The following is a 72089-nucleotide window of genomic DNA, read 5'->3' on the forward strand; positions in this document are numbered from 1 at the left end:
ACTCATGAGTAACGGATTTATTTAGTCCATCGGGACTAATTCCGCCTACGGTCTTTTAATTGAAAACACACCTGACCCGCACACACCAGCTTAACTTACCGGTGTCTGGAATCACCCACGACACCTGTCAAGCAAAACTCTAAGTGGGGAGGCTACAACCTCGACGTAGCATGGGATCAAATTTATATCGCGCGCTCTAAGGGGTGCCCCCCTCTCGGTCCCAACCGGAAACACCCATGCTACCGGACCAGGTGGCATGCCTACCGGATGCATCCGGTATCTTCCACCATGGCCTCTCTGTACGGTGTGTGCTAGGGCGGGGTTGACAACTTACTGAACCATACCCTACCTACGGCAGGGACAAGTGGTAGTACGAACAAGTATGGGGGTTACTGGAGCAAGACTCGATCTACGGCCGACTCAGTAGGTCCAAGTATTCCCTGTATGATTCGCATAACCAAAGTACTTCAACCAACAGACAGAATCACCGCTCATCATACCTCATCATGCCATACCGGACACACTCGTCTCGACGAGGAACTAGGGACAAGCTTGTGTCTACCCAAGACCACGACTTTCCTGGCTTCCTTCCGGTATGCATGAGAAGCTCATGAGGATGATCACTATCATCAGCATATCCATTTCTAACAGCAAAGAATCTCCATTGTGCACTCATGCGTATGATTTTATCGTCACATAAAACAACATATGCTCCCAGTCAAGGTGGTGTTGTAACCGTATCAACGCCCAAAGATATTATGCCAGAGTTCAGAATGCTTGCCTTCAGGTTGTGGAGAGGAAGTGTGCACTCCAAAACTTTTTGAAAGTTTTCTTCTCCCTCAAATTCCTATTTTGAAAAATATCCAAATAACATATATTTCAAAAACAGTACAAAAAGTTGCCCTAAATATTTTTTAAATAAATCTTAAAATAAACTAGATGAAATTTGAGGGAGGTAGGAAAAAGAATCAACTCATTTGGAGTTATATTTAAAAAGTTATAGCCAGTCAAAGATCCGTTTTAAAAAATAAAACAGAAAAAGAAAACGTTTCGGAGGGGCTTACGCTTTCTGGGTAGGGGATACGTACTCGAGACTTTTACGCTTTCACTTATCCAGAGTGGATGGGCACGTGGGTCACTGACAGTGGGTCCAGGGGGCCCACTGGTCAGGTTTGACCAGTCGCTCCTCCCTCCTCTTCCTCTGCCTGAGCGGAGGCGGGGCTCCGGCGATCGCCGTCGACGAACGGCAGCTCCCCACGGGGCCCCGAGGGCAGGGATGGATCCGCCAGTCCAGGGCGGTCCTCCCGGTGGTCGCTAGGCAGGCGAGGACGGAGGGAGTCACCGGCGGCGAGCTCCGTGGCGGACGGTGGTTCGGGAGCAAATGGGGCTTCGGGCTACGGTGGTTCTGGGTCGCGTTTGAGAGTCTAGGCGGCTCCGTGAGGTCGAGGGGAAACGGGTGGTGGTGTTGGATGCACGGGGGAGGGCCTGGTTGCGATGAACGGCACCGAAAGGTGGCGGCGGCCGAACCGACCCGAGTCGAGGAAGACGGCTACCATCCGCCGATTGCTGGCTGAGGGGGTGCTATGGTGGTGGCCTGGGGTCGCCTGAGTGCTCGGAGGAGCTCGGGGGCCTCCTTTTATAGCGCGGCGAGGCTGGTTCTGCGGTGGTGGATAAGAACGACGGCGAGTCACCGTTCTGTAGTGGCCAGGGCGACGTGGCGGCGACGAGCGCGTGCCGACGAGCTTGTGGATGAGCTCGGGCTGTTCCAGGGGGCAGCTGGCGCGCGCGGGTGGCTTGGGCGGCGCCGTCCATGGCAGGGGCGCACTGTGGCCGTTGGTGGCATGCGTCGGCGGCGCTGTGGGGTGCCAGGGGTGGTCGGGGCGGCTCTGCGATTTGGGAGGACACGGGGTGCGCTAGCTGCGGGTGGCCAAGGGCCAGAACGGGTGCGGGGAGGGCGGCAGTGCGACGCGGCGGCTCGGTGCGCGCGCGTGCAAAACGTGCGCTCTGGGCGCGCCCAGAGCACGCACGCTAGTCGCTCGACGAAATGCCAATGCATGCCACAGGGCTTGGGGGAGGCTGGCAAGTAGCAGGTTTAGGATTGAGTCTTCTAGGAGCTTAGTGAACATGCTAATTTGTCCAGAGGTGCAAGGTCACAGTGCAAAGGCAAGAATCATGTCAAAACTGACCATGCACACAAGGTGCTCGACAGATTGCTAAGTGCATCTAGGCAACTCTTGGAGTGGCCAAAAACTCCAGATCAGGGTCTCCCTAGATGTAGGTGATGATGGCAAGATCATTTGGATAAAACCAGAAACTTGCTAGTGCAAGTTCTGCAAAACTTCAGTTTTGGGCAGCAAGAACAAAGCTTTATTGCATGCACTAAAAATCCTCCAATGGGCCCAATCTCCTGGACTTAAGGGTTTGGTAGAGTGGTCTATAAGTAGGAAAAGGCTCAGGGTTACTAGAGCAAGATAATATATGGTTGCAGTAAAAATCACCAAACTGGACCAGAATGAAAATGAGGATGATTTGCTCAACTTTTTCAAAGAACACTCATGGGTTTTTGCATGAAGTTGAATTATGTGCATCTACTGACATCTCCAAACACTTGGAAGAATTTTTAGAGGAATATTTAAATAGGTTGTAGTGCAAAAGTACCTACTGGACCAGATTTGAAAATTTGGTGTCGAGCTCAAAATCTCCAAATGACCAAAAGATATTCTTGCATAAAAGGGATGTGGAAACATCATATGACATCCCCAAATTTTGGTGAAAATTTTTAAATGCATTAATCAAATGGTTGCAGTGCAACAGAGGCTCCAAATTTATGAAAAATCATTTCAAAAGAATAAAGCTCAGGAAAACAATTATGCAAATAATCCACTGATAAAGAATAGTTTTATTGAGTGAGCATACAAGTCCAATAATATTCTTGGGAAGTTTCCACTTGAGGCGAAAACCCACAATATTAAAGAGAAAAAGGGGGTTCTGAAATCAAAGATAAACCCAGAAAACAAAAATTTAATTTCCTAGCAAAAAAAATTTATATTTAAAACAAGGTTAAACTTTTTGGGTGTTACACCCCCTGACTGTTGGGACCCACCGGCTACATCTTCGCAGGCAAGGAAGTGCCTGACAATCGGGACCCACCTGGTTGAAGCATACGCAGCGTTGTCATTCTGGTCGTGAACATGTACGTCCAAACTGGTCGATGTAGAGGCGCGCACGTGTCGTAGTAGAGGCGCGCACGTAGCATGTACACGTACGTACATCGGCCAGCGTGCAAGAAAGAAAATACGGCCACGTATGTACATATGGGCAGGGTCTCGAACGCCTACTCGCGCATACATACGGCCAGGGCTCTTGTACATGGCTGGTTCGGAACGGAGAAACAGCGTCGTCGTCGTGTTCATGGGGAGCCAACCGGCTGCGTCGGAACAGAATGCGTTGTCGTGTTCATCGGGAGGGCTTGGACGGAACAGCCGATGGAAACAAGGCCTGGCGTACCGCAGAACGGAGGAAACGGACTTGTGTTCGACCGGCCACGTTCGAAACGGGATCCTGTTCATCAGGAGGGGTCTGGCGTACCGCAAAACGGAGGAAACGGACCTCCTACGGTCGAAACGGGGGTCCTGTTGATTGGGAGGGGTGTGGCGTACCGCAAAACGGAGGAAACGGACTTGTGTTGGAGCGCTGCGGTCGAAACGGGGGTCCTGTTCATCGGGAGGGGTGTGGCGTACCGCAAAACGGGACTCCACGGGATACTGTTTATCTCCACCGTCGACCCCCTCCAGCCTCCACGGGCTACTGTTCATCCACCGTCGACCTCCACCAGCCTCCACCTGCGACTGTTCATCCACGAGCTCCTGTTCATCCAGCCTCCGCCGCGCGCTACTCCACCGGCTACTGTTCAACCAGCCCTCTCCACGGGCTCCTGTTCAACCACCCCTCCACGGGCTACTGTTCATCCAACCCTCCACGAGGTGGTCCTGTTCATCCTGCCCTCCACGGGGTGGTCCTGTTCATCCTGCCCTCCACGGGGTCCTGTTCATCCAGCCCCAACCGGCTCGATCAATCGGGGTCCTGTTCATCCAGAGGCAACACCACGCGGTCCTGTTCATCCACCCCCATCGGGAACTGTTCATCCAAACCCCCACAGCAACGCTCACTGTTCATCCAGAGGCAGCATCGATCGGCTTCAGTTTGCAGCAGTAGCGAAGGAATCCCTCGATCGGGTTCAGTTAACAGCCATCGATCGATCGCTCGGGTTCAGTAACGCGTAGCCTGCAGTGCAATCACTTGGGTTCAGTTAGAGCCCAACGCCTGCACCCACACGCGTGCGTGTACGAGAGAAACGCGCATCGCTCGGCCCCGACCACCCACCGTAACCGGGAACACCCCGATATTTTCCTCGCCCTTGCTTCTACCACGGTTTTTTCCATCATGGACGGCCCAAAGAATGTCATGCAGCTGCGTCTCCGGCCCGCCCAGGATGAAAAGCCCATTTTCTGTCATGATTTTTTGTCATAGAAGTAGGACCCCACCACATCTATGATGATACCGGGTTTTGTCACAATTATCGTCATAGAAGTGTCATAAGTATGACAGAAAAAAATTGTTCGGCCCAGAATGTCATGGATGTGTCTTTTTTTGTAGTGAATGTATTGTCCAAGAGAGTAGGCATCGAACCCGCATCTAGGTTGAAAAGGGGAAAATCAGTAGCTAAGAAACGAGTCTCGTGTCTCTTGGTTGAAGAAGGGTAGAAAGGCATGACAACGCAATAGAGAATGACTAGGTCGATCGGTTTGTTGTCCTCACATAGGAAAAAGGTGGCTAAACATAACAAAAATGGGACATAATCCACATCTGCTGCCTGGATATTTGTTGCTCTGGGCAACCATTCCACCCTCACCACTCTATGCGTCCGTGGAGGTATGCTGCCTCTTGAGCACTGCATTGGTTTTCCCTTGAAGAGGAAAGGTTGATGCAGCAAAGTAGCGTAAGTATTTCCCTCAGTTTTTGAGAACCAAGGTATCAATCCAGTAGGAGGCTACGCTCAAGTCCCTCGCACCTACACAAACAAATAAGAACCTCGCAACCAACGTGATAAAAGGGTTGTCAATCCCTTCACGGTCACTTACGAGAGTGAGATCTGATAGATATGATAAGATAATATTTTTGGTATTTTTATGATAAAGAGGAATAAAGATGCAAGTAAAATAAAAGGCAATGGAAATAGCTAAGTGTTGGAAGATTAATATGATAGAAAATAGACCCGGGGGCCATAGGTTTCACTAGTGGCTTCTCTCAAGAGCATTAGTTTTACGGTGGGTGAACAAATTACTGTCGAGCAATTGATAGAATTGAGCATAGTTATGAGAATATCTAGGTATGATCATGTATATAGGCATCACGTCCGTGACAAGTAGACCGACTCCTGCCTGCATCTACTACTATTACTCCACACATCGACCGCTATCCAGCATGCATCTAGAGTATTAAGTTCCGAAGAACGGAGTAACGCTTTAAGCAAGATGACATGATGTAGAGGGATAAACTCATGCAATATGATATAAACCCCATCTTGTTATCCTCGATGGCAACAATACAATATGTTCCTTGCTGCCCCTGCTGTCACTAGGAAAGCACACCGCAAGATTGAACCCAAAGCTAAGCACTTCTCCCATTGCAAGAAAGATCAATCTAGTAGGCCAAACCAAACTGATAATTCGAAGAGACTTGCAAAGATAACCAATCATACATAAAAGAATTCAGAGAAGATTCAAATATTGTTCATAGATATTCTTGATCATAAACCCACAATCCAAGAGAATCGAGGAGAACTTTGTATTGAGATCCAAAGAGAGAGAAGAAGCCATCTAGCTAATAACTATGGACCCGAAGGTTTGAGGTAAACTACTCACACATCATCGGAGACGCTAAGGTGTTGATGTAGAAGCCCTTCGTGATCAATTCCCCCTCCGTTAGGACGCCGGAAAAGGCCCCAAGATTGGATCTCACGGGTACAGAAGGTTGCGGCGGTGGAATTAGGTTTTCGTGGATGCCTCTGATAGTTTGGGGGTACGTAGGTATATATAGGAGCAAGAAGTACGTCGGTGGAGCAACATGGGCCCCACGAGGGTGGAGGGCGCGCCTGGGGGAGGTGGGCGCGCCCCCCTGCCTCGTGCTCTCCTCGTTGATTACTTTATGTAGACTCCAAGTCCTCTGGATCACGTTTGTTCCAAAAATCACGTTCCCGAAGGTTTCATTCCGTTTGGACTCCGTTTGATTTCTTTTTCTGCGAAACTCTGAAATAGGCAAAAAACAACAATTTGGGTTGGGCCTCCGGTTAATAGGTTAGTCCCAATATAATATAAAAGTGTATAAATAAGCCCATTAAACATCCAAAACATAATATATAATAGCATGGAACAATCAAAAATTATAGATACGTTGGAGACGTATCAAGCATCCCCAAGCTTAATTCCTGCTCGTCCTCGAGTAGGTAAATGATAAAAACAGAATTTTTGATGTGGAATGCTTCTTGGCATACTACTTAATGTAACTCTTTTATTGTGGCATGAATATCTAGGACTGAAAGATTCAAGATAAAAGTTTAATGTTGACATAAAAACAATAATACTTTGAACATGCTAACCAAGCAATTATGTCTTATCAAAATAACATAGCCAAAGAAAGCTTATCCCTACATAATCATATAGTTAGGCTATGTTTCAATACTGTCACACAAAACGTTCTCATCATGCATAACCCCGATGACAAGCCGAGCAATTGGTTCATACTTTTAACGCGCTTCAGCCTTTTCAACTCTTACGCAATACATGAGCGCAAGCCATGGATATAGCACTATGGGTGGAGTAAAGTAAAATGATGGGGTTATGAGAGAAGACAAAAAGGTAGAAAGTCTCACATTGACGCGGCTAATCAATAGGCTATGGAGATGCCCATCAATTGATGTCAATGAGAGGAGTAGGGATTGTCATGCAACGGATGCACTAGAGCTATAAATATATGAAAGCTCAACAAAAGAAACTAAGTGGGTGTGCATCCAACTTGCTTGCTCACGAAGACCTAGGGCATTTTGAGGAAGCCCTTCATTGGAATATACAAGCCAAGTTCTATAATGAAAATTCCCACTAGTATATGCAAGTGACAACATAGGAGACTCTCTATCATGAAAATCATGGTGCTACTCTGAAGCACAAGTGTGGAAAAGGATAGTAACATTGTCCCTTCTCTTTTTTCTCTCATTTTTTCGACCTTCTCTTTTTTTTGGCCTCTTTTTTTTATTTAGTCTAGAATCTCATCCCGACTTGTGGGGGAATCATAGTCTCCATCATCCTTTCCGCACTTGGGACAATGCTCTAATAATGATGATCATCACACTTTTTATTACTTACAACTCAACAATTACAACTCAATACTTAGAACAAGATATGACTCTATGTGAATGCCTCCAGCGGCGTACCGGGATATGCTATGAATCAAGAGTGACATGTATGAAAAAATTATGAATAGTGGCTTCGCCACGAAATACGATGTCAACTACATGATCATGCAAATCAATATGACAATGATGAAGCGTGTCATGATAAACGGAACGGTGGAAAGTTGCATGGCAATATATCTCAGAATGGCTATGGAAATGCCATAATAGGTAGGTATGGTGGCTGTTTTGAGGAAGATATAAGGAGGCTTATGTGTGATAGAGCGTATCATATCACAGGGTTTGGATGCATCGGCGAAGTTTGCACCAACTCTCAATGTGAGAAAGGGCAATGTGCGGTACCGAAGAGCCTAGAAAATTGTGGAAGGTAAAGAGTGTGTATAATCCATGGACTCACATTAGTCATAAAGAACTCATATACTTATTGCAAAAGTTTATTAGCCCTCGAAGCAAAGTACTACTACGCATGCCCCTAGAGGGATAGATTGGTAGGAAAAGACCATCGCTCGGCCCCGACCGCCACTCATAAGGAAAGCAATAAAAGAACACCTATGTGTCAAAATTGTTATACAACTTTTACCATACGTGCATGCTACGGGACTTGCCAACTTCAACACAAGTATTTCTCAATTTCATAATTACTCAACTAGCACACTCTAATATTACGACGCCCCCGATTCGACCGTACACTAATCATACACGCAAATATGTATGATCAAGATCAGGGACTCACGGGAAGATATTACAACACAACTCTAGACACAAATAGAAATAATACATGCTTCATATTACAAGCCAGGGGCCTCGAGGGCTCGAATACAAGCTCGATACACAAGAGTCAGCGGAAGCAACAATATCTAAGTACAGACATAAGTTAAACAAGGATGCCTTAAGAAGGCTAGCACAAACATCAACGATCGAAGAGGCAAGGCCTCCTGCCTAGGACCTCCTAACTACTCCTGGTCGTCGGCGGTCTCCATGTAGTAGCATCCGTCGGCGGTGGCATCTGGCTCCTGGGATCCACCATCTGGTTGCAACAACCATAAGGAAGAAAGAAGGGGGGGAAAGGGGAGCAAAGCAACTGTGAGTACTCATCCAAAGTACTCGCAAGCATCATATCTATGCTAAGTATGCATTGGTATCAAATGGAAGGGCTGTATCTATGGACTAAACTGCAGAATGCCAGAATAGAGGGGAAGGCCTAGCCTATCGAAGACTAGCAGCTCCAAGCATATTGCAGCATGTGGAAGAGTAAAGAATAGCAGTTTATATTTAACAAGCATGTTGTAGCATCAACGCCCAGAGATCCTTCCTCGACTCCATACGAGAAATCAATCTCGGAGCCACATAACCATCTCATGTCTCAAGTATCCATTTCTAGTTATATAAGATCCGATACAAGTCTGAACGTCCTTTACCGTGGAGACGGTATTCGAATATATATCTTCCCTGCAGGGGTGCACCACGTTACCCAACACGCTCGATCACTCTGGCCGGACACACCTTTCTAGGGTCAATGCCCGGCCTCAGAAGATCAACACGTCGCAGCCCTACCTAGGCTCAGCAGAGAGGCCCCCGCCGGTCTACATCCTAAGCACTCCGGGGTCTGGGCCCATCGCCCGTTGCACTCCGGGTCGTTGTGTGCAGGGTGGATACCAGCACCACCCATGTAGTGGATGGCACGATAGGACCTTGCCACAATGCTGAACTGGGCATCTGACAAAGCTTCGGCTGATACCACGACGTCGAGGCCCATATCTATTCTCGCATGGTGGTTAGCGCGTAAAGGCCAAAGGCCAACTCAGAACAAATACCCAAACCTGTTAGTGCATTGGGGGCTCGCGGAGACAAGCAGAGACTCACGATAATGTGACCCCGTCACCCCGTCTCATGGACTTATGGCAAGGGCCCAGACTGCCCGGCCGTGCCATGTAGAAAACTCGCGGGTGCTCAACGGGCCCGCCTGACTTTTTCACATCAACTCGCGGGTACCCCTCAGGGCCGACCCGACTTCAACAAAGGTCTCAAGTAAAGTCCGGATAACCGTGTGTCCAAACATTAAGGGGAAATCCCAAGGAATCACCCCCGGTGGATTCCACTCAATGTAATCATCAAGGTGAACGTAAGAGGGACCACCCTCGAGGTTCACACTTGAGGTGTTGCGCGATAGAGCTGTATCGGGAATGGTGAAAGAGGAACCACCCTCGATGACCATGACCGAATAGCTACACTACAGAATTATCATCAGGAGTGCGTTATGAGGGATCACCCTCGACAGTCGGTAGTAGCTCTGCAGAGTAGAGCAACAAAAGGGGCGTGATGTGATGTAGGTGTCGGGCTCTAGTCGTCGATCACGTTGATCGAGTCATCGATGATGAAGCAGGGGCAACAAGGACAAGGTGGGGGTCACTGATGGATCTCTAACCAACCTATGCTAAGCAGTTTAGGATAAGCAGGTAAGGTACAACAGCAGGTACAAAAGCAGGCTATGCATCAGAATAGGAGTAATCAATAACAGTAGCAAAATCTAATGCAAGCATGAGAGAATGGAATGGGCGATATCGGGATGATTAAAGGGGGTGCTTCCCTGGAAGCTCCGCTGAAAGGGAAGAAGGGTCGTCGTCGACGTAGTCGATCACAGGGGCATCAGCAGTGGTCCCGGGGTCTATCGGAGAGAAGAGGGGGGAAGAAACAGTAAATACAGAGAAAACAAGTGCATAACAGGACAATGGGCAAAGCTAGACGTGTTCTAACGCGGTGCTACACGTTACCGGCGAAGGGGGATAAAATCCGGAAAGTTTTCCCGGAGATAGGCATTTTCGGACAGACGAACATGAGGGGAAAAGGTTGCATGTTTGCTATGCTAGGGATGAGTGGCGGATGAACGGACCGCGTATTCGGATTCGTCTCGTCGTTCTGAGCAACTTTCATGTATAAAACTTTTTCATCCGAGTTACGAATTATTTTCTATGATTTTCAAAGATTTAAACAATATTATGTACTTGTTATTAATTCGAAATTAAATAACTAAAATGCTATGTGCACCCAGATCTGTGTACATAGAGGTGTACCTCAGGGTGACATGTGGGCCAGGGGGGCCTATTTGACCAGTCAACGTTTGACTGGTCAACAGGGGGTGGGGCCCTCCTGTCATACACACATTTATCTAACTACTGATTAATTTAACTAATCTAGTTCATTAGTTTAATTAAGTTAATTAATTAAGTTAATTAATCATTTAACTAATTAATTAATTGTTTTTATTAATATATATTTTTTAACATTTCTTTTTTTAATAAACAGAGGCATGGGGCCCTAACGTCATTGGCCCAGGGGGCCAAAACGGGCTGCGGTGTAGCGGGGCTGCGGGCGGGGTTGCCTGTCAGGGTGGAACCCGGGCGACGACGCGTCGGGTGCCGGACGCCGGAGCGCACGGCCGCGGGGGTGGGGAGCAGCGGGCGGCGCCGAGCGCAGGGCAGCACGCGCGTGGCAGACGAGCGGGGCGGGGTTGTGCGGACGCGGCAAGGAAGCAAGGCGGGGCGGCGCGCAGCGGCCAGGGGAGGCGTGCGTGGTGGCGACGGCTAGCGCGGGGGCGCGAGGCGACGGAGCAGCGGTCAGCGGCGTGTGCGGGGTAGGTGCATGGTGCGGTCGGCGGCCTACGACGACCGTGTCTGGCGCCGAGAACGGTGGCCTGGGGCGACGCGGGAGAGGAGGCCGGAGGCGGGCGGTTAGCACGGGAAGCGCCGACGGCGAGGGCCAGCCGCGGCTACAGGCGCGAGCGGCAGCCGGTGGCAGCCAGCGGCAGCGCCGGCGACAGCAGCAGCAAGCAGCATCAGGTGGTCGCGGGCGTGCGGCGCCTGCGGTGCAGCACGCGCGGGCGCACGAGAGCGAGGCACGGCGGACGGCGTACTATGACGGAACAGAGAGGAAAGGGGGAGACGAGCGCGGGGGAAGGGGGTGGGCTCACCGTGAAGGCACAAGGAGGCCCGTCGAGAGGTTAGGAGCTGTAGTGGCGAGGGATTCGTCGAAGGAGCGCCGACGACGGGGAGGAAGAAGCAGTCGATCCGCGGGAAACGAAGGCGTTGAGGTCAACCCCGTGGTCGTAGATGACATAGCGGAGGTAGACGGGGCTCGTGGGCTCAGGGCCGGGTGGCCGTGGGCGCGTGGACGGCGTAGGCCATGGCGACGACGGCGTCGGGCTCGACCAGATCAAGAGCAGGGAGCGAGGAGAAGGGTGAACACGAGTGGGAGGGGGGAAAGATCCTGGGAGCTGACGAGGCCGAGAGGTGGGGGGGCTCGGCCTTATCCCTCTGGCGGCGGCGGCGAGGGGGTCGGACGGGGACAGCTCGGGCGCGTGCCTCGGTCGCTCGCACAATGGGGAGGAGGAGGCGACCGGTGGGGAAGGCTAGTAGGAGGGGGTGGGCCGGCCTGGTTGGGACATGCAGTTGGGTGGGCTAAGGCCCAGGCAGAGGGGGGTCTCTTTTCTATTTATCTTTTTCATTTACCTTTTCTTTTATAGTTTTCTATCTTGTAACTAATTCAGATAGCAAAAGACTTTTATGTAATATGAAACTTTGTCCATAAATCACATTGTAGCTTTAGGCATTGCCACAAAAGTTTGGGGAGGGATTTAAAATAGTTTGAAATTTGTTTAATAATTAAAAAGCATTTAATAATTGTTTTCAACCACTTTTATATTCACAAAAGGGCATTTAAATACTTTCCAAAAGTGTTGCCTCACCACCTAAATTAGTTATGGAATATTTGTCACACTATGAACATTTTATTTTAGACATTCTAATACTTTTGAGTTTGACTTGATTTTGAATTTTGAATAAAGGGCGGGTTTGAAACATCGCGAGTTTAATAACAGTAATCATGATGACGTGGCATCATTAGTATAGGATTACTGTAGCTTAATTATCCGGGCGTTACAATTCTCCTCCACTACAATAAATCTCGTCCCGAGATTTTAGGAGGTAGAAGAAATAACGCTGGGTATTCATCACAAAGATGATCCTCGCGTTCCCAAGTGGTTTCATCTTCAGAAGGATTTCACCACTGAACTTTTAGAATTTTGAAAGCCCTCTGATGGTGCGACGTGCAGCTTGGACGAGAACGCGGGTCGGATGCTCTCGGTAAGTGAGATCATCTTGCATGGGTTGAGCTTTATAAGCCATGTGGTTGTTGCAATAAGACTTGTGACACAAGGCATCGTCCATGACAATTAGCATTGCCAGGGGTATAAGAAATACTGTACTCATAGTCTGTAATTGTTTCCATACATCACTGCTGACAGAGATCCAGATCTAGCTGAGTAAACAGATACTTCAGACTTTGATGATCATATGAAGATCTCAAAACGATTACCAAGTAGGAAATGTCGCCACAACTTCAGTGCAAATTTAACTGCAGCAAGTTCAAGGTCATGGACTGGGTAGTTCTGCTGAAAAGACACCTTGGAATTCACAAACGACTGTAGCGTTTTTAATTCACACAAGAGCAGAAGCGTTTACGTGTTCAAGGAATTACTCTGTGCTTCGGCATTACGAACAAGATGAGCATGGTAGCTTACAATCTCATTTGATGGGTGTAGTAGATGGACAGTCTTAGTGGTGCAAAAGATAGAAGCGGTATGTGTTTTCAACCACTCCATTCCCAGAATGAGGTCGATATTGGACGACTTCGAAACAATGGGGGAAAGATGGAATTCCAACCCTTCAAATTCAACTGGGACGTTGTGACTAACCATGGTTGTTCGACATTGGCCCATGGAATGCAGCTTGGAATTTCGGCCAAGTGATGACGATTCAAACTGGTAAGGAACAATTGTGGCTGTTCTACCATTGAGCAGCGGAACCTTTCGGGTAATAAGCCGTGAAGGTGACATAGTTGGTCGGGGCTACATCAGCAGACTCCAACTCGAAAGTGATGTCACGGAGCTAGTCATCAGCATCAAGGGGCTGAGTTGAGCTGCGGTAGATGACAGGGTTGAGACGTGCAAAGTTTTGCAGGGTTACTGGGTTGGTTGCTGATTCATATTGGGGCGCAAAAACTGAGCCATGACTCCTACCATGAACTGGCGATTCAACATCAAACTGTTGTATCATTCCGGCCATGTATTCGGGCGGTCACGACCAGTGGGTCTAACCATCCTGCTTAAATGCAATAGGGGGTAGTTTAGCAAAGGGATGGAGCTAGTGCATGGATTCATTCATGAGGTAAACTGAACAGTGAGCAAGGGCACAGTATGTACAAGGCAGTAGTCATTGAAGACATACCGATACATATACGGAGCCAATTACAAGTTGTTTGTATGAGTTCCGACAGGAGAAACATCCTAGACATACCAGGCGGCACGCATGCACGCGATGGAGGGATACAATAGCGAGACATAGAAAAGGCTACATTAATGTCGGGGAAAACCACTAGAGTGAGGGATTTGCAAGTGACAACACAGGGTGCCCTAGATAAGAGGATCCTGAGGTCAGTGAACATTGTGAAGCAGATCTTGGCCCTCAATTCGAGAAAGGCGCCATACAAATCTCCGGATGGATGTGATCACGAGAACCTAATGTTGTAGTTAGAAAAATCATTTAACCCGAGTAGAAGAGAGATAGGAGTCCCAGAGTATAGGCGAGGAGTAAAAGATTCTAATACCACCCAATGGCGACGTGGGCCCGTAAGCCACACAGCCATGTTAGTAAATCAGTTTTTTAAAGACTAAACTCAACTTCGGCCAAGGAGTTGGAAAGGGGGATCATACAGGCAGTCGGCTCTGATACCAACTTGTGACGCCCCCAATTCGACCGTACACTAATCATACACGCAAATGTGTATGATCAAGATCAGGGACTCACGGGAAGATATCACAACACAACTCTAGACACAAATAGAAATAATACAAGCTTAATATAACAAGCCAGGGACCTCGAGGGCTCGAATACAAGCTCGATACACAAGAGTCAGCGGAAGCAACAATATTTGAGTACAGCATAAGTTAAACAAGGATGCCTTAAGAAGGCTAGCACAAACATCAACGATCGAAGAGGCAAGGCCTCCTGCCTGGGACCTCCTAACTACTCCTGGTCGTCGGCGGTCTCCACGTAGTAGCATCCATCGGCGGTGGCATCTGGCTCCTGGGATCCACCATCTGGTTGCAACAACCAGAAGGAAGAAAGAAGCGGGGAAAAGGGGAGCAAAGCAATCGTGAGTACTCATCCAAAGTACTCGCAAGCATCAGATCTATACTAAGTATGCATTGGTATCAAATGGAAGGGCTGTATCAATGGACTGAACTGCAGAATGCCAGAATAGAGGGGAAGGCCTAGCCTATTGAAGACTAGCATCTTCAAGCAGCTCCAAGCATCTTGCAGCATGTGGAAGAGTAAAGAATAGCAGTTTATATTTAACAAGCATGTTGTAGCATCAACGCCCAGAGATCCTTCCTCGACTCCCTACGAGAAAGCAATCTCGGAGCCACATAACCATCTCATGTCTCAAGTATCCATTTCTAGTTATATAAGATCCGGATACAAGTCTGAACGTCCTTTACCATGGACACGGTATTCGAATATATATCTTCCCTGCAGGGGTGCACCACGTTACCCAACACATTCGATCACTCTGGCCGGACACACCTTTCTGGGGTCAATGCCCGGCCTCGGAAGATCAACACGTCGCAACCCTACCTAGGCTCAGTAGAGAGGTCCCCGATGGTCTACATTCTAAGCACTCCGGGGTCTGGGCCCATCGCCCGTTGCACTCCGGGTCGTTGTGTGCAGGGTGGATACCAGCACCACCCGTGTAGTGGATGGCACAATCCGACCGTGCCACAATGCTGAACTGGACATCTGACAAAGCTTCGGCTGATACCACGACGTCGAGGCCCATATCTATTCTCGCGTGGTGGTTAGTGCGTAAAGGCCAAAGGCCAACTCAGAACAAATACCCAAACCTGTTAGTGCATTGGGGGCTCGCGGAGACGAGCAGAGACTCACGATAATGTGACCCCGTCGCCCCGTCTCATGGACTTACGGCAAGGGCCCAGACTGCCCGGCCGTGCCATGTAGAAAACTCACGGGTGCTCAACGGGCCCGCCCGACACATCAACTCGCGGGTACCCCTCAGGGCCGACCCGACTTCAACAAAGGTCTCAAGTAAAGTCCGGGTAACCGTGTGTCCAAACATCAAGGGGAAAACCCGAGGAATCACCCCCGGTGGATTCCACTCAATGTAATCATCAAGGTGAACGTAAGAGGGACCACCCTCGAGGTTCACACTTGAGGTGTTGCACGATAGAGCCGTATCGGGAATGGTGAAAGAGGAACCACCCTCGATGACCACGACCGAATAGCTACAGTACAGAATTATCATTAGGAGTGCGTTATGAGGGATCACCCTCGGCACTTGATAGTAGCTCTGCAGAGTCGAGCAACAAAAGGGGCGTGATGTGATGTGAGGTGTCGGGCTCTGGTCGTCGATCACGTTGATCGAGTCGTCGATGATGAAGCAGGGGCAACAAGGACAAGGTGGGGGTCACTGATGGATCTCTAACCAACCTATACTAAGTAGTTTAGGATAAGCAGGTAAGGTACAACAGCAGGTACAAAAGCAGGCTATGCATCAGAATAGGAGCAATCAATAACAGTAGCAAAATCTAATGCAAGCATGAGAGAATGGAATGGGCGATATCGGGATGATCAAAGGGGGGGCTTGCCTGGAAGCTCCGCTGAAAGGGAAGAAGGGTCGTCGTCGACGTAGTCGATCACAGGGGCATCAGCAGCGTTCTCGGGGTCTACCGGACAGAAGAGGGGGGAAGAAATAGTAAATACAGAGCAAACAAATGCATAACAGGACAACGGGCAGACGAACATGAGGGGAAAAGGTTGCATGTTTGCTATGCTAGGGATGAGTGGCGGACGAACGGACCGCGTATTCGGATTCGTCTCGTCGTTCTGAGCAACTTTCATGTATAAAACTTTTTCATCCGAGTTACGGATTATTTTCTATGATTTTCAAAGATTTAAACAATATTCTGTACTTGTTATTAATTCGAAATTAAATAACTAAAATGCTATGTGCACTCAGATCTGTGTACACAGAGGTGTACCTGAGGGTGACATGTGGGCCAGGGGGGCCTATTTGACCAGTCAACGTTTGACTGGTCAACAGGGGGTGGGGCCCTCCTGTCATACACACATTTATCTAACTACTGATTAATTTAACTAATCTAGTTCATTAGTTTAATTAAGATTAATTAATTAAGTTAATTAATCATTTAACTAATTAATTAATTGTTTTTATTAATATATACTTTTTAACATTTCTTTTTTTAATAAACAAGGGCGTGGGGCCCTAACATCATTGGCCCAGGGGGCCAAAACGGGTTGCGGTGTAGCGGGGCTGCGGGCGGGGTTGCTAGTCGGGGTGGAACCCGGGGACGGCACGTCGGGTGCCGGACGCCGGAGCGCACGGCCGCGGGGGTGGGGAGCAGCGGGCGGCGCCGTGCGCAGGGCAGCACGCGCATGGCAGACGAGCGGGGCGGGGTTGTGCGGACGCGGCAAGGAAGCAAGGCGGGGCGGCGCGCAGCGGCCAGGGGAGGCGCGCGTGGTGGCGACGGCGAGCGCGGGGGCGCGAGGCGACGGAGCAGCGGTCAGCGGCGTGTGCGGGGTAGGTGCAGGGTGCGGTCGGCGGCCTACGACGACCGGGTCGGGTGCCAAGAACGGTGGCCGGGGGCAACGCGGGAGAGGAGGCTGGAGGCGGGCGACTAGCACGGGAAGCGCCGACGGCGAGGGCCAGCCGCGGCTACAGGCGCGAGCGGCAGCCGGTGGCAGCCAGCGGCTGCGCCGACGACAGCAGCAGCAAGCAGCATCAGGTGGTCGTGGGCGTGCGGCGGCTGCGGTGCAGCACGCGCGGGCGCAGCGAGGCACGGCGGACGGTGTACTACGACAGAACAGAGAAGAGAGGGGGAGACGAGCGCGGGGGGCTCATCATGAAGGCACAAGGAGGCCCGTCGAGAGGTTAGGAGCTGTAGTGGCGAGGGATTCGTCGAAGGAGCGCCGACAACGGGGAGGAAGAGGCAGTCGATCCGCGGGAAACGAAGGCGTTGAGGTCAACCCCGTGGTCGTAGACGACGTAGCGGAGGTAGACGGGGCTCGTGGGCTCAGGGCGGGGTGGTCGTGGGCGCGTGGACGGCGTAGGCCATGGCGACGACGGCGTCGGGCTCGACCAGATCGAGAGCAGGGAGCAAGGAGAGGGGCGAACACGAGTGGGAGGGGGGAAAAGATCCTGGGAGCTGACGAGGCCGAGAGGGGGGGCTCGGCCTTATCCCTCTGACGGCGCCGGCGAGGGGGTCGGACGGGGACAGCTCGGGCGCGTGCCTCGGTCGCTCGCACAATGGGGAGGAGAAGGCGACCGGTGGGGAAGGCTAGTAGGAGGGGGTGGGCCGGCCTGGTTGGGCCATGCAGTTGGGTGGGCTAAGGCCCAGGCGGGGGGGGTCTCTTTTCTGTTTCTCTTTTTCATTTACCTTTTCTTTTATAGTTTTCTATCTTGTAACTAATTCAGATAGCAAAAGACTTTTATGTAATATGAAACTTTGTCCATAAATCACATTGCAGCTTTAGGCATTGCCTCAAAAGTTTGGGGAGGGATTTAAAATAGTTTGAAATTTGTTTAATAATTAAAAAGCATTTAATAATTGTTTTCAACCACTTTTATATTCACAAAAGGGCATTTAAATACTTTCCAAAAGTGTTGCCTCACCACCTAAATTAGTTATGGAATATTGGTCACACTATGAACATTTTATTTTAGACATTTGAAAACTTCTGAGTTTGACTTGATTTTGAATTTTGAATAAAGGGCGGGTTTGAAACATCACGAGTTTAATAACAGTAATCATTATGACGTGGCATCATTAGTATAGGATTACTGTAGCTTAATTATCCGGGCGTTACAAATATTACCACCTTTATATCTCAAAACACTTATCAAGTATCTAACTTCTCATGATATTTAATGAACTCAATATGGAAGATTAATTTCATGATTAAAGCAAATTACCATGCTGTTTAAGACTCTTAAAATAATATAAGTGAAGCATGAGAGTTTAATAATTTCTATAAAATATAACCATCGCCGTGCTCTAAAAGATATAAGTGAAGTACAAGAGCAAAAACTATATAACTCAAAGGATATAAGTGAAGCACATAGAGTATTCTAACAAATTCCGAATCATGTGTGTCTCTCTCAAAAAGGTGTGTACAGCAAGGATGATTGTGGCAAACTAACAAATAAAGACTCAAATCATACAAGACGCTCCAAGCAAAACACATATCATGTGGTGATTAAAAATATAGCTCCAAGTAAATTTACCGATGGATGAGGACGAAGAGGGGATGCCTTACAGGGCATCCCCAAGCTTTGGCTTTTTAGTGTCCTTGGATTACCTTGGGGTGCCATGGGCATCCCCAAGCTTAGGCTCTTGCCACTCGTTGTTCCATACTCCATCAAATCTTTACCCAAAACTTGAAAACTTCACAACACAAAACTTAACAGAAAATCTCGTGAGCTCCGTTAGCGAAAGAAAATAAAACACCACTTCAAGGTACTGTATTGAACTCATTCTTTATTTATATTGGTGTTAAACCTACTGTATTACAACTTCTCTATGGTTTATAAACTATTTTACTAGCCATAGATTCATCAAAATAAGCAAACAACACACGAAAAACAGAATCTGTCAAAAACAGAACAGTCTGTAGTAATCTGTAACTAACGCAAACTTCTGGAACTCTAAAACTTCATCCAAAATAGGAATCAATATTATATCACGTTCTGAGAATTTTTAACAATTGTTTTCGCGAACAGAAAGTTTCTGGAATTTTCAGCAAGATCGAATAACTATCATCCAAGAAGATCCTATAGGTTTAACTTGGCACAAACACTAATTAAAACATAAAAAGAAATCTAACCAGAGGCTAGATCAAAGATTTATTCCTAAATAGAAGCAAAAAGCAAAAAACTAAAAATAAAATTGGGTTGCCTCCCAACAAACGCTTCGTTTAACGCCCCTAGCTAGGCATAAAAACAAGGATAGATCTAGGTATTGCCATCTTTGGTAGGCAATCCATAAGTGGCTCTCATAATAGATTCATATGGCAATTTAATTTTCTTTCTAGGGAAGTGTTCCATGCCTTTCCTTAATGGAAATTGGAACCTAATATTTCCTTCTTTCATATCAATTATTGCACCAATCGTTCTAAGGAAAGGTCTACGAAGAATAATAGGACATGAAGGATTGCAATCTATATCAAGAACAGTAAAATCTACGGGCACATAATTCCTATTTGCAACAGTAAGAAAATCATTAATTCTTCCCATAGGTTTCATGATAGTGGAATCCTCAAGGTGTAAGTTTAAAGAGCAATCGTCAAATTCGCGGAATCCTAGCAAATCACATAAAGTTTTTGGAATCGTGGAAACACTAGCACCCAAATCACACAAAGCATAGCATTCATGATCTTTAATTTTAATTTTAATAGTAGGTTCCCACTCATCATAAAGTTTTCTAGGGATAGAAACTTCCAACTCAAGTTTTTCTTCATAAGATTGCATTAAATTATCAACGATATGTTTAGTAAAAGCTTTATTTTGACTATAAGCATGCGGAGAATTTAGCACAGATTGCAACAAGGAAATACAATCTATCAAAGAGTAATTATCATAATTAAATTCCTTGAAATCCAAAATAGTGGGTTCATTGATATCTAAAGTTTGACCTCTTCAATCCCACTTTTACAAATTTTAGCATCAAGATCTAAAAACTCTGAATTTTTGGAACGCCTTATAGGTAAAGGTGGCTCATCTCCAGCCCCATCATTATCAAGATTCATATTGCAAAACAAAGATTTAATAGGGGACACATCAATAACTTTTAGATCTTCATTGTTATTCTCATAAAAATTAGAAGAACACGCTTTCACAAAGCAATCTTTCTTAGCACGCATCCTAGCGGTTCTTTCCTTGCACTTATCATAAGAGTTGTTGTAGGAATTATCATAATTATTAGAGAAATTACTAGGATACGGCCTAGGATTAAAGTTTCCTCTATATGCGTTGTTACCAAAATTATTCCTACCAACAAAATTCACATGCATAGATTCATTATTATTCTCAATCAAAGTAGACAAAGGCATATCATTAGGATCAGAAGAAACACTCTTATTACCAAATAATTTCATAAGTTCATCCATCTTTCCACTCAAAAAATTAATTTCTTCTATCGCATGAACCTTTTTACTAGTGGATCTTTCGGTGTGCCATTGAGAATAATTAACCATAATATTATCTAGGAGTTTAGTAGCTTCTCCTAAAGTGATTTCCATAAAAGTGCCTCCCGCGGCCGAATCTAAAAAATTTCTAGAAGCAAAATTCAATCCGGCATAAAAAAATTGTATAATCATCCACAAATTCAAACCATGAGTAGGGCAATTACGTATCATTAATTTCCTTCTCCCAAGATTGTGCAACATGTTCATGATCAAGTTGCTTAAAATTCATAATATCGCTTCTAAGAGAGATGATCTTAGCGGGAGGAAAATACTTAGAGATAAAAGCATATTTGCACTTATTCCAAGAATCAATACTATTTTTAGGCAAAGACGAAAACCAAGCTTTAGCACGATCTCTAAGCGAAAAAAGAAATAGTTTCAATTTAACAATATCATTGTCCACATCTTTCTTCTTTTGCATATCACACAAATCAACGAAGCTATTTAGATGGGTGGCGGCATCTTCACTACGAAGGCCGGCGAATTGATCTTTCATAACAAGATTCAACAAAGCAGCATTAATTTCACAAGATTCAGTATCGGTAAGAGGAGCAATCGAAGTGCTAAGAAAATCATTGTTGTTGGTATTGGAAAAGTCACACGATTTAGTATTATCTTGAGCCATCGTGACAAGCAAGCAATCCAACACACAAGCAAACAAGAAACGAGCGAGAAAGAGGCGAACGGAAAAGAGAGGGCGAATAAAACGGCAAGGGTGAAGTGGAGGAGAGGAAAACGAGAGGCAAATGGCAAATAATGTAATGCGATGGATAAGGGTTTGTGATGGGTACTTGGTATGTTGACTTTTGCGTAGACTCCCCGGCAACGGCGCCAGATATCCTTCTTGCTACCTCTTGAGCACTGCGTTGGTTTTCCCTTAAAGAGGAAAGGGTGATGCAGCAAAGTAGTGTAAGTATTTCCCTCAGTTTTTGAGAACCAACAGTAGGAGGCTACGCTCAAGTCCCTCGCACCTACACAAACAAATAAGAACCTCGCAACCAACGCGATAAAGGGGTTGTCAATCCCTTCACGGTCACTTACGAGAGTGAGATCTGATAGATATGATAAGATAATATTTTTGGTATTTTTATGAGAAAGAGGAATAACGATGCAAGTAAAATAAAAGGCAATGGAAATAGCTAAGTGTTGGAAGATTAATACGATAGAAAATCGACCCGGGGGCCATAGGTTTCACTAGTGGCTTCTCTCAAGTCATTCCAGTGCGTAGCAACGTCCATTTTGCTCCTGATGTGAATACGACACTCAGAAGAAAGCTTTGCTACTTGGACTGGGTCAGTAGGTCTCACTTTCCCTGCTGTAAAATCAATGTGCATCTTCCTCCCTCCATTTCTGTTTGCATACTCCTAAAGCCCATGCCCCATGGTTGGTCTACGTCGATGACCTCTCCTTGATGGTCGTGGATCAGTTGGACCAGTGGAGCATGCTAATGCATGTACATTACAAGCTGGCAGATAAATTAGAAGGTTATAATTTCAAGTGGAAAATAGATGGTGTGAAGCGATGATGTTGCATATACCTTGGCCTTGTAATGTAATCATGTTATCTGATTGTCTGGATGTGCCTATCATGTCTTGAGAACGTTGTACCCCTGAATCAGCGTCAGGCGAGTTGCTATTCTTAGAAGTTAGGTGAGGTGATGTGTTTGTTGGATTTGGTGCAGACTGTTCTTGATGGTTTGTAGCTTCAACTGACTCAATTGTCTCTAGATCTTGTTATTCTTGAGGTAGCAGCTGCACTATTTTTTGGAACAAGTGAGTTAAACAAGGCAGTTAATCAACACAAACTTATGCAATGTCAGCACAGGTTCAATAGGAATGCAGTGAACAGAGATATCAGCATCTAGATTAATTACGAAAAGTGGAGGGACAGAATATATGAATCAATCTTTGAGTCAATTATTTGCGATCCTTATAGTGCACAGTGACATACACATGATACAAGCAAGGCGAAATTAAAGCCAGTGAATCCACATTGTACATATTTTGGAGGGTTGCAGAACAGATCGAAATAAATACATACTTGGAAATATGGAGCATCCAGAATTCAGTTAAACAAGAACAAGTGCAGACTCGGCCTTTATTCAGTTTCGAACAAGTTTAGACTCAGTCTTTATTCAGTATTGAACAAGAACAAGTGCAGACTTAGTATTTATCGAGAATCCAAAATAAAGAACATACACTGTGAACTTCATGTGGTAATATATTGTATCAAGAACAAGTGCAGACTCGACATTTATTCAGTTTGGAACAAGTTTAGACTCGGTCTTTATTCAGTATTGAACAAGAACAAGTGCAGACTTAGTATATATCGAGAATCCAAAATAAAGAACATACACTGTGAACTCCATGTGGTAATAATAGTATATTGTATAAAGAGCAAGTGCAGACTCGGCATTTATTCAGTTTGGAACAAGTTTAGACTCAGTCTTTATTCAATATTGAACAAGAACAAGTGCAGACTTAGTCTTTATTGAGAATTCGATATAAAGAATATACATTGTGAACTCCATATGGTTATATATTCTATCAAGAACAAGTGCAGACATTCAGTTTTGACGATCCTAGGTAAGGACTGCTTATGGGGTAGCAGAACCACAAATAGGGAAGCCACATGGTCATTGAATTCAGAGATGTAAATAAATCTGAATAAAGACCGAGTAAATCTTAGAGAGAAACTGGATTTGCGTTGTATTCAGAGATGTAAATAAATCTCACGACCATGTGTGCTTTTCTCCCCCAAATCCCTTCCATGGTGATCCCTTATGTCTAGAGCTTGCGGGATGAGGAGGGCGGATGAGAAAATTACCGTCAGCCGTCGCCGCTCGGTCTGATCGGTGGGGAAAGAGAGCCGGGTGGGGCGGCCTCCTCCAATCCGCTATAGCTGGTTGATGCAGTGGATCCGAGCTCGGCCGGTCGAGCGGCCTCCTCCAATCTGCGGTCGCCGGTCGCTGCAATCAGGGGAGGGGGCGGATAGAGCGGAGTGCTCGCGGGGATGGTTGTGTAGTGGATCCGAGCTCGGCGGGCGGGCGGCCACCCCCAATCTGCCGGCCTGATCGCCGCAGTCATGGGATAGGAGAGTCGATTAAATCTGACGAAAAAATGTCGGGCGATGGCTTTTAGCGGTGCCTCTTCGCGGGCGAAATAGAAGATAAATTTTGGCTGGGTCTTTGACAGGTGGGGACACTGGGTGAATGCGGGAAAAAAATAGAGAACTGGAAGGAAAATGTATTTTTTACGAGGAGATAGTTTATTTTCAGAATTTAATTTCCACTTAATATTATGTAATCCATTTAATTCGAAATAAGTAGAAAATGATTATTAAAAAGTAAACTTTACATGAACATTATGATATTGTATTTTCAGTGTTCTTTTTGGGGAGAATTGTAAATAAATATGTTGAAAGTTGTACAGAGGGGTCTTAAGTATGTGATCTGGAAAAAAACAAAATGCAAATGAGTGATTATTTTAACTGCTTGTGTAAGGTAACTTGGGATGATGGTTTTCAACGATGATTGTTTCATAGTCTGAATATACTCATGTGCATAGCCCCCAACCTCCGAGCGTAAGCGATCTAGGCCTAGGCGTATGGTCCAAGAAGATAAAAATAAATGTCCTTTAGCACAATTTATATAGCAGCCAGACTCTTTCCTAGTGGCAACGCTGTTGGTGCAGACTATGGTCGTCGCCGGTTCAAACTCCTCGACCAAGCTTTCTTGCATCGAATCTCCTGTTTTAATTTTAGTTTTTTAGATAGAACGAAACAACATCACTTCACGAGCGCTCCATTCAAGTTTTTTTGCCCAGCAATTACATGTTTATAGAAAACAAAAAAAGATAAGATTACCCATCGACTCTCCTATTTCCATTTTAACTTTTGCGATAGAACGACACAACATTAGCTCACAAGCGCCCAATTGAAGTTTTTGGCATAGCCCACTACCTTGTTATTCTAGATATAAGAACAAAGTAACAGTGTTAAAAATATTTTCTCCTATTACCAGTTCACTCCCTTATATCCATTTTTATTTTTTAGATAAACAACATTAGCTCATGAAGCCTGATTACATTTTTTTGTCGAGCCACTACCTATTTATATTAGAAAGAACTAAATAACCATCTAAAAAGACAAGGTTTTCCCTTTATAAAAAAATAATTATAAGTATTTCCATGGCCACTACCTACTTATATTACATAGAACAAAATAATTACAACGCCCAATAGCCGTTGAAAAATTATATCGGGTCCCACCGCCAAAATCGACGCACGTATCCTTCCACTCAATAACCGTGAACTAGCTATGGCTGGTCCCACTACTAGACGCTACATGACAAAAAATGAATCGTCACACATATGTAGTATTCGGTGACTAGCAAGTTTGTCATGCAAAATATCAAGGCGTCACAGAAATTGGCAGCCGGGTGTGCTCACGGGCTGAGGCATTTCAGTGACGTTTATCGTCACAGACTTACGGTAATTGGTGATGCCACCTATGAGAGCGTCACACATTAGGCATTTAGGTGACGTTGTCCACCATTGTCACGAGGATTTTCGTCACGGTATGTCAATTTTGTTGTAGTGATCCTTATTACGCACAAAAAATGAATACTCCCCCTGGTAGCTGGGACCCAGTATAGTGGCAGGCTGACTTGTGGGCCTACTAAGTTGACGGGGACGGAGGGCTTTGTCAACTTAGTCAATATGCATGATTCTAGCTCCAGTTACCGTACGATGTCCATCCAACGGCCGTAGTGCTTCTTCAACCTCTGGTCTTCTTGCTCCAGCCGCCCAAACCAGCGACGGTCGTGCCTCGTACTCCTGCCTCCCGTGGTCGGCTCCGATGCGGCGGAGGCCTCACCGCCCCTACTACTCCCACCGCTGGCCAGGCCATCCCTCTACTCACCCACACCCCCTGTTATTCTGCGGCGACGACAACCTCACCCCGCAGCGAACCAGTGAACCCTCATACTCCTCTACGCGTGGGCATCCACTACCGCGTCTTCCCCGGCTCCGCGTCGTCCCCTTCCTAGGCCTCGCCGTCGTCCACCGCCCTAGTGCTCTCGGCACGGCGTGGTCAACGTGGTCAAGGAACGACTTCCATCGGAAGAGTACTGTACGTGGAGAGGCTGACAGCTGGGTCCACGACAGCCGCAAGGAAGTGCCTCCTTATTACGCGGAAAATAATTATTCCTCCACCTGACAGCAGGGACCCACCGGACGAGCCATCGTATTTGGCGAAAAAAACGTTTCCCCCTGACTGCTGGGACCCACCGGACGGGCCACCGTATTTCGTGAAAAAAAACGTTCCCCCCGCTGTCAGCTCGGACCCACCGGAAGTGCCGCCTTATTACGCACAAAAAAAGAATACTCCCCCTGCTAGTTGGGACCCACCTTGGTGGGTGGCCGACTTGTGGGCCTACTAAGTTGACGGGGACGGAGTGCTTTGTCAACTTAGTCAATATGAACGATTCTAGCTCCAGTGATCGTACGATGTCCATCCAACGGCCATAGTGCTTCTTCAACCTCTGGTCTTCTTGCTCCAGCCGCCCAAAGCAGCGCCGGTCGTGCCGCATGCTCCTGCCTCCCGTGGCCGGCTGTGCTGCCGCGGAGGCCTCCTCGCCCCCTACTATTCCCACCGCTGGCCCGTCCCTGCGGCGACGGCAGCCTCACACCGCAGCCGAACCAGTGAACCCTCGTACTCCTCTCCACGCGGGCTTCCACTGCCCCGTCTTCCCCGGCTCCGCGTCGTCCCCTTCCTAGGCCTCGCCGTCGTCCACCGCCCTGGTGCTCTCGGCGCGGCGTGGTTAACGTGGTCAAGGAACGATTTCCATCGGAAGAGTACTGTACGTGGAGAGGCTGACAGCTGGGTCCACGGCCGCAGCAAGGAAGTGCCTCCTTATTGCGCGCAAAATAATTATTCCTTCACCTGACAGCGGGGACCCACCTGACGGGCCACCGTATTTTGCGAAAAAAAACATTTCCCCCTGACTGCTGGGACCCACCAGCTACATCTTCGCACGCAAGGAAGTGCGTCCGGGCAAAAAAAATGATTCGCCCCCCTGACTGCTGGGACCCACCAGCTACATCTTCGCACGCAAGGAAGTGCCTAACAGTCGGGACCCACCTGGTCGAAGCATACGTAGCGTTGTCATTCTGGTCGCGAACGTGTACGTACATACTGGTCGATGTAGAGGCACGCACGTGTCGTAGTTGAGGCGCGCACGTAGCATGTACACGTACGTACAGCGGCCAGGGTGCAAGAAAGTAAGTACGGTCACGTACGTACATACGGGCGGGGTCTCGAACGCCTACTAGCGCGTACGTACGGCTAGGGCTCGTGTACATGGCTGGGTCGGAACGGAGAAACTGCGTCGTCGTCGTGTTCATGGGGAGCCAACCGGCTGGGTCGGAACGGGATGCGTCGTCGTGTCCATCGGGAGGGCTTGGACGAAACAGCCGATGGAAACGAGGCCTGGCGTACCGCAGAACGGAGGAAACGGCCTTGTGTTCGACCGGCCACGGTCGAAACGGGATCCTGTTCATCGGGAGGGGTCTGACGTAGCGTAAAACGGAGGAAACGGACCTCCTACGGTCGAAACGGGGGTCCTGTTGATCGGGAGGGGTGTGGCGTACCGCAAAACGGAGGAAACCGACTTGTGTTGGAGCGCTACGGTCGAAACAGGGGTCCTGTTCATCGGGAGGGGTGTGGCGTACCGCAAAACGGGACTCCACGGGATATTGTTCATCTCCACCGTCAACCCCCTCCAGCCTCCACGGGCTACTGTTCATCCATCGTCGACCTCCTCCAGCCTCCACCTGCGACTGTTCATCCACGGGCTCCTGTTCATCCAGCCTCCACCGCGCGCTACTCCATTGGCTACTGTTCAACCAGCCCTCTCCACGGGCTCCTGTTCAACCACCCCTCCACGGGCTACTGTTCATCCAGCCCTCCACCGTCTACTGTTCATCCAGCCCTCCACGGGGTCCTATTCATCCAGCCCCAACCGGCTCGATCGATCGGGGTCCTGTTCATCCAGAGGCAACACCACGGGGTCCTGTTCATCCATCCCCACCAGGAACTGTTCATCCAAACCCCCCCAGCAATGCTCACTGTTCATCGAGAGGCAGCATCGATCGACTTCAGTTAGCAGCAGTAACGAAGGAATCGCTCGATCGGGTTCAGTTAACAGCCATCGATCGATCGCTCGGGTTCAGTAACGTGTAGCCTGCAGTGCAATCGCTCGGGTTCAGTTAGAGCCCAACGCCTCGCACCCACGCGCGTGCGTGTACGAGAGAAACGCGCATCACTCGGCCCCGACCACCCACCGTAACCGGGAACACCCCGGTATTTTCCTCGCCCTCGCTTCTACCATGGTTTTTTCCGTCATGGATGGCCCAAATAATGTCATGCAGCTGCGTCTCCGGCCCGCCCAGGACGAAAAGCCCATTTTCTGTCATGAATTTTTTTCATAGAAGTAGGACCCCACCACATCTATGATGATACTGGGTTTTGTCACAATTATCGTCATAGAAGTGTCATAAGTATGACAGGAAAAAAATTCGTTCGGCCCAAAATGTCACGGATGTGTTTTTTTTGTAGTGCTTGCAAAGATAACCAATCATACATAAAAGAATTCAGAGAATATTCAAATATTGTTCATAGATAATCTTAATCATAAACCCACAATTCATCGGATCTCGACAAACACATTGCAAAAAGAGTTACATCGAATAGATCTCCAAGAAGATCGAGGAGAACTTTGTATTGAGATCCAAAGAGAGAGAAGAAGCCATCTAGCTAATAACCATGGACCCGAAGGTCTGAGGTAAACTACTCACACATCATCGTAGAGGCTATGGTGTTGATGTAGAAGCCCTCCGTGATCGATTCCCCCTCCGGCGGAGCGCCGGAAAAGGCCCAAGATGGGATCTCACAGGTACAGAAGGTTGTGCCGGTGGAAATAGGGTTTCGTGGTGCTCTTTGATGGTTTCGGGGTACGTAGGTATATATATGAGGAAGAAGTAGGTCGGTGGAGCTACGAGGGGCCCACGAGGGTGGGGGCGCGCCTCCCTGCCTCGTGGCCTCCTCGTTGATTTCTTGACGTCCACTCCAAGTCCTCTGGATCACGTTTGTTCCAAAAATAACTCTCCCGAAGGTTTCATTCCATTTGGATTCCGTTTGATATTCCTTTTCTGCGAAACACTGAAATAGGCAAAAAACGGCAATTTGCACTGGGCCTTGGGTTAGTAGGTTAGTCCCAAAAATAATATAAAAGTGTATAATAAAGCCCATTAAACATCCAAAACAGATAATATAATAGCATGGAACAATAAAAAATTATAGATACATTGGAGACGTATCAAGCATCCGCAAGCTTAATCCTGCTCGTCCACGAGTAGGTAAATGATAAAAACAGAATTTTTTATGTGGAATGCTACCTAGCATATTTCTCAATGTAATTTTCTTTATTGTGGCATGAATGTTCAGATCCAAAAGATTCAAGATAAAAGTTTAATATTGACATAAAATAATAATACTTCAAGCATACTAACTAAGCAATTATGTCTTCTCAAAATAACATGGCCAAAGAAAGTTATCCCTACGAAATCATATAGTCTGGCTATGCTCTATCTTCATCACACAAAGTATTTAATCATGCACAACCCCGATGACAAGCCAAGCAATTGTTTCATACTTTTGATGTTCTCAAACTTTTTCAATCTTCACGCAATACATGAGCGTGAGCCATGGACATAGCACTATATGTGGAATAGGATGGTGGCTGTGGAGAAGACCGAAAAAAGGAGAAGATAGTCTCACATCAACTAGGCGTATCAATGAGCTATGGAGATGCCCATCAATAGATATCAATGTGAGTGAGTAGGGATTGCCATGCAACGGATGCACTAGAGCCATAAATGTATGAAAGCTCAACAAAAGAAACTAAGTGGATGTGCATCCAACTCGCTTGCTCACGAAGACCTAGGGCATTTTGAGGAAGCCCATCATTGGAATATACAAGCCAAGTTCTATAATGTAAAATTCCCACTAGTATATGATAGTGACAACATAGGAGACTCTCTATCATGAAGCTTATAGTGCTACTTTGAAGCACAAGTGTGGAAAAAGGATATTAACATTGTCCCTTCTCTCTTTTTCTCTCATTTTTTTATTTGGGCCCCCTTTTTTGCCTCTTTTTTCTCTTTTCTTTTTTTTCTTTTCGTCCGGAGTCTCATCCCGACTTGTGGGGGAATCATAGTCTCCATCATCCTTTCCTTACTTTGGGACAATGCTCTAATAATGATGATCATCACACTTTTATTTACTTACAACTCAAAACTTAGAACAAAATATGACTCTATGTGAATGCCTCCGGCGGTATACCGGGATATGCAATGAATCAAGAGTGACATGTATGAAAGAATTATGAAGGTGGCTTTGCCACAAATACGATGTCAACTACATGATCATGCAAAGCAATATGACAATGATGGAGCGTGTCATAATAAACGGAACGGTGGTAAGTTGCATGGCAATATATCTCGGAATGGCTATGGAAATGCCATAATAGGTAGGTATGGTGGCTGTTTTGAGGAAGGTATATGGTGGGTGTATGATACCGGCGAAAGGTGCACGGTATTAGAGAGGCTAGCAATGGTGGAAGGGTGAGAATGTGTATAATCCATGGACTCAACATTAGTCATAAAGAACTCACATACTTATTGCAAAAATCTATTAGTTATCGAAACGAAGTACTACGCGCATGCTCCTAGGGGGATAGATTGGCAGGAAAAGACCATCGCTCGTCCTCGACCGCCACTCATAAGGAAGACAATCAATAAATAAATCATGCTCCGACTTCATCACATCATGGTTCACCATACATGCATGCTACGGGAATCACAAACTTTAGAACAAGTATTTCTCAAATTCACAACTACTCAACTAGCATGACTCTAATATCACCATCTTCATATCTCAAAACAATCATCAAGTATCAAACTTCTCTTAGTATTCAATGCACTCATATGAAAGTTTTTATTATATCCATCTTGGATGTCTATCATATTAGGACTAATTTTATAGCCAAAGTAAACTACCATGTAGTTCTAAGGGACTCTTAAAATAATATAAGTGAAGCATGAGAGATCAATAATTTCTATAAAATAAAATCACCACCATGCTCTAAAAATATATAAGTGAAGCACTAGAGCAAAATTATCTAGCTCAAAAGATATAAGTGAAGCACATAGAGTATTCATAACCACCACCATGCTCTAACGGTTCACCATGGTGTTGTTGTAGAAGCCCTCCGTGATCGGTTCCCCCTCCGGCGGAGCGCCGGAAAAGGCCCCAAGATGGGATCTCACGGGTACAGAAGGTTGCGCCGGTGGAAATAGGGTTTCGTGGTGCTCTTTGATGGTTTCGGGGTACGTAGGTATATATAGGAGGAAGAAGTAGGTCGGTGGAGCTACAAGGGGCCCACGAGGGTGGGGGCGCGCCGGGGGGGGCAGGCGCGCCTCCCTGCTCGTGGCCTCCTCGTTGATTTCTTGACATCCACTCCAAGTCCTCTGGATCACGTTTGTTCCAAAAATAACTCTCCCGCAGGTTTCATTCCGTTTGGATTCTATTTGATATTCCTTTTCTGCGAAACACTGAAATAGGCAAAAAAACAGCAATTTGCACTGGGCCTTGGGTTAGTAGATTAGTCCCAAAAATAATATAAAAGTGTAAAATAAAGCCCATTAAACATCCAAAACAGATAATATAATAGCATGGAACAATCAAAAATTATAGATACGTTGGAGACGTATCATTAAGAAACTAATAAGAGTAGAAACCAATAAAACTAAAACAATTGGGTGTAAAAGGATGCAACATATATAGAAGCTCGCGGAAGGATTTCAGGAGGGGGAGAAGAATTGATCAATAAAAGAATGTTGAGAATAATTGGTCAATAAAAGAACACTGAGAATAATTGATCAGTAAAAAAACACTGACTTGAGCATGTAATTAATATATTCCAATTAGAAGTGCCAACAACAGGGAGTTTAATTGAACATGGGTGTTGGGTATCAATCCGGAAGGGAAGCGAAGGAACAAATGGCTTCCTAGGAGGGCGCCGACCTGCGCAACTCGTCATTCAGGCCGCAATACCTAAGGTGGTGATGGTAACTCGGCTCCTGCTAGTGGATCAACGCACTAATGACAACATACGGACTGCCCTTTAATAGTAGAGATTATTGTTGTGTGAAATCCACTAATGGCAAAGGAAAAATGCACAACGCCCTTGTTTCTCATTTGGAAAGAGACAAACATCAAAGAGATGACATAAGCAAGGACATATAGGATAACAAAAACCTCAAAAATGAAGTTGCCGAACAAGTTTTGGGTGTTTAATTGATTACTGTTCACCCAAAACCTTGTTTTTCGTGCAAGGCAGAAATTGTGGTGCTTTCTGAAATAGTACTGTATTAGAACAAAACAAATCTGTGATGAGAAAATAAAATCTAAGTCATCTTCATCACCATGCATTTGTATTATTCACCAAGCCACAAAAAAGAATCCTAAGCCTCTTTGATCCACTTTTTATTTTGTGCAATAGTAAGTATATATTCGTAAAAATAAGGACAAAGAAGCAATTAATGGATCTGGAGGTCCTTAATTAACTTGATGGCTAGAGGTGGTTCTGCATGATAGTTGAATAGATTTGCCCTCTCTTGCGGCAACTCGAGGATACAAAATGATAGTTGAAAAAAAATCATTATTGCTTCTTTGAAGCAAAAATTATATGTTTATTTCTCTTGGAAACATTTTTCAAATACCCTATTGTTTTAGAAGAAATCAAGCAGCTTATTAGCTCCAAAATAACAAGAGCTCCTTTTTCTTTTTTGAGTTCACCAAGAGGTCCTACTGGTTCCACACCACCTTTGCATTCCGCGACCTGAAATATATCTCGAAACAAATCTAGCTTATTCCCATGAATGACCCTCCTGTGCTTAAAATTGTCACACAAAATATACTTGCCAAATTGTAATATAACCGAGAATAATCCATGAATAGTACATATGCAAATATGAATAGTATAAAGTAAACTAAAACAAGGACCTAACTAAACTCACTGATACAGAGCTATCAAAGTATCAAAGGGGTGCAATTTAATAAAATAAACATGCATATACAAATCTCTTTTCTAACTAACTATATATATATATATATGAATAGCATGTTTATCTGAATTGATAAACTTGATTTTTGTATCTTCTATATATTAAATCCTTGAGGAATTTCATTTCAGTTTCAACATGAGTGGTCCTATGTTTTCTGTGTTGTGTTGTGGTTTAGCAAAATGTAGCCTTAAAGGTGCAATGTAGTTTAGCCGTGCTTCTGAAAGAGCAAGTGCATTACCTTTGGATGTTATCGCGTCTACAACGATTCCAAGGCTTCCAAATTGCATTGCATGACTTGTTACAACATCAAGGTCATATATAAATAATTTGACTTTGGAGGAGCCACAATACTTGAAAATGGACATGGCTAACAATTTTGAATGTAACTACTATAGCCAACATTCTGAACAACACCATATCTTAGTCAAGTTCCTATCATGAACTTTCACCTCAACTTCGACATATTTGTCCTTCCTGGCATAGCAACTATTACCAAACACATTAATATAGTATTTTTGCTACAATAAAATAACAGAGAAGTGATGGTCTCAGAGAACCTTATACTGAAACCATGGTTTGTGTTCGTAGTAGTAAAACTTTGCAGGGGGTAGAGGATGGTGCTGGAGATATGCTTGGCCAAAGGGCATCACACAATGGCAGCTATTCGATCTAACACCACCATCAATGTATACCCAAAATTGACATTAAGGGAACTGGTGGGTGGCAAGAGGAATGAGGGCGCCTATCTGCTGCATTATGGATACTGATGGTGTTTGGTGGGAGGGGGTCGAACAAACGAACGACTTCCAGTAGAGATTTGGTAAGTGTTATTAATTGTTTTGGTAAGTGCGGGCAGGCCACGACGTACCATTATGGAGGAGTTGAATGATGAACCATCATTCATCAATTTCCAGTTCTCTACTCCTATAAAAGACTCGGTTGGTGATGATGGTGTGTCTGCCATCCGCCATTTATGATCATTAGATCTGCATCTAATGACTGTGATGTAAGTTGTGGCCTTTTGCAACAATATCCCACTTCTCTGCTCCAATTTCTCTACTCCTATAAAAGACTCAGTTGGTGATGATGGTGTGTCTGCTATCCGTCATTTCTGACCAGTAGATCCGCATCTAACGAGTGTGATATAAGTTGTGGCCTTTTTGCAATAATATCCCACTTTTCAGCTCAAATTTACAGAATACCTCTTAGTATCTTGAAACCAACCACATTCCTCCCTTACCTCATCAAAACAACCCAAGAAATATATTTTGAGTGAAACATAAGATATTTTTAGTGATATATGTGTTGGGGGACGTAGTAATTCAAAAAAATCCCTACGATCACGCAAGATCTAACTAGGAGATGCATAGCGATGAGAGGGGAGAGTGTGTCCACGTACCCTCGTAGACTAAAAGCGGAAGCATTTAGTAACGCGGTCGATGTAGTCGAACTTCTTCATGATCCAAGCGATCCAAGTAACGAACATACGGCACCTCCGTGTTCAGCACACGTTCAACACGATGACGTCCCTCGAGCTCTTGATCCACTTGAGGATGAGGGAGAGTTCCGTCAGCACGATGGCGTGGTGACGGTGATGATGAAGTTACCGGTGTCGATGTCAAAACCAGCGGATCTCGGGTAGGGGGTCCCGAACTGTGCGTCTAAGGTCGATGGTAATAGGAGACGGGGGATACGATGTTTACCCAGGTTTGGGCCCTCTCTATGGAGGTAATACCCTACTTCCTGCTTGACTGGTCTTGATGAATATGAGTATTACAACAGTTGATCTACCTCGAGATCGTAATGGCTAAAACCCTAGAAGTCTAGCCTGTATGACTATGATTGTGATTCTTGCCTCTACGGACTAAGCCCTCCGGTTTATATAGACACCGGAGGGGACTAGGGTTGTACAAAGTCGGTTACAGAGAAAGGAATCTTAATATCAGGACGCCAAGCTTGCCTTCCACGCCAAGGATCTTCGGTCTTGTATCTTTACAGCCATCAGTCCGGCCCACGTACCATAGTCCGATACTTCCCCCGGGGGTTCCGGTATCCCCTCGGTACTCCGGTAAAATATCTGAATCACTCGGAACCATTTCGAGGTCCGAATATAACCTTCCAATATATGAATCTTTACCTCTCGGCCATTTCGAGACTCCTCGTCATGTCTGTGATCTCATCCCGGACTCCAAACAAACTTCGGTCATCAAATCACATAACTCATAATACAAATCGTCATCGAACGTTAATCGTGCGGACCCTACGGATTCGAGAACTATGTAGGCATGACCGAGACACATCTCCGGTCAATAACCAATAGCGGAACCTGGATGCTCATATTGGCTCCTACATATTCTACAAGATTTTTATCGGTCAAACCACATAACAACATATGCCATTCCCTTTGTCATCGGTATGTTACTTGCCCGAGATTCGGTCGTCGGTATCCTCATACCTAGTTCAATCTCGTTACCGTCAAGTCTCTTTACTCGTTCCGTAATGCATCATCCCGCAACTAACTCATTAGTCACATTGCTTGCAAGGCTTATAGTGATGTGCATTACCGAGAGGGCCCAGAGATACCTCTCCGATGCACGGAGTGACAAATCCTAATCTTGATCTATGCCAACTCAACAAACACCATCGGATACACTTGTAGAGCATCTTTATAATCACCCAGTTACGTTGTGACGTTTGATAGCACACAAGGTGTTCCTCCGGTATTCGGGAGTTGCATAATCTCATAGTCAGAGGAATATGTATAAGTCATGAAGAAAGCAATAGCAATAAACTAAACGATCATAATGCTAAGCTAATGGATGGGTCTTGTCCATCACATCATTCTCTAATGATGTGATCCCGTTCATCAAATGACAACACATCTCTATGGTCAGGAAAGTTAACCATCTTTGATTAACGAGCTAGTCAAGTAGAGGCATACTAGGGATACTCTGTTTGTCTATGTATTCACACATGTACTAAGTTTCCGGTTAATACAATTATAGCATGAATAATAAACATTTATCATGATGTAAGAAAATATAAATAACAACTTTATTATTGCCTATAGGGCATATTTCCTTCAATATGTATATCAAAACTAGACTGTTTTCTTTCAAATTTGTGATTGTATTATTCTACTTTGGATCCGCTGCAACGCACGGGCACATTGCTAGTAATAGTAGAGATTTCACCAATTTCCATATAATAGTAGAAATTTGGTTGTTAGGAAAGGCAGAGATCGATGTGTTAGGAAAGTATGGATTTGGCATTGATTGTCACGAAATTGGACTTCATTGTTTGGTAAAGTGCTATCGGTTTGTACCCGTTTGTAACGTGGCTGGATAGGAAAGTTTTTATTGTAGGATGAAAAAACCAGTGTGAAGGGGTGGTGGTGGGAGGTGAGACAAAAAACCCAGAAGAAATGAACCAAGACAAAAATAACCATGGAAGGGAGGCTTTCAAGTGAGACATTAGGAGTGGAGATTAATAAGTTTTCGATGGTGTATTCATATCCTGAGGTAGCTAAACAGGAGCTTATCAATCTCATAACCGAATAGTTGCGTGTAATGATTTTTGTTCTCTTTGGCATATCCGAAACCGAGTAAAAATTTTGAGCGCTCAATAAACATTTAAAAAAAATCAACATGGGGCGCACAAAGAAAAAGAATCCTCCTACGCTGGATAATTAAAATACTGCCTAATCCTAGGAGCTGTAAAAGTAGCTTCTGCCCTGCGAATACTAGGACAAGCAAATGTATTTGAAAAGGGTGTTTGTTGAACATATATGCGGCTTAAGATAAATATTGCAGCAGGAGGCGCGCATCGTGTCGGCTCCTTGGAGGCATGAATGCAATCGCTAGTCCTAGATCACGCTATGCTTGAGAAAAGAAGAAGCACATACATGATTAGGACCACCAAGCCACTTCTCTTCAATGTAAGCCACTGGCCTAAGTACTTAACAGACATCACTTGGAGTACATATGTTGAGTACTTAAAAATCTAATCTTCAAGCCAGCCAACCCAAAGGAGTCAGTACCACATTTGAAGGCCACAGAAACCATGCTAGGAGATAGAAATTACTCCCAATTTGCTCTCACTGTAATTGGATTGCGATTTCCTCTGGATTCAATCTCAATGACTACTAATATTTCTGTCTACTTCTATTTGTGGCATATAGAATTTTACGATCTACTTATATTTGAGGCATATAGAATTTTACGATAGATGAAGTGGAAGAAGGAACAAGGCTTGAAGGTGGATTAGCAGGGGAATGAATGTGATGAAGCTAATCCTCTGCTAGAATAAGGGGGGGGGCATGATCGCTGATTTGACCGGGTAGACCAGATGAGCGAGACTGATTGAAAGCGTTGTGCCAACTTGCGTACACGATTTCTAGTGTCAAAAACGCTCTTATATTATGAAACGGATGAAGCACATCAGAGACTGCACCACTCTGAGCATGTAGCTCCACTACAGTGGCAAAATACAAACACGAAGTAGTATAGATTGAAGCCATTAAGCAAGACCCTGAAACAAATAGGAGTTGGTCGGCATGGGGGAGGACGATCTTGTTAATGAGCACCCTGAATCCGTTGTCGTGAACATGGCGATCATGTCAACACTCAACACACAACTTTGGCCTAGGCAGAGGAGGTAAAAGTAAAATAAGACCAGTTTCAGTCACATACACATATGAAGTCTGTCCTTGTAAATACAGAGAAAAATGCACAAAACAACAGGGTGACAACGTTAAGAAAGATGGCATACATCACAAAACTAAACCGTGAAGGTTTTGAATTACCACCGGCTTTTGGGGGTGACACGTGGTCTGCCTCGGTTTTTATCGCTTTGGTTTTTCATATAAGAATAGTTGGGTACTCCATTCGCAAAGAAAATTGGACTTTGGGAAGATGTTGCATTAGCTTTGAACCAAAAAAAAGTAAAGTAAACATAAATGTCAATTCTTTTGGAAGGAAAGAAAAAGTTGGGAGAACTGAAGTATGGAAGAGTCTAGAACAAATGAGAAGTGTATGTGTTATCTGCATAATGTACAACGCAAATGATAGAATAATCATGAATGAATGAAGAATTGTAGTATGGAAGAATTTAGAACAAAGAAGAAGTGTCTTCGTTTTCAGATTTGCTAAGCACAAGTGTGGAATCTTCCGAATTAGTAACATGTGGCAGAATTCAATATGGTGGAGAGAATATCCAACGGTCAAGACTACTCGTATTTGCCACCCCCCCAACCATTGGATCGGCTCCATCCAACAACCGATATTCAAAGTTAATCATACACTATATCATGAGGAGATATAGGAATATAGATATAAATATTTTCATTCCTTCTGCGTGCATCTTGTGTTACCTGAAAAAAATTATGCCCGTCCTCTATCGGTCTCTCCTTCTGCCCACCCCTCCTCTCTCCGATTGAGGCGGCACCCTCCTTGCCTTCCCTCAGGTGCTCCACATCTCTCAAGCGGCGGCACCTCTCTTCTTCCCATCTGGGTCTATCGTACTCGCCGCTACCTCACATCGGAGAAGCTCCTTGGTCTCTGGACGTGGAGATGGAGCTAAGGCCTAAGGGCACCTTGATCTCACGACCTGTCCTGTGAATGAATTGTTTTTCTTCGGACTTGTATATGTCAGTTATCTGGCCCCACAAATAAACCGATATACGATTAGATTACATAACGTTACAGACACATACAAAGTCTTATACAACACAAAAAGACCATATACATAGACATATGTGCGAATCTTGGCGCAGATCAACGGCCCATAAAGTGCGTGCCCGCACTTGCGTGCATCCTCTCCCTCGTCATTTGTTTCGTCCGAATTCAAGCGAAGGAAAAAAAAACTTCGCGCTGAAGTTCATCTCACCGAAAGAAAGGGGAAGTCGCCGCTGCATTGTATATTGCTGTCCACGGCTTGACTGTCTGATCTTCATCCCCATCCCTGCACTTTCCTCCACCGACCATCCTCCGGCGAACAACCGCTTCTGCCGGATCTGATGGAGGCCGCGATTGTGTGGCTGGCGCAGGCCATCCTCGGAACACTCCGAATCGACAAGCTGGATGCGTGGATCCGCCAAGCCGGGCTTGCCGACGACATCGAGAGGCTCAGGCGCGAGGTCGAGAGGGTCGAGGTGGCGGTCAGCGCCGTGAGGGGGCGGGCGGCCGCGAACGAGCCGCTGGCCCGGTCTCTCGCTCGCCTCAAGGACCTGCTCTACGAAGCCGACGAAGTGGTCGACGACCTCGACTACTGCAGGCTCCAGCAGCAGGTCCAAGGAGGTACGCGTAACTCCTGTAGGTCCATCATATGCGGTACGAAGAGGGATTTCATCACATGCCTCACACTAGTTTGCACTTGGATCATATGCGCATTTACCATGTCAATTTGATAACAGCAGCATCCCCATAGTGTATCGGAGGAGACCAAAATGCCACTGGGCAAAACAGCAGCTGTTCTGCTCTTTTTTCTACCCTTCAGTCTTCTCTAAATAGGCCCCGGATAACTCTGTCCCTAGAGAAAATGGCAGCTCACTATGGCACTCAATAGCAGTGAAACAAGTAGGCCCAAATAGCACTCAATAGTCAATACTCAATACTACCATGTGGAAAAAAGGAACTGAGAGAGCACTGGACAATGTGTCGTTAAGTGTTCGCATCCGCGTTTCTTTCTTTAGTTCGGATTTGGATCAGGCGAATTGCCTTGCTCATCAAATAGGCACATAACAAACGGGCAAAGAAAAAATGGGCAATATTATTAATTATTGCCACAGAAAAGGCTGGTCAAATTATTGTTCTACCTGGTCAAAATTTCATTGGAAAGTGTGCATATGATATGATCAAAGTCAAAACTTTTGAGAGGCATGTGATCAAATCTCTAGTCGCTCTCCCTACCAAAATGTGGCACGACGCCGTCACCAAAGATTTATTTTTTCTTCCCGAGTCGTGAAAATGTGTTCTCCTAATCTTCTTCACATTCTTCTTCCATGCCGGTGACCACCCCCAAACACAACCAGTACTAGAAAGAGGCGCGTGTGTGCAGGAACGAAGGCAGAAAAAGTTTGATGGGGTCATCTTGTACAGATGAATAGTGATTAGTACTAATATAGTGAAGGATTTCGTAATTTGATTGGGGTCAACTTGTTAGCCGCCGGCCTGCTCCCTCTTTCAGTCCAGCGGACTCACGAGCACACCCGAAGTGAATTTGTGTTTGTCCTCCACACCGAGTTAACTGAACAAGAGACAGCAGAGGAGAGAAAACAGAGTAACCTGTACACGGTAGTTTTTCAGGCAACGAATGCCAAATTTCCATTCTACTTCTCCAGCAACAAATGCTGGTTTATTTATACATGGACACAACCGACTCTTAACAGAACTCTCTACAATCTTGTTGAGCTGGCATACATCGGTCTGGACCAAGTCCAGCACACCACCCATGTAATACACTCATGACAGTTCCAACAAATGAAACCTGTCACAAAGCAACTTGTTCACTTGCGCAACACATAGTATATCACAAGACCAGAACAAGGTTTATACTAACACAACTGATCCCAGTACTTAAACACAGCTCAAGGGCCCTGTGTCTGTGCACGTGTGTGTATGTGGGTGGGGTTTTGTCAAGCATGCATGCTAATTCACCTTTTTTTTTCTGCAGTTGCATGGGGCGATCCTGGCAGAATGCATGAAGCAGAGCGAGTAGATGAGAGATCGAGGGGAGGTGATGCTAATATACTTGGTACCAGTGGTGGCAAGAAATGGTCCAAAGCATGGTGTGATTTTGATATCACAGAGGAAAACAACGGAAAGCCTGTGAAAGCAAAGTTTAAACACTGTCAAAATGCAGTTAAGTGCGGAAGCGACAGAGGGACGTCAATCTTGAACAACCATGTCAAGAGTGAGGGTTGTAAGAACCCCAGAGGAACTGACCAGCCGCCAAACTCTTCATGGTACACATTTTAAAGAGTAACATATGTTTTCCTCTGGATCCTAAAAATTTACATCCACGCACCTGTTTTCATTTTCAATGTTTTTTTAACTTATATAATCAACCCACTATTGTGATTCTAGTAGTTGTAAAGTATTTTATCATTGGGGTGGATGCCCACCCGATGTTCAAAATGTATTTTCTCTATAAAAGAGTTGTAAAATAAAAATAAGAAAATATTTGCATGTATACATTGTGCTCTGATAGGTAACAGGTAACCTTGGAAAATTTTATGCTAAATGTGGCTATATACGTCCTTCATAAAAAAGACAAATCAGTTCAGCTTCAACCATGAAGATTGGAGAGTGTATGTGTTCAGAGTGCACAAAATTTCTCTTTGTACAGAATGCATACGGGCATATTTGTATACCAAATTATACAAGAATACATGTTATAGCATGATGTTTGTCTGGACAATATTTCACTTTTTTCCACAGCATTTTGAGTTGAAAAAATATTGCATTTCGGATAGCACTTGGAGAAAATGTTGCATTTCTAATAGCCAATCTACAATGTCTCTTTTTATTGCAGCATCTGTGATGCTACTGCAAATGCTGCACCTGTTGTAATTGGTGATTTGTTCAGCAGAAAAAGGAGAAGAGATGAGGAGTTGGCACAAACCACCGCAGCTAACATTAACCTTTGGCACAAGGCAGATTGTTTCAATAGGATACAGGAAATAACTCAGCAGTTACAAGACATCCTAGAGGATGTGAGTGGTGTTCTCAAGATGCATGGATCGGCCTCTATTACAAGCTCAAATGATGTGTGCCCAACAACATCAAGTCTTAATCAGCAAAAAGTGTATGGGAGAGTTCAGAGATGAGCACCATCATAAAGATGATTACATCTGATAAACATGAAGGTGTGTCTGTACTGCCTATTGTAGGCATTGGAGGAGTTGGCAAGACAACTCTCACACAACTCGTATATAATGATCCAACAGTAAAAGAGCAGTTTGAACGGAAATGGCTATGGGTGTCAAACAGCTTTGATGAAGTAAGGCTTACAAGAGAGATGTTAGACTTCATTTCTCAAGAAAGTCATGAAGGAATAAATGATTTTGCGAAGCTTCAGGAGATCTTGAAGGTACATATGGAGTTCCAGTCGGAAAGGTTTCTGCTCATTTTAGATGATGTCTGGGACACTCTGGATGATTACCTATGGAACAAACTGTTGTCTCCAATGCTATCAACTCGTGTGAAGGGCAATGTGATTATTATCACAACTAGAAATTTCTCTGTTGCACAAAGGATAGGTACCCTCGAACCGGTCAACTTAGGTGCTTTGGCAAATGATGATTTTTGGTTATTGTTCAAATCACGTGCATTTGGTGATGAGAACTACGAAGAGCATCAAACTCTAGGCATCATTGGGCATCAAATAGCAGAGAAGTTAATGGGCAACCCGTTAGCAGCTGGATCTGCAGGAGAACTATTAAGAAAGCAGCTTACTGTTGATCATTGGAGTACCATTTTGAAGAATGAATGTTGGAAATCCTTGCAACTAAGCAGGGGCATCATGTCTGCTTTAAAGCTTAGCTATGATCAACTACCCTACCATCTACAACAATGTTGCTCATACGTTTCTATATTTCCCTACAACCATCAGTTTCTTGGTGATGAGTTGGTCCGCATTTGGATTTCACAGGGATTTGTGAACTGTAACCACTCAGGTAAGAAATTGGAGGAGACAGGACATGATTATCTGACTGATTTGGTGAATCTAGGCTTCTTTCAGCAAGTTGAATGCAAAGATGAGAGCACCCGTTTTCGAGATGAAATTTTTGTCATGAGAGTCCATAATCGAGTTGTAAGAGAAGAGCCATTTCAAGGCAGACAAACTTCCTATGCTATGTGTGGCCTTATGCATGATTTTGGACGGGTGGTTTCAAGAAATGAGTGTGCAATTATAGATGATCTATGGTGCAACGAAATTTTGCCAACTGTACAACATTTGTCAATAGTAACCGACTCTGCATACTGCAAGAATCAAGATGGAAGGATACCACGTAGCTACAAGTTTGAAGAAAATTTGAGAAATACAGTTACATCAGTAAGAAGATTGAGGACACTGGTGTTAATTGGGCAGTATGACTCTTTCTTTTTCCAATCCTTTCAAGATATATTCAAAAAGGCACATAATTTACGTCTGCTGCAAATGTCTGCAACAGCTTCTGATTTTAGTTCCTTCGTGTGCACTTTAGTAAATCCTACCCATCTTCGCTATCTGAAGGCTCCTACGCCAGGAGTGGCTTTACCTCAAGTTTTGAGCAAGTTCTACCATCTTCAAGTATTAGACACTGGCTCATACATTGATCCAATGATACCTAATGGTATCCATAATCTTGTGAGCCTGCGTCATATTGTTGTAGAAGGACTATCCTCTTCCATTCCTTGCATTGGTAAAATGACATCCCTTCTGGAGCTACATGATTTTAGGGTTCAAAATACTAGCAGCTTTGAGATAACACAACTTCAGTCCATGAACGAGCTTCTGCAACTAGGTGTCTCACGACTTGAAAATGTTACCACTAAAGATGAGGCTGATGGAGCAAAATTGAGGGACAAAATACACTTAGAAAAGCTGCGCTTGTCGTGGAAGTATAATGATCACAGTGGCAAAGCAAGAGAGGTGCTCGAGGGTCTTGAACCACATCCAGGCTTAAAGCATCTGCGGATATTTGGGTACAATGGTACTACTTCCCCAACTTGGCTTGCCAGCAATTTTTCAGTTACCTCTTTGCAGACGCTTCATCTAGAGGATTGTGGAGAATGGCAAATACTTCCATCTTTGGAAATGCTTCCGTTTCTTACGAAGTTGACGTTGTGCAACATGCAGAAAGTAATGGAAGCAATGTTTCCTTCATTGGAGGAGCTGGTTTTAGTTGAAATGCCAAAGTTGGAGAAATGTTCCTGCAGTTCCCTGTGGGATATGAACTCTAGTTTAAGAGTACTGAATATCAAGATGTGTAGTGCACTGAAGGTGTTTGATTTGCTTGATGGGGGCATTAAATTCGAAAGCAAGCAGAAATCATGGTTGCCTGGTCTTAGAAAGCTAATTATCTACGATTGTCCTCACTTGGAAGTAATGCACCCTCTTCCACCTTCAACCACATGTTCTGAATTCTTTATCAACAGAGTTTCAACACTGCCAAGGATGGAGGGATCATCCGGAGAAACATTGAAAATCGACGGTCCAAGTTTTTTACATGCTGGGTGGTTTTATGAGATGTGGACACTGGATGACAGAATATTAGCATTCCATAATCTAAGGGGCCTTAAGTACTTGTGTATCAGATATTGCCGGAATCTGATGTCTATTCCATTTGAAGGTTTTTGTCAGCTAGTCTCCTTAAAGAGTTTGGAAATAAGCAATTGTGGAAAACATTTCTCTCTAGATATACCAGAGTGTGCCCATGAAGATGTGGTAGTTGCAAATTGTACTGCCCTCCCATCTCTTGAAAATCTCAGAATTTATTGTTGTGGCATAACGGGGAAGTGGCTATCTTTGATGCTGCGACATGCGACGGCTCTGATGGTGTTAAGTTTATGGGACTGCCCACAGATAACACAGTTATCAATAGAAGAGGGAGAAAACAGTCAGTCAAATCTTATCTCAACCATGCAAGCTTCTTCATCAGGCTATTCAAATGACTCATTGACAAGCTCAGCTCCAGACGGACTCTTGCACATTCCGTTAAATGTCCTCTCCTCTCTCAAGGAGATGGAAATTAGGGAATTCCCTTATCTAACATTTTGCCATAGCAAGGAAGGCTTATCTGGATTTACCTCCCTCGAGAAGCTAACAATTTGGTCTTGCCCTGAGCTGCTCTCATCTTCGGTGCGTATTGATGGAAATGATGGCCAGGTGAATGGAAGTTGTCTCCTCCCTCAATCACTTGGACATCTCGAGATAGCCGATTATTCTCGAGCAATGCTGCAACCATGCTTTCCAAGGAATCTCACCTGCCTTAAAAAACTCCAAATATGGTCCAATAAAAGTTTGGAGTCTCTACAGCTACAGTCATGCACGGCACTGGAGGAGTTGCATATTTCGGGATGTCCATCGCTCGCCGCACTAGAGGGCTTCCAGTTCCTTAGGCATTTGAGCTTATTCAGCACCCCCAATTTGCCACCATTTCTAGAGCATGTGTCAAGGCAAGGTTATGAGCTATGCCCTCAATTGGAAAAGCTTGTGGCCGATAACCCGTGTGTCCTTACCACGCCATTCTGCAAGCAGCTCACATCCCTACAACGCTTAGAACTTCGAAGTTGCGAGAGTGAAGCAACGCGGCTAACAGATGAGCAAGCGGGAGCGCTTCTGCTCATCACGTCCCTGGAAGAGCTCCAGTTTTGGAAATGCAGGTATCTCGTAGATCTTCCTGCGGAGCTGCACCGCCTTCCCTCCCTCAAGAAGCTGGAGATCGATAATTGTCACCGCATGTTGTGGCTGCCAGTAAAGGGCCTGCCACCTTCGCTGGAAGAACTGAATATAACCTGCCATGGCGGTTGCAGCATGGTTCTGGCTACTCAATACAGGTGGCTAGCAACAAGAAAGCTAAAGGTCAAAATTGATGGAAAATATGTGAACTGATGACTGGGTTAAGCACATACTTTTATCCACGCAACGCATATCATTGAGTTGTTTCAAAGGTATATACTTCTACCCTGATCATGCTATGTCAGAGTTGCACATCACAAAGTAAGCAATCTCATAGCAGGCATGCCACTCATTTATTGATGCAGCTTGCAGGCGCTGTGTCTTCTGGATAATGCAATTGTATGCTCTGTGACAGTGTTCAGTGCAAATCTGTTTTTGCTGCATCACAAGCTTACGTTTGGAAGGCCAAGAGCTTAAGTGCCTCTTTCTTCCTTGCACCAGTTCTATTTCTTTTCTCTGGAATATAAGAAATGGAAAGCAGTCGGGCAGGAGTTAAGAAATGGACTTCCTCTCATATCAACTGAAAACAGTCAACAGGCATTCTTCCAGTCGGATGATTAATTTGCATCTGGACTACAGGCGGATCTGCATTAGATCAATTCTGATGTTGATTCACAAGTTGGTGTCATGGAGCTCATCAAGACCTTCCTTGCTGCATCATACCAATTCACTCGGCGATAATTCAATCCGGAACCTGAGCACAGATGCACCCGTTGAACAGTAAATTCAAAAATAATTTCCAGGATTCGAACCCGTGACGTCATGGTCACAAGGCAACAGCTTTACCGCTGCGCCAAGGCTCCCCTTCAAACACCACAAAGAAAACAATTTCTCCCTTCTTTTTAGTTTATTATTAGGTCCATCCAACAAATTATTGTAACTAAAAATATAAGAACCAAACTAAATAGTTTGTGCTGAAAACATGTGAACACTGAACAGTAACATGCGTGCAGGAGCATCATTTGTATTTCGTTTTGTATGGAGATCATTTGATGTTTTTTGGTGATCAAACTTTGCAAGCTTCTAAAACATTTGCTCATACTCACATCCTTCAAATTTCAGTTTTTTTGTCTTTTTCTATTCTTTTTCGAATTTACTGTTCACCGCGGTGGGTGCAGCCACTACTTTCCCAAAACGAAAGACATAGGCCTGATCGAGATGTGGAGATTGAGATCACATTTTCAGATTCTATAGCTAGCACAAATGCACAATACATTGTCACACAAAGCTAGCGCAGTAAATTGTCAGCCAAAGCTAATTAATTAGATAATGAGGAGGTTGATAAAAACTAGCATATGCAAGCGAAACATAGAGTATAAAGGAGCAAACTGCATATTAATATTGGGCTACCACAATGCAATGCATTGCAGTCTAAGATAAGAGCCCTGCTTGAGACGGCTATGCCGATGCAACGGACAGAGGCATATCAGCTGGCGTAGCTGCCGTCCAGCCTGCGCACCTCCACCTTGAGCACATGGCGGTCGCCGCCGCCTTGGCCGAGCGCTCGGAAGAAGCATGTCTCGCCGACGCGGAGGTGGTTGTCGACGCAGAACTGGTGCCACCCGTACCGGAACGACGTGCGGGCCTTGCCACGCACATTGTGGGCGTGCTTCAGGTTCACCGTCCACGACTCGCCCCCCATCCGCAGCAGCACCTTCTTCCTCTCCGCGTACCCATGCGCCACGCTGAACTCCCGCGGCACGTTCTGCGTCGATCGGCGGCGACGGAGACACGGAGTTAGTTACAAGGACGAAAGTGCGCGTGTGATCGAGTAGAGTAGGGACGCTCTCACCAGGTACTGCCCGTTCTTGGTGACAAAGTGGCATTCCTTGAGCATGACGACGAACTGCGACGGCGGCGCGTCGACGCCGACGGTGTTGACGTCCATCTCCTCCGACTCCGAGCTGCCGCTGCTGTTCGCCGCCTTGGTGATGGGTGTTTTGCCAACTCTGGTCCTTGGCCGCAGCCTTTTCCTCTCACATGCCCCCTGTTCTGTTGATGTGGCCTCTGCTTCCTTCGACCCCTTCGGATCAGTCCCGTTGCTGCTCCTTTTGCCCTTGGCTGACAATGGCTCCTCCGCTCCAACTTCAACTTTAACCTGATCAGTCAGCATCTCACAGCTTGGTTCAGAGTCCGCTCCAACTTCAACTTTAACCTGGTCAGCCAGCATCTCACAGCTTGGTTCAGAGTGAGCAGCAGAGGAATCCTTGGAGTGTCCCTCGGTGGCCATTCCTTGGCCGAGATGCTGAGGGTGAGGCAGAGCGTCTACTTGGAGGTGCCAGGTTTCGTTGGCCCCGTGGAACTGGAACGCGTCCCGGACGGCCATGGAGTCGGCGAGGTGGAACCACGAGCCTCCCTGCTCGACCTGCTCAAGGCAGCAGCATTCAACATGGATCAGCGGGCATGTTAATTAGTAAAATCGATGGATCGGCCAATTTCCGTGATGGATTGGACAGTACCTTGACGGACTGGACGGCGATCTGGCCATAGTTGGGGAAACATGCGGCGTGCTCATGGCTCACTCTGCCTGGTACAAACCAAAAAAGGAAATTAACCCAAGATTGGGGTTTTGTCAGCTCAGGCCCAGACGAATCGATCTGATTTGATTTGCAACCGAGAGAAAGAGACAAGATTTGTTCTTGAGGCAAGAGGATTGAACCATCGCAAAGCCAGCCAGCCGGCGGTAGGCAAGCAAGAAGGTACAGAAGCAAGAAAATACGCACGCTTGAGGTCGGCGACGGTGGTTGATGCGGCGGGGAAGGAGACGGCTAGGCGAGTGCCGAGGCTCATCTCCAGGAAGACGGTTGCGACGTCGCCGGCGGCCATCTGCCCGATCTGATTCCCCTCTCCTTTCCCGAAATGGCAATTCCTCTCCGCTTCCTTGGCTAGTTCTGTGTGCGCGGGCGCGAGTGGGTGAGTGAGCGACAGGGGAGTGAGAAGGGAGGGAGGAAGGAAGGGAGGGGGATGTCATGTGACCCGCTGAAGCTCCTCACTTGTACGCTCACACTTGGGTGTGGTTGGTTGTATTCAGATGAGCAATGATACACGCACGGGCAAGTTTTTACTGACTTTACGAAGGTGCTTAGGGAGGGGAACTTTTGGTTCGTGGATACATATGTACCCTATATAGAAGAAAAATAGCAATTCAACAAAAAGTCAAAAATTTCTGAAAATATTTTTAAAATAAACTTGATCTTTCATTGTATTAGTGAGAAAAGTTTCACAAAAAGAAAATTTCTCTTTGACTTCTTTTCAAAAAAGACAAATTTTTGGTCAAAATAGCATGAATAGTGACCTATAATAGCAAACAAATTTTGTCTTTTTCGCTGTGAAGTCAACGTAGGTTTTTTTGTGAAAATTTATATACTAGTGCACAAGTAAGTCAAGTTTAATCCAAAAATAATTTTGAAGTACTTTGACTTTTTGTTTAATTATTAAAAAAACCCCATATAGGGTGTATATACATGCGAGAGCCAAAGGGTATTTCCCAGGTGCTTAGGTGGGATAAAGTGATTGGAAGAATAGGGAGTGGAGGGCCCACACCCCTTGAAAATCGCGGGGGGTGGGGGGGAGGGGGTGTGAGGTTTAGTTAGTTAAGAGATCCCGTAAACCCTCCATATTACCCCGTTGCTCTAGAATTTTCGTATTCAGATGCACCAAGTACACAAACCATTTAATTTAATGAGAGTACAATGACACTTGTACTGAGCTACGAAGCAACATCTGTGATTTCCTTGGCCATAGCAGCAGAACACCACATCTCTCTTTCCAATTCCTATTTTGTTCTTTTATTTTTTGGGTTTGCAACCCAGCGCTATCTCACCACTTAGACCGTCTTTTTGTCGTCATGCGAGAACAACCCCCGCGTCGCGCCCCGCACGGCCGACTCGGGAGGAGCAACCAACTCTAGCCGCCGGACTCACCGCTCCTCTCTTCCTCCCCTTGTAGCCGGAGGATGCCACTTCGTTAAGCCCGGGCGGCCGACAACGGTGGCGGGGGCTCACATCGCTCTCTCATGGCGGCTAAGTGCGCAGGGCCCCCAGGCGTGCGGGGGTGCGACCCCTATCTAGGCCAAAGCAGCGTGGTGCCGCGCCTGCTCCCATCGGTGGCATGGGGCTGATGGGTGGTTGAGGCGGTGCCTGCTCCCGACGGTGGCTTGGGACTGATGGGGGGTTGCGGCGGCGCCGATGGGCCACCATGGAGAGCTAGGTGGTGTTGAGCTGGGACTTCTGTGCGCGGGCCGGTCTTTGACCAGATCCGGTCAGATTTGGCGCGCGGAGGGCCGTCGTGCGCCAGGCTTTCTGCTGGTAGGTGGACTGCGGCGGCTGTGAAGTATTGACCACGTGTGTTGGGCTCTCTGTTGGCAGGCGGTCGGCAGCAATACGGTCCACACCTTGGTGGTGGTGATCAAGATCCAGCCGGCCAGTGGGGGCGACTGTGACTGTCCTGCAACAACCTCCTACGACTTCACAATAGCGGTAGTCGCCGAAAGATCTTCGGGAGTGTTCATCTCTGATCTTTCTAGATTCGGGGGTTGCCCTCAGTGGTGAGATGCAAATTATGGATGCTAGCTTGACGTGGAGGGATGGTTGTGCAGCGGCGGCGGTGGCATCGCGTGTAGCTGCTAGGGTCGTTGGAAAGTGTTGAAGACAACCCTTGAGTGACTTTCATGGGGGTGCTACTCGAACACCCAGTCTCGAGCTCCGGGGTGACAGCTTAGGTCTAGACCGAGTTGTTTACACCTGGCAATGGCGATGTTTTTTTTACATTGTTACCTTATTGAACGCATTGGTCGGATATGCTTGGATCCGGTGAAAACATCGCTTGAGTGTCGCCTCCTTCCTGAAGATGTTGTTGTTGAAGAACCTCGTCGTCCATGTGGTGTCATGAGATAGTTGGTGTGGATATGGTCATTGCTAAAGTTTGCCGATCACGGATATGATTGCTTTGGGGCTTTTATTTCCTTGCCTACATTTAGCTTTGGTTTTATATGACTTTGTTAGTGATGGCATGCTTTCATGTGTGTGCATTCTAATTATGCAGAGGTTGGGACGTCCGGTTTTGCCCCTGATACTTCATTTTGAGACAATAAATCCTACACTTTTGTCATTTTTTGGGGGTTTGCATTAGGGGGGATTTACTAGTGAGGATTTCAACGGGAGTCGTCAAAACGGACGTCCCCAAACATGTGCGGAACGTCCAGACGTGTTCGCGGAAGGCAGCCATCAAATGTTTGTCTCTTGTCCAATGAAGAGAACAGAGAGAAAGGAGGAAGAGAAAGAGGTGGCTGAGTTGGTGTGTCGACGTCGCTAAATTGCCCCTCAGTTTGGTTCTGGTTTGTGGGATTTTAGACGTCTAGACAAGTAGCGGGCATTTGATGACTCCCGTTTGATGGCAACAAAATACCCAGATACGTCGGTGTGGACATTTTGTGGATGATTTGGTGATTCCCGTTGGGATGAAACTATAGTTAATTTTTTTAATATTTTCATTAGTATTAACTGACCAAGCTTATTATTTTTGACCTCCTAGTTTTTTTTTACATTGTGTCATATGTCTTTTTGTTTATGTGCAAATATGTTTATGTCGTCTTTATATTTCACAGTCGAGCTTTCTTATATGAAGTAATAGCATGCACATTATGCAATTGAATATGTTCTAAATATTTTAAGGTTTGGTTAAATTGTTTATTTAAATTATATGTTTTACTTAATATACGTGAATAGTCGGTGACCATTTGATGTGGGTTGAAAAAGTATAAGAATCCATCATTTTCCTCATGTAGTACAGTGCAAGATATTACACGAGTGGATTTATTTACTCACTCCTTTCCGTCCAAGTGCATAAGTTGAGTTGCAAGCTATAGCTCTTGTGACCGCAACAGACTTGGTTACGGCGGTTACTTCACAAGTTCCGTGTGCCTGTTACACTACACCTACTACATTCTTGTCCAATGGGAATATTGGTGTTGATGCTTGCTTTCCTTTGTGAAGGAAATATGCCCTAGAGGCAATAATAAAGTTATTATTTATTTCCTTATTTCATGATAAATGTTTATTATTCATGCTAGAATTGTATTAACCGAAAACTTAATACATGTGTGAATACATGGACAAACAGAGTGTCACTAGTATGCCTCTACTTGACTAGCTCGTTGAATCAAAGATGGTTAAGTTTCCTAGCCATAGACATAAGTTGTCATTTGATTAACGGGATCACATCATTAGAGAATGATGTGATTGACTTGACCCATTCCGTTAGCTTAGCACTTGATCGTTTAGTATGTTGCTATTACTTTCTTCATGACTTATACATGTTCCTATGACTATGAGATTATGCAACTCCCGTTTACCGGAGGAACACTTTGTGTGCTACCAAACGTCACAACGTAACTGGGTGATTATAAAGATGCTCTACAGGTGTCTCCAAAGGTACTTGTTGGGTTGGCGTATTTCGAGATTAGGATTTGTCACTCCGATTATCGGAGAGGTATCTCTGGGCCCACTCGGTAATGCACATCACTATAAGCCTTGCAAGCATTGTAACTAATGAGTTAGTAGCGGGATGATGTATTACGGAACGAGTAAAGAGACTTGCCGGTAACGAGATTGAACTAGGTATTGAGATACCGACGATCGAATCTCGGGCAAGTAACATACCGATGACAAAGAGAACAACGTATGTTGTTATGCGGTTTGACCGATAAATATCTTCGTAGAATATGTGGGAGACAATATGAGCATCCAGGTTTCGCTATTGGTTATTGACCAGAGACGTGTCTCGATCATGTCTACATAGTTCTCGAACCCGTAGGGTCCGCACGCTTAACGTTCGGTGACGATTTGTATTATGAGTTTATGTGATTTGATGTACCGAAGGTAGTTCGGAGTCCCGGATGAGATCGGGGACATGACGAGGAGTCTCGAAATGGTCGAGACGTAAAGATCGATATATTGGACGACAATATTCGGACATCGGAAAGGTTCCGAGTGGTTCGGGTATTTTTCGGACTACCGGGGAGTTACGGGAATACGGGGAAGAAGTATATGGGCCTTATTGGGCTTTAGGGAAGAGAGAGAGAGGCAGGCCGTGCGCCCCCCAATGACTAGTCCGAATTGGACTAGGGGGAGGGGCGGCGCCCCCTCCTTCCTTCTCTTCCCTCTTCCCCTTCCTTGTCTCCTATTCCTACTACTTGGAAGGGGAGGAACCCTACTCCCGGTGGGAGTAGGACTCCTCCAGGGCGCGCCATAGAGGCCGGCCCTCTTCCCCTATGACGCCCCCGATTCAATCGTACACTAATCATGCACGCAAATATGTACGATCAAGATCAGGGACTCACGGGAAGATATCACAACACAACTCTATAACATAAATAAGTCATACAAGCATCATAATAGAAGCCAGGGGCCTCGAGGGCTCGAATACAAGTGCTCGATCATAGACGAGTCAGCGGAAGCAACAATATCTGAGTACAGACATAAGATAAACAAGTTTGCCTTAAGAAGGCTAGCACAAACTGGGATACAGATCAAACGAGGCGCAGGCCTCCTGCCTGGGATCCTCCTAACTACTCCTGGTCGTCGTCAGCGGGCTGCACGTAGTAGTAGGCACCTCCAGTGTCGTAGGAGTCGTCGTCGACGGTGGCGTCTGGCTCCTGGACTCCAGCATCTGGTTGCGACAACCAGGTAGAAAGGAAAGGGGGAAGAGAGGAAGGAAAGCAACCGTGAGTACTCATCCAAAGTACTCGCAAGCAAGGAGCTACACTACATATGCATGGGTATATGTGTAAAGGGCCATATCAGTGGACTGAACTGCAGAATGCCAGAATAAGAGGGGGATAGCAGGTCCTGTCGAAGACTACGCTTCTGGCCATCTCCATCTTGCAGCATGTAGAAGAGAGTAGATTGAAGTCCTCCAAGTAGCATCGCATAGCGTAATCCTACCCGGCGATCCCCTCCTCGTCGCCCTGTTAGAGAGCGATCACCGGGTTGTATCTGGCACTTGGAAGGGTGTATTTTATTAACTATCCGGTTCTAGTTGTCATAAGGTCAAGGTACAACTCCGGGTCGTCCTTTTACCTAGGGACACAGCTATTCGAATAGATAAACTTCCCTGCAGGGGTGCACCACATAACCCAACACGCTCGATCCCATTTGGCCGGACACACTTTTCTGGGTCATGCCCGACCTCGGAAGATCAACACGTCGCAGCCCCACCTAGGCACAACAGAGAGATCAGCACGCCGGTCTAAATCATATGGCACAGGGGTCTGGGCCCATCGCCCATTGCACACCTGCACGTTGCGAACGCGGCCGGAAGCAGACCTAGCCTAGTGGCGTTCCAGTCCAATCCGGCGCGCGCCACTCAGTCGCTGACATCACGAAGGCTTCGGCTGATACCACGACGTCGAGTGCCCATAACTGTTCCTGCGTAGTTGGTTAGTGCGTATAGACCAAATGGCCAGACTCAGATCAAATACCAAGAACTCGTTAAGCGTGTTATTTTGAAGTAACCGCGGACGCCGTCCAGGGCCAGGCCCACCTCTCGCCTAGGTGGTCTCAACCTGCCCTGTCGCTCCGCCACAAAGATCCACTTGCGGGTACTCCTACGAGCCGACCCGACTTTAGTCACCACAGGTGTCATGTATAGATTATATAAGTATATACCCGTGATCACCGCCCAAGTGATCACAGCCCGATAGTATAGCACAGCAGACGGACAAGAATGTAGGGCCACTGATGGCAAACTAGCATCCTATACTAAGCATGTAGGATTGCAGGTAAAGGTAACAACTGTTGGAAATATGCCCTAGAGGCAATAATAAATGGTTATTATTATATTTCTTTGTTCATGGTAATTGTCTATTGTTCATGCTATAATTGTCTTATCCGGAAATCGTAATACATGCGTGAATACATAGACCACAACGTGTCCCTAGTAAGCCTCTAGTTGACTAGCTCATTGATCAATAGATAGTCATGGTTTCCTAACTATGGACATTGGATGTCGTTGATAACGGGATCACATCATTAGGAGAATGATGTGATGGACAAGACCCAATCCTAAGCATAGCTCAAAGATCGTGTAGTTCGTTTGCTAGAGCTTTTCCAATGTCAAGTATCTTTTCCTTAGACCATGAGATCGTGCAACTCCCGGACACCGTAGGAGTGCTTTGGGTGTGCCAAACGTCACAACGTAACTGGGTGACTATAAAGGTGCACTACGGGTATCTCCGAAAGTGTCTGTTGGGTTGGCACGGATCGAGACTGGGATTTGTCACTCCGTGTGACGGAGAGGTATCTCTAGGCCCACTCGGTAATGCATCATCATAATGAGCTCAATGTGACTAAGGAGTTAGCCACGGGATCATGCATTACGGTACGAGTAAAGAGACTTGCCGGTAACGAGATTGAACAAGGTATTGGGATACCGACGATCGAACCTCGGGCAAGTAACATACCGATTGACAAAGGGAATTGTATACGGGATTGATTGAATCCTCGACATCGTGGTTCATCCGATGAGATCATCGTGGAACATGTGGGAGCCAACATGGGTATCCAGATCCCGCTGTTGGTTATTGACCGGAGAGGCGTCTCGGTCATGTCTGCATGTCTCCCGAACCCGTAGGGTCTACACACTTAAGGTTCGGTGACGCTAGGGTTGTAGAGATATGAGTATGCGGAAACCCGAAAGTTGTTCGGAGTCCCGGATGAGATCCCAGACGTCACGAGGAGTTCCGGAATGGTCCGGAGGTGAAGAATTATATATAGGAAGTCAAGTTTCGGCCACCGGGAAAGTTTCAGGGGTCACCGGTATTGTACCGGGACCACCGGAAGGGTCCCGGGGGTCCACCGGGTGGGGCCACCTATCCCGGAGGGCCCCATGGATGGAAGTGGGAAGGGAACCAGCCCTTAGTGGGCTGGGGCGCCCCCCATGGGCCTCCCCCCTGCGCCTAGGGTTGGAAACCCTAGGGTGGGGGGGGCGCCCCACTTGCCTTGGGGGGCAAGTCTCCCCCCTGGCCGCCGCCCCCCATGCAGATGGGTTCCTGGCCGGCGCCCCCCCCCCTCCCAGGGGGCCTATATAAAGGGGGGGAGGGAGGGCAGCACTACAACAGCCTTGGGCGCCTCCCTCCTTCCCTGCTACACCTCTCCCTCTCGCAGAAGCTCGGCGAAGCCCTGCCGAGATCCCGCTACATCCACCACCACACCGTCGTGCTGCTGGATCTCCATCAACCTCTCCTTCCCCCTTGCTGGATCAAGAAGGAGGAGACGTCGCTGCACCGTACGTGTGTTGAACGCGGAGGTGCCGTCCGTTCGGCACTCGGTCATCGGTGATTTGGATCACGGCGAGTACGACTCCATCAACCTCGTTCATTGGAACGCTTCCGCTCGCGATCTACAAGGGTATGTAGATGCACTCCTTTCCCCTCGTTGCTAGTATACTCCATAGATGGATCTTGGTGATGCGTAGAAAATTTTAAAATTCTGCTACGATCCCCAATAGTGGTATCAGAGCCAGGTTTTGATCCTGGGACCTGTGGGTTATGGATAACGCCATGTAAATTACTTTACTTTATTGCTAAACGCGTTAGCCATAGAAGTAGAAGTAATCGTTGGCGTGACAACTTCATGAAGACACAATGATGGAGATCATGATGATGGAGATCATGGTGTCATGCCGGTGACGAAGATGATCATGGTGCCCCGAAGATGGAGATCAAAGGAGCAAAATGATATTGGCCATATCATATCACTATTTGATTGCATGTGATGTTTATCATGTTTTGCATCTTATTTGCTTAGAACGACGGTAGTAAGTAAGATGATCCCTTATAATAATTCAAGAAAGTGTTCCCCCTAACTGTGCACTGTTGCGAAGATTCGTTGTTTCGAAGCACCACGTGATGATCGGGTGTGATAGATTCTAACATTCGCATACAACGGGTGTTGACGAGCCTAGCATGTACAGACATGGCCTCGGAACACACGCAATACACTTAGGTTGACTTGACGAGCCTAGCATGTACAGACATGGCCTCGGAACACGGAGGACCGAAAGGTCGAGCATGAGTCGTATAGAAGATACGATCAACATGGAGATGTTCACCGATCTTGACTAGTCCATCTCACGTGATGATCGGACACGGCCTAGTTAACTCGGATCATGTTTCACTTAGATGACTAGAGGGATGTCTATCTGGGTGGGAGTTCATTGAATAATTTGATTATGTGAACTTAATTATCATGAACTTAGTCTAAAATCTTTATAATATGTCTTGTAGATCAAATGGCCCACGTTGTCCTCAACTTCAACGCGTTCCTAGAGAAAACCAAGCTGAAAGATGATGGCAGCAACTATACGGACTGGGTCCGGAACCTGAGGATCATCCTCATAGCTGCCAAGAAAGATTATGTCCTAGAAGCACCGCTAGGTGAAGCACCAATCCCAGAGAACCAAGACGTTATGAACGCTTGGCAATCACGTGCTGATGATTACTCCCTCGTTCAGTGCGGCATGCTTTACAGCTTAGAACCGGGGCTCCAAAAGCGTTTTGAGAAGCATGGAGCATATGAGATGTTCGAAGAGCTGAAAATGGTTTTCCAAGCTCATGCCCGGGTCGAGAGATATGAAGTCTCCGACAAGTTCTTCAGCTTTAAAATGGAGGAAAATAGTTCTATTAGTGAGCACATACTCAGAATGTCTGGGTTACATAACCGCTTGTCTCAGCTGGGAGTTAATCTCCCGGATGACGCGGTCATTGACAGAATCCTCCAGTCGCTTCCACCAAGCTACAAGAGCTTTGTGATGAACTTCAATATGCAGGGGATGGAAAAGACCATTCCCGAGGTATATTCAATGCTGAAATCAGCGGAGGTGGAGATCAGAAAAGAACATCAAGTGTTGATGGTGAATAAAACCACTAAGTTCAAGAAAGGCAAGGGTAAGAAGAACTTCAAGAAGGACGGCAAGGGAGTTGCCGCGCCCGGTAAGCCAGTTGCCGAGAAGAAGTCAAAGAATGGACCCAAGCCTGAGACTGAGTGCTTTTATTGCAAGGGAAGTGGTCACTGGAAGCGGAACTGCCCCAAATACTTAGCGGACAAGAAGGCCGGCAACACCAAAGGTATATGTGATATACATGTAATAGATGTGTACCTTACCAGTACTCATAGTAGCTCCTGGGTATTTGATACCGGTGCGGTTGCTCATATTTGTAACTCAAAACAGGAACTGCGGAATAAGCGGAGACTGGCAAAGGACGAGGTGACGATGCGCGTCGGGAATGGTTCCAAGGTCGATGTGATCGCCGTCGGCACGCTACCTCTGCATTTACCTACGGGATTAGTTTTAAACCTCAATAATTGTTATTTAGTGCCAGCTTTGAGCATGAACATTGTATCTGGATCTCGTTTAATTCGAGATGGCTACTCATTTAAATCCGAGAATAATGGTTGTTCTATTTATATGAGAGATATGTTTTATGGTCATGCCCCGCTGGTCAATGGTTTATTCTTGATGAATCTCGACGTGATGTTACACATATTCATAGTGTGAATACCAAAAGATGTAAAGTTGATAACGATAGTCCCACATACTTGTGGCACTGCCGCCTTGGTCACATTGGTGTCAAGCGCATGAAGAAGCTCCATGCAGATGGACTTTTGGAGTCTCTTGATTACGAATCATTTGACATGTGCGAACCATGCCTCATGGGTAAGATGACCAAGACTCCGTTCTCCGGAACAATGGAGCGAGCAACCAACTTGTTGGAAATCATACATACCGATGTGTGCGGTCCAATGAGTGTTGAGGCTCGCGGAGGATATCGTTATGTTCTCACTCTCACTGATGACTTAAGTAGATATGGGTATGTCTACCTAATGAAACACAAGTCTGAAACCTTTGAAAAGTTCAAGGAATTTCAGAGTGAGGTTGAGAATCAACGTGACAGGAAAATAAAGTTCTTACGATCAGATTGTGGAGGAGAATATTTGAGTCACGAATTTGGTGCACACTTAAGGAAATGTGGAATCGTTTCACAACTCACGCCGCCTGGAACACCTCAGCGCAATGGTGTGTCCGAACGTCGTAATCGCACTCTATTGGATATGGTGCGATCTATGATGTCTCTTACCGATTTACCGCTCTCATTTTGGGGCTATGCTTTAGAGACTGCCGCATTCACTTTAAATAGGGCTCCATCGAAATCCATTGAGACGACACCGTATGAATTATGGTTTGGGAAGAAACCTAAGCTGTCGTTTCTAAAAGTTTGGGGATGCGATGCTTATGTCAAGAAACTTCAACCTGAAAAGCTCGAACCCAAGTCGGAGAAATGCGTCTTCATAGGATACCCTAAGGAAACTATTGGGTATACCTTCTACCTCAGATCCGAAGGCAAGATCTTCGTTGCCAAGAACGGGTCCTTTCTGGAGAAAGAGTTTCTCTCGAAGGAAGTAAGTGGGAGGAAAGTGGAACTTGATGAGGTGATGGTCACCCCTTCCGAACCGGAAAGTAGCGCAGCGCGGGAAGATGTTCCTGTGGTGCCTACACCGACTGGGGAGGAAGTTAATGATGATGATCATGAAGCTTCGGATCAAGTTACTGCTGAACTTCGTAGGTCCACAAGGACACGTTCTGCACCAGAGTGGTACGGCAACCCTGTACTGGAAATCATGTTGTTAGACAACGGTGAACCTTCGAACTATGAAGAAGCGATGGCGGGCCCGGATTCCGACAAATGGCTAGAAGCCATGCAATCCGAGATAGGATCCATGTATGAAAACGAAGTATGTACTTTGACTGACTTGCCCGATGATCGGCGAGCCATAGAAAACAAACGGATCTTTAAGAAGAAGACAGACGCGGATGGTAATGTGACCATCTATAAGGCTCTACTTGTCGCTAAGGGTTATCGACAAGTTCAAGGGGTTGACTACGATGAGACTTTCTCACCCGTAGCGAAGCTGAAGTCCGTCCGAATCATGTTAGCAATTGCCGCATACTATGATTATGAGATATGGCAGATGGACGTCAAAACAGCATTCCTTAATGGCTTCCTTAAGGAAGAGTTGTATATGATGCAGCCGGAAGGTTTTGTCGATCCTAAGAATGCTAACAAAGTATGCAAGCTCCAGCGCTCAATCTATGGGCTGGTGCAAGCATCTCGGAGTTGGAACATTCGCTTTGATGAGATGATCAAAGCGTTTGGGTTTACACAGACTTATGGAGAAGCCTGTGTTTACAAGAAAGTGAGTGGGAGCTCTGTAGCATTTCTCATATTATATGTGGATGACATACTATTGATGGGAAATGATATAGAATTCTTGGAAAGTATAAAGGCCTATTTGAATAAGTGTTTTTCAATGAAGGACCTTGGAGAAGCTGCTTATATATTAGGCATCAAGATCTATAGAGATAGATCAAGACGCCTCATTGGTCTTTCACAGAGTACGTACCTTGACAAGATATTGAAGAGGTTCAATATGGATCAGTCCAAGAAGGGGTTCTTGCCTGTATTGCAAGGTGTGCAATTGAGCACGGCTCAATGCCCGACCACGGCAGAAGATAGAGAAAAGATGAGTGTCATCCCCTATGCCTCGGCCATAGGGTCTATTATGTATGCCATGCTGTGTACCAGACCTGATGTAAACCTTGCCGTAAGTTTGGTAGGAAGGTACCAAAGTAATCCCGGCATGGAACACTGGACAACGGTCAAGAATATCCTAAAGTACCTGAAGAGGACTAAGGATATGTTTCTCGTTTATGGAGGTGACGAAGAGCTCGTCGTAAAGGGTTACGTCGACGCTAGCTTCGACACATGTCTGGATGACTCGAAGTCACAAACCGGATACGTGTATATTTTGAATGGAGGAGCAGTAAGCTGGTGCAGTTGCAAGCAAAGCGTCGTGGCGGGATCTACATGTGAAGCGGAGTACATGGCAGCCTCGGAGGCAGCACAGGAAGCAGTCTGGATGAAGGAGTTCATTACCGACCTAGGGGTGATTCCCAATGCGTCGGGCCCGATGACTCTCTTCTGTGACAACACTGGAGCTATTGCCCTTGCGAAGGAGCCCAGATTTCACAGGAAGACCAGGCATATCAAGCGTCGCTTCAACTCCATTCGTGAAAGTGTTCAAAATGGAGACATAGATATTTGTAAAGTACATACGGACCTGAATGTAGCAGATCCGTTGACTAAACCTCTCCCTAGAGCAAAACATGATCAACACCAGGACGCAATGGGTGTTCGATTCATCACAATGTAACTAGATTATTGACTCTAGTGCAAGTGGGAGACTGTTGGAAATATGCCCTAGAGGCAATAATAAATGGTTATTATTATATTTCTTTGTTCATGGTAATTGTCTATTGTTCATGCTATAATTGTGTTATCCGGAAATCGTAATACATGTGTGAATACATAGACCACAACGTGTCCCTAGTAAGCCTCTAGTTGACTAGCTCGTTGATCAATAGATAGTCATGGTTTCCTAACTATGGACATTGGATGTCGTTGATAACGGGATCACATCATTAGGAGAATGATGTGATGGACAAGACCCAATCCTAAGCATAGCTCAAAGATCGTGTAGTTCGTTTGCTAGAGCTTTTCCAATGTCAAGTATCTTTTCCTTAGACCATGAGATCGTGCAACTCCCGGACACCGTAGGAGTGCTTTGGGTGTGCCAAACGTCACAACGTAACTGGGTGACTATAAAGGTGCACTACGGGTATCTCCGAAAGTGTCTGTTGGGTTGGCACGGATCGAGACTGGGATTTGTCACTCCGTGTGACGGAGAGGTATCTCTGGGCCCACTCGGTAATGCATCATCATAATGAGCTCAATGTGACTAAGGAGTTAGCCACGGGATCATGCATTACGGTACGAGTAAAGAGACTTGCCGGTAACGAGATTGAACAAGGTATTGGGATACCGACGATCGAACCTCGGGCAAGTAACATACCGATTGACAAAGAGAATTGTATACGGGATTGATTGAATCCTCGACATCGTGGTTCATCCGATGAGATCATCGTGGAACATGTGGGAGCCAACATGGGTATCCAGATCCCGCTGTTGGTTATTGACCGGAGAGGCGTCTCGGTCATGTCTGCATGTCTCCCGAACCCGTACGGTCTACACACTTAAGGTTCGGTGACGCTAGGGTTGTAGAGATATGAGTATGCGGAAACCCGAAAGTTGTTCGGAGTCCCGGATGAGATCCCGGACGTCACGAGGAGTTTCGGAATGGTCCGGAGGTGAAGAATTATATATAGGAAGTCAAGTTTCGGCCACCGGGAAAGTTTCGGGGGTCACCGGTATTGTACCGGGACCACCGGAAGGGTCCCGGGGGTCCACCGGGTGAGGCCACCTATCCCGGAGGGCCCCATGGGCTGAAGTGGGAAGGGAACCAGCCCTTAGTGGGCTGGGGCGCCCCCCATGGGCCTAGGGTTGGAAACCCTAGGGTGGGGGGCGCCCCACTTGCCTTGGGGGGCAAGTCTCCCCCCTGGCCACCGCCCCCCATGCAGATGGGTTCCTGGCCGGCGCCCCCCCTCCCAGGGGGCCTATATAAAGGGGGAGGGAGGGCAGCACTACAACAGCCTTGGGCGCCTCCCTCCTTCCCTGCTACACCTCTCCTTCTCGCAGAAGCTCGGCGAAGCCCTGCCGAGATCCCGCTACATCCACCACCACGCCGTCGTGCTGCTGGATCTCCATCAACCTCTCCTTCCCCCTTGTTGGATCAAGAAGGAGGAGACGTCGCTGCACCGTACGTGTGTTGAACGCGGAGGTGCCGTCCGTTCGGCACTCGGTCATCGGTGATTTGGATCACGACGAGTACGACTCCATCAACCTCGTTCATTGGAACGCTTCCGCTCGCGATCTACAAGGGTATGTAGATGCACTCCTTTCCCCTCGTTGCTAGTATACTCCATAGATGGATCTTGGTGATGCGTAGAAAATTTTAAAATTCTGCTACGATCCCCAACAACAACAGTAGTAGCAAGGACAGGCTATGCATCAGGATAGGATTAACGGAAAGCAGTAACCTGCTACACTACTCTAATGCAAGCAGTATAGAGAAGAATAGGCGATATCTGGTGATCAAGGGGGGGCTTGCCTGGTTGCTCTGGCAAGTAGGAGGGGTCGTCAACTTCGTAGTCGAACTGGGCAGCAGCAACGTCGGTCTCGTAGTCTACCGGAGAGAAGAGGGGGAAGAAACAGTAAATACAATGCAAACATAAGCATGACGATGCGTGACATGACAATGAGCGGTGCTAGGTGTGCCCTAACGCGGCAGTAGGTGGTACCGGCGAAGGGGGGGAACATCCGAGAAAGTATTCCCGATGTTTCGCACTTTCGGACAGATGAAACGGAGGGGGAAAGTTGCGAGTTCGATATGTTAGGGATGTGTGGCGGACGAGCGGGCTGCGTATCCGGATTCGTCTCGTCGTTCTGAGCAACTTTCATGTAGAAAGTATTTTCATCCGAGATACGGATTATTTTATATGATTTTCTAAAGATTTAATCATTTTCTAGAATTTATTTAATTAATTTAAATCAACATTATCCAAAACAGTGTTTGCTGACGTCATCATGACGTCAGCAGTCAACAGAGGTGTTAACTGGTCAAACTGACGTGTGGGCCCAGTGGGACCCACCTGTCATACACTGTTAGGTTAATTAGGGTTTAGGTTAAACTAATTACTGTTTAATTAAATTAACAGATTAATTAGATTAATTAAATAGGATTAATTAACTTAATTAATTAATTAAATTTATTATTATTATTATTTTATTTTATTTTTATCTTTTTTTGTTAAACATGTTCTGTGGGCGGGGCCCATATGTCATTGGGCCAGGGGGCCGATGCGGGTTAGGGGGCGCGAGCGCTGGGCGCGGTTACGGGCGCCCTGTCGGGCGCTGCAGGACAGGGGGACTCGAGCGACGGCCGGCGAGGGGGGGCCGCGGCCGCGGCTAGGCCGGTCGCTAGTGGTCGGAGCGGGTGGGACGAGAGGAACGTCGGGCGGCGCCGGAGCGGGGTCGGGCAGCGCCGGGGCGGGGTCGGGCGAGGCAGGCGGCGAGCAATGGGGTGCAGCGTGCGAGCGGAGCGGTCTGGCAGTTGCGGACGGGCTAAATGCCGACTACGGCACCGGCGAATGGGCAAGCCGGCAGCGGTGGCGCTGCAGGCCGGCGAGCGTGCGGGCGCGCGCGGTGGCAGGGGAGCAGGGGTGTGCGCTCGCTGGGCCGGTGAGGACGACGAGCACGGGGCCGACGGAGAGCGGGCGCGTAGGAGGTGAGCAAGGTGAGGCGGGCGGCGTGCATGCGTGAAGGCGCTGCGGGGCAAGGGCCGCGAGTGCGGATCGGGCGAGCGCGGCGGCGCGCATTCGGCCTAAGTCGTGCGCAAGAGAAGAGGGTGCTCACGGGGGGGTGTAGGGTTCGAGGCAGCGGGGCCGGGGGTTGGTGGTCGAGGACGACGGCGGAGAGAGAAGCAGCGGCGGGGGAGCGCTTGTGACACCCAAGTTTTTATTTGGATTTTTTCAAAAAGATTTTTATTTGACTTGAGGGGAGTGATTTAAAATTTTTCTTCAAGAGAACTCTCCTCTCAATATTTTCTTTATGGCAAAATTTTATTTGGATTCACCCAAGATCTGCCTTTGACCTTGGGAGGTTCTTGCTTTTCATTTGGACTCAAGACAAAATGGTTTTCATTTGGGAAAATAACTTTTGAAAACCTTTTTTGAATTGCACTATGGCTTTTGGAAAGTCCTTTGCCACTTTCAACTATTCCTTCCTTGCCATGACATAAGTGCAAATCCTCTCTCCTAACCCTTCCCTCACCTCTGGATCATGATTTGCATCAAATCCAGCAAGTTGAACCTCCCCATGTGATTTATTTCCATTCAAATTCTATTCAAATAATTTTCTGCCTTCTATTCTACCTCTTGGAGATTTACAAAGGAACTCCATTTTCTGTTTGGACTTTTACCACCAAACTTCTTTCCCCTCCTAGTCCTTTGAACCCTCAACCTAGAACCATGAAGATCCACTGGTCTCCAGTTCAAAATTTTCAAACTACATCAGCTGCAAGTTTGGACCAGATTTGCCAAATTTGGTGAAATTCATTCAAAACTTTCTCCAAAAATTCCAAGTAAATTCATGCAGCCCCTGGGTGCTTTGAGTGATCATCTCACCAAGTTACAGCTCCAGAAAAATTTATCTCTTTACCAAACCTACTGTCGAACACCTGCATGCTTGGTCACTGTCAAGGTTCAGTTAACTTCAGAGTTCAGTCAGTGCTCACTGTCGTTTTCTTCAGAAACGGGCATCGATCTCGCCAGTGCCATCGCGTCGCCTTGCTCCTCGTCCTCGCCCTCTCGTTCCTGCACCGCACGAGTGCCTGGCATCTTGCGGGCGTCGGCGACGAGCAGCAGAAGGTGCGCCGCCCCGTGACCGACGCCGGCGGCGGCTTTGCGGACGCCAGCGGGAGACACGGCGCCGCCGACTCCACCCAGCGCCGCCCAAACCACCGGAGCCCGCCGCGTGGCCGTCCACTCCCCCGAATGCGCTGCCGCTCTCGTCGTGAACCCCAGGGCGCGGAGCGCGCTCTCTGCCGCCGTTGAGCCCGTGCGGTCACCTCACCGTGGGCAGACGCCATTACGCCAGGGCCAGCCCCGTTTAGCTGCAAAACGAGTCCCGTAACATCCACTGATGCTGCTCGACCGCTCAAACCCTCTGCCAACCCACTGCTCCGCCGTAATCGCTCGCCGGAGATTCTCCGTTCACGGCCACCCCGTCGATCTGCCTATAAATAGGGGCCCCGAGCTTCAACTCGAGCACCCACCAGCCCTACACTTCCCCTAGAGCACGCCTAGCCACTGGAAGAGCCCCGAGGGGGTCTCCTTCCTCGACTCCGGCCGCCGCGATCCGCCACGGGATCCAGCCCGATTCGCCCCCGTGTGTGCTCCGCAGCCCCCATTCTCTTGCCAGTAGCTTCTCCTTGCATCACCCGTTCTGACCCGCGCCTCAATTCGTACTTTGCAGCCCTCCACCGGAGTTCCCCAACCTCACCCGAACCGCCGTCCGCCGGAGATAGTGTCGCCGTCGACGTGGTGCTCCCCGTTGGACGAGTCCACCACCCACCGACGCGGAAGAAGACACTGAAGCTCTTGGTACCCTCCGTTTCTCCTAACTCGCCGTGGTTCGACGCCGGCGTCCACCGCCGTCTTCGGGCGCCGGCGAGCTTTCAAACCTGACATGCGGGCCCCGCGTGTCAGCCTCTGTTTTATTTCCCCGAACCGTTTTCTGTTGGCGCCTTCGGGCAAAATACGTTTTCTCCTTGCGCTTGCGCATTCCCAGCCGAAGCGTTTTCTGTTTTCTCAGTTAAAACCCTGGAACTTTTCTGTTTCATTACAGAAAGGTCCCTGGACAGAAACCTTTATAACTTTTTAATAAAAAGGTATTTTTGAGTGATTCTTTTTCTGACAATCTTCAAATTTTGTCTAGTTTTTTATGGGATATATTTGAAAAATATTTGGCAAAGTTTCTGTGCATGTGTTGGTTTTCACGTTAGTACCCCGTTTCGTGATTGCCGTAGGTTCCGGGAGAGGTGACGGAGCCGCGAACTTCGCCGAGCTAGACTCCGACTTCTCCGAACCAGGCAAGCATGTTTGAACATTTGATATGGCAGATGTTTTGCATGTTCATGTGAAAGTTTGTGCGTGGCATGTGAGTGTCGATAAATACCTCGTTGCTTGTAAGGCAACGACCCGGTTGTTCCGAAGTTGCGATGACCTCTGATGAGAGGTGGCCTAATCATGTAGTGACATGAAGGGCAGCAAGGTGGTACTGTTGTAGCATGCCAGCCTTGCGTCATCCGACTTTCTTCGACGTTAACGTGGTTGGAGCCACGTTATCGATCTTTTCCCCGCATGTTCCAAAGTTGCGATGACCTCTGATGAGAGGTGGCCTAATCATGTGGTGACATGAAGGGCAGCAAGGTGGTACTGTTGTAGCATGCCAGCCTTGTGTCATCCGACTTTTCCGACGTTAACATGGTTGGAGCCGTGTTATCGTCCCTTCCCCTTTCCGTGCTACCACATGTCTCATTGCCAGGATACGGTTTAGTAAGTTGGTAACCTCTTTCCGTGTACACACCAAACAGAGAGGCCGGGATGATGGTACCTTGGCCCAGGATTAAAGCCAGTCATTCGGTCAGGGGGCATGGGTGTTTCCGGTTGGGACCGAGAGGGGGGGCACCCCCTTATAGCGCGCGTATAGAAATTTGATCCCATGCTACGCGAGGTTGTAGCCTCCCCGACTCAGGGTTTTTCCTGAATGTTGCCGAGGGTGATCCCTGGCTTCGGATGGTTAAATTGGGTGTGTACTGGTTAGACGTGTTCCTTCCAGAACACCGTAGACGGAACTAGTCCCCGTGACTACTGAAATCCGTTGGCTGTGGTTAAGTACAAACTCTACAGAGTCAATTCTTTCCAAATCATCGTATCCATGATCAGTAATGTAGACTTTACATCCAAATCTATCCGTGTGAAAATCTTGCCCCCGGTGAACAAGCTCAAGTGGTAAATTCAATTTCATTGTTATTCCTGTGGATGGACTAACTTTATTTTGTGTCTCATGCTTGTGATAATTTATGTCTCCGAGCTATTGTATTAATGAGTTGTGATATAAGCCCTTTATGTGACGTCGCGCAGACGTCCGACTATGGCGTGTACTCGTTTCTCACTTTAAATATAAGCCCTTTATGCGATGTCGCTCAGACGTCCGACTGTGGCATGTACTGTCTTTATTTTCTGTTATAAGCCCTTTATGTGGTGTCGCCCCGACGCCCGACTGCGGCATTGTTATTCCGCATTTTCCGCTCGAGGAGTCTTTCAGACACTCGTTTGGCACCAGTATTATTATTCCGCATTTTCCGCTCGAGGAGTCTTTCAGACACTCGTTTGGCACCAGTATTATTATTCCGCATTTTCCGCTCGAGGAGTCTTTCAGACACTCGTTTGGCACCAGTATTATTATTATTCCGCATTTTCCGCTTGAGGAGTCTTTCAGACACTCGTTTGGCACCAGTATTATTATTATTCCGCATTTTCCACTCGAGGAGTCTTTCAGACACTCGTTTGGCACCAGCATTACTATTCTGCAGTTTCCGCTCGAGGCGTCATTCAGACCCTCGCTTGGCACCCAGTATTTACTACCTCTATGTCTGATCGCACTGGTTAGCTTATTCATGTGCTTCATGTTTGCATTTGTTATACCTTATGTCCGAACTGTCTTGCGAGTAATTTCATAGTACTCACCTGGCTTGTTGATTTGGCCAGATGTTGACGAAGGCGATCTCTTGGATGAAGAGTTTGATAGCGCGTCCGACGCCTAGAGGAGTCCCAGTCAGTCCTGCGCGATCCCGGATATTGGTCACTTGTATCGTTTACGCTTCCGCCACCCGCAATAAGTCTTCTCGAGCCTCACTCCGACGCTCGAAGAGTTGTAGTATTCTGGAATCATGTCACTCGCTTCGCGATGATATTTCCACCACCATGTTTTTTATCGTGAGTTAGTAGTTTGCCACCCTATCCGCCGTGTTGTTTTATCGGCGTGCTTGTAATAAATTGTTGGGCAGTCTCTGCTCAACTTTGTATTATATTTAGTACTCCTGGTATTTTTCTTCTGTGACCAATGTATTGTCTATCAGTGAGAAGGAATTCTTCCTCGCTGGTCCGTAACAGGGATTGGTTTCTCAATAATTATTTTATTGAAAAACCGGTCGTGACAAGCTTGGTATCAGAGCCAGGCTGACTGTAGGAAGCCACTAGGTGCGATCGCTAATCGGTTATTAGCGTCTTTGGTGCTTCTTCAGCATTTTGCAATTGTAGCTATTTTCTGTTGGTCATCATAAATTTATGACATGACTACTCAGAATTTTTGCCTACTTTTGTAGATGGCTGGCAGCAGCTGTGAGAATCGAGTGTTCACCAACGTGCCCGAGGGGTTTGTCAAGCTCCTCGTCTCCATCACCAAGCTCGCGATCGGGCCAGCAGCTCGCCCGGAGTTCACCCTCTATCAGCACAAGCTCAGTGACGACGTGTCTATGCACCAGGCTGTGGTGCAATTCAAGGGAGGACGATCTGCTGCTCGCCATTTCCGTTTTACGGGAAGGGCCATGCCTACGGAGAGGCATGCCATGCAGATGGCTGCCCGTGAGGCGATAGCTCGCCTTCGGGACATCCTTCCTACGATGAAGACTCGTCGCTACCGCTACCTCCCATGCCATGTGCCTTACACCAGCCACTATGCGTTCGCCTGCCATCGGGGAGAGCGAGATGAAGCCATCGAGATGGTTGTGGAGTATCTCAAGGCTCTGGAGGAGTCTTTCGACAACCTCGTAGATGATCTTGTGGCTGCCCGCATGGACTTAGTCCGGGGCGGTCCTGCCAGCAGGAAGGAGCTTCTCCACACGGCGCCGCCTCTGACATTCGTCTCGTCTTCAGCCTCGTATGCACCGGCCGTTTTGGCCACTGCTCGCCGTCTGCCTACCACTGAGGAGTTCGACCGAGTCATCGCTCCTACTCCAGTCAGAGCCGCACCGCCTGCCGCACGCGCTCTACCACCAGTCGCCCCCGCACCATCACCGCAGCGCAGCGTCGCACGCCAGGAGCCAGCTAGAGAGGAGGAGGTTGATTCTCCTGGACCGCTGAGCCTTGCCCTCGGCAAGGGGAAGGAGATCTTCACCATCTCCGACTGAGAGCACCGAGTAGCCGCGTGTTATGCCTGCTTGTATGATGTGTTGTTCTTATCTGTACGCTAGTTTGTATTGGTGTGTTTGCTGCCTTCCGGAGTAGTACGCTAGCTTTTAATAACATGTCAGGATTGTGTACGCACAACCTGAGTGCTGTATCTTGTGTTTGCTTTCGCATGTAAGATTTGTGTTAAGCACTTCTTCTCCGTGAAAATCATTTGTGTTTCTTGAAAACCTTGAAGCCTTTTTGATTATTGCCTTTGCAAGGGTTTTCCTGCGCTACACAATTTTTCTCATGGGTTTTGCAAATGATACCCCAGACTGGAAAAATGTCTCGCCCTTGGACTCGCTCTATGCCCAATCAGCCAGAAGAGGTTTACGGACACAGACCAGCAACAATTTCACTCAGGGTCAGTCCAGCCAACAGGACAGCGAAGCGGCACTATCTCAAGTATGCCGTCTCTTCGAGCAAAGCCAGCAACAGCACCAGGAGATGATGAACCATGTCATCAATATGGGAAACCACCGTGAACCCTATCAACCACATTCCAAGTTATCTGAGTTACAGAAGACTCGCCCCTCAACTTTTGCTCACACCGACAGGCCACTGGAAGCCGATGATTGGCTTCGCGAGATTGAAAGGAAACTGATTATCGCTCAATGCTCAGATCATGAGAAGGTGCTTTATGCACCACACTACCTTACTGGAGCAGCCGCAGCATGGTGGGAAAACTTCCTACACATGCACCCCAGGGAACACAACATCACCTGGGAAGAATTCAAGGAAGGCTTCCGTGGGGCACACATTCCCAGGAGCATCCTAAAGATCAAGAAGAGAGAGTTTGATGACCTGAAGCAAAGAGGCATGACCGTCACAGAATACAACGGCCAGTTTACCCAACTGTCTCGTTATGCCTACGACGAGCACATGACAGAAAACAAGAAGATGGAAAAATTCCTGGACGGCCTGGCACCAGCATTAAGATGCCAACTGATTGTACACACCTTTCCGGATTTTAAGACGCTGGTGGACAAGGCCATCACCCTGGAGAATGAGCGCCGTAGTCTGGAAGATATCCGCAAGCGGAAGAGGGACAAGACGACTCTTGCCCGCAGCAACCGAGGCAAGACTAAGGTCCCAAGGACAGACACGAGGAGATCCACGACTACTGAGCCAAGACCCGTCGGACAATTTCATGCCAGAGACAAGGAGTTCACATACCGTCCAGGGGTCACCTGCTATGCTTGTGGTCAGCAAGGGCATTATGCTAAACAGTGCCCGAAGCCAAGAGACTCGGCACCCAAGCCGAACAATGGTGGAAACAATCCCGCCCCCAAGCGCAACAACTTCAATCCCAACAACAACCACAGGAAGGGTCACCTGAACCATGTGACCAGGGAAGAAGCGCAGAATGCCCCAGACATCGTGCTCGGTACGTTCCCTGTCAACACAGTACCTGCCACGGTTTTGTTTGATTCTGGAGCTTCCCATTCGTTTGTTTCGAAGAGTTTTGTTTCACAACACGGTTTTCCGATACTCCCCTTGGAAAAGTCTATGATCATCAAGTCCCCCAGGAATAAGCAGATTGCTCAGGGTTACTGCCAAGGAGTGGTCATTGAGTTCGAAGGACTACCATTCCACGCGAATCTCATCATGTTGGAAAGTAAAGGACTGGATGTCATTTTAGGAATGGACTGGTTAACCACCAACAAAGGATTCATCGACTGCTTCAATCGGACAGTGATTCTCACCCACCATCACGGCAAGACTATAAGAGTCTCCACTCAAGAAAGGCCACGGTCATAGAAACCAAAACTAAACAAGATGGACATTGCAGAACTGAGAAAAGTTCCAGTGGTATGCGAGTTCTCTGATGTGTTCCCGGAAGAACTACCAGGTATGCCACCAGATCAAGAGATCGAATTCAGCATTGAATTAGCACCTGGCACCGCTCCCATTTACAAGAAGCCGTATAGAATGGCACCCTCAGAATTGGTGGAGTTGAAGAAGCAGATAAAAGAATTATTGGGCAAAGGATTTATTCGAGCCAGCTCTTCACCTTGGGGTTCGCCTGTGTTGTTCGCCAAAAAGAAGGATGGGACTTTAAGGCTGTGTATAGACTATCGAGCCCTCAATATGGTCACCATCAAAAACAAATATCCGATGCCACGGATCAATGATTTGTTTGACCAGCTCGCACAGGCTAAAGTATTTTCAAAGATTGATTTGAGATCAGGATACCATCAACTGAAGGTACGATCAGAGGATATCCCCAAGACAGCATTCACTTCCAGATATGGGTTATACGAGTTCACAGTGATGCCTTTTGGTCTAACAAACGCCCCCGCATACTTCGTCCACCTCATGAACAAAGTATTCATGAAATTCATGGACAAATTTGTGGTGGTATTCATTGACGATATTCTGGTTTACTCGAGGACACCAGAAGAACATGCTGAGCACCTCAGAATGGTTTTGGGAGAATTGAGGAAGCATCAGTTGTACGCCAAGTTTAGCAAATGCGAATTTTGGCTAAGACAAGTTGGTTTCTTAGGCCATATACTGAACCAAGAAGGCGTAGCCGTAGACCCAGAAAAGGTCAAGGCCATACTGGACTGGAAACCGCCCGCCAATGTTACAGATGTGCGGAGTTTCCTAGGAATGGCCGGATATTACAGGAGATTTATTGAAGGATTCTCCACTGTGGCAAAGCCTATGACCCAACTACTCAAGAAAGACAAGAAATTCGTATGGACGGAAGCATGTGAGCAGAGCTTCCAAGAACTCAAGAAAAAGCTGACAACCGCACCAGTCTTAACCGTACCAGACATACACAAGAGCTTTGAGGTGTATTGTGACGCGTCCCGAAAAGGTCTCGGATGTGTGCTAATGCAG

At 46.7% G+C, this 72089-nt stretch overlaps 1 protein-coding gene and 1 pseudogene across 1 annotated transcript; one reads left to right on the plus strand and one right to left on the minus strand.

Annotated features, from left to right (window-relative positions):
- The first annotated feature begins 38870 nt into the window (after positions 1–38870).
- Positions 38871–45583, plus strand: LOC123054615 (putative disease resistance protein RGA4; annotated as a pseudogene).
- A 1018-nt stretch (positions 45584–46601) lies between these two features.
- LOC123054617 (uncharacterized) lies at positions 46602–48416 on the minus strand. Its single transcript, XM_044478424.1, has 4 exons — positions 48158–48416; positions 47894–47961; positions 47227–47799; positions 46602–47139 (listed from the first exon to the last, which is right to left on the minus strand). Exons 1-4 carry the CDS (start codon positions 48258–48260, stop codon positions 46861–46863), a joined length of 1023 nt encoding a protein of 340 aa, XP_044334359.1. The 5' UTR covers positions 48261–48416; the 3' UTR covers positions 46602–46860.
- Positions 48417–72089: the final 23673 nt, after the last annotated feature.

The sequence above is a fragment of the Triticum aestivum genome, chromosome 2D (genome assembly GCF_018294505.1).
Source record: "Triticum aestivum cultivar Chinese Spring chromosome 2D, IWGSC CS RefSeq v2.1, whole genome shotgun sequence".
Lineage (NCBI taxonomy): Eukaryota > Viridiplantae > Streptophyta > Magnoliopsida > Poales > Poaceae > Triticum > Triticum aestivum.

What these genes read in the sequence shown, in the direction of transcription:
- LOC123054617 (XM_044478424.1), bottom strand. Translation starts at nt 48,260, where the DNA reads ATGGCCGCCGGCGACGTCGCAACCGTCTTCCTGGAGATGAGCCTCGGC. An exon ending in CACCGTCGCCGACCTCAAGC is followed by an intron (nt 47,962 to 48,157) that starts GTGCGTATTTTC and finishes GGTTTGTACCAG; the next exon opens with GCAGAGTGAGCCATGAGCAC. An exon ending in CCAAGAACGGGCAGTACCTG is followed by an intron (nt 47,140 to 47,226) that starts GTGAGAGCGTCC and finishes CGATCGACGCAG; the next exon opens with AACGTGCCGCGGGAGTTCAG.